A 72,089-nucleotide genomic window follows, 5' to 3' on the forward strand; every position below is an offset into this window, starting at 1 on the left:
TCTTCTATTCTTGGGCTGTTTTGAGTTTTGTCAAAGCCGGCCGTACAAAACGGTAGAATATCGTCATTTTCAATACCCTCGAAGTCATTCACGGTTAGAGCCCATAATGTCTCGGGTGCTCTTGTCTGGGGGCTGTCAGCTGTAAACACCAGATTAGCTTTTTAAAATAGTGTACACAATGTGTTTAATGCTTAACGGATGAAGGTTATTAGTCATTTTATTATTGACTCACGTCTATAGTATCTTGATGGTGTGGGACTGAGTAAAGATACACCTGTAGTCTGTTATTAGTCATTTTATTATTGACTCACGTCTATAGTATCTTGATGGTGTGGGACTGAGTAAAGATACACCTGCAGTCTGTTATTAGTCATTATATTATTGACTCACGTCTATAGTATCTTGATGGTGTGGGACTGAGTAAAGATACACCTGCAGTCTGTTGGTCCTCAAAATCATTGTCTTCTATAATGATCACTTCTGATGGTTGATGATCCAAATCAATTATTGCTGGTAACACCTGGGTAAATGTAGGGTATCCTATACATGTTTTAAATAATATTAAAATATATGTATCTATTTACAAAAATATATACCTTTTTTTACCAGATATAAAACGAGAGAGATTATTATGCTGACATTGTATCTACATTCAACACGCACACATCTAAAATGAAAAGTAATGTAATGTTTGGTTATGTAACTGAACATCCACTAGGAGGTACCAGTGGTGTTTGGTTATGTAACGGAATATCCACTAGGAGGTACCAGTGGTGTTTGGTTATGTAACTGAACATCCACTAGGAGGTACCAGTGGTGTTTGGTTATGTAACGGAATATCCACTAGGAGGTACCAGTGGTGTTTGGTTATGTAACTGAACATCCACTAGGTGGTACCAGTGGTGTTTGGTTATGTAACTGAACATCCACTAGCAGGTACCAGTGGTGTTTGGTTATGTAACTGAACATCCACTAGGAGGTACCAGTGGTGTTTGGTTATGTAACTGAACATCCACTAGGAGGTACCAGTGGTGTTTGGTTATGTAACTGAACATCCACTAGGAGGTACCAGTGGTGTTTGGTTATGTAACTGAACATCCACTAGGTGGCGCCATTGGTCCACTAGGTGGCACCAGCCTCCCTGAGTTAGTGATTGCTATTTAACTGCCTGATAAATATGTTTTATCCAAAATATTTTGGGATTAACCCCTGTGTAGGCCCTAGTCCATTCTGGTTTAACACATAAATAAATCATGTATCAATAACCCCTCCTCTCATTTAATATAAATATATATGGTTATATAATACCTTATTGAAAAACATTCCTTATATAATATACAATATATACGTATTTATAAACAGACATATTTAAATATAAAAAGCATTCATTATATTGTAATTTCAACTCACCTTCAGAACTCTCCATGGGGGGATAAAGGATTCCCTGATCATCTTTTAGCTGTTCTGTCTTCAGAGCTGCAAAGCTCCAGTGTCCTCAATGAGACAATGTAGGGACTCTCTGCTTATAGGGGAGTAGGGGACAGGTATCATCTTTGTTTAAGAGGATGATCTGATTGATTGTAACAACCACATCATGACACTTCCTGAGAACCAATTCTGACATTTTTTTTTTTTTTATTAGAATTTTTTTCTGACCCCCCATTTGTTTTTGCTGAGAAGTCTTTCGGAGGTTCAGAGGTCATGAGGTCCTTGGCCGCAACAGCCTACTGCTTTCAGACAGTTGTTTCAAAGGCCTCCCCCCCCCCCCACACACACACACACACACAGAGAGAGAGAGAGAGAAAGTGACATAGGGCAACAGGAAGAGCGGTCATTCATTGAAGGGTCATTCATTGAAGATAAATACACTTGTGTTTTTTAAAACCCTTTATTATAACCCTGAAATGTTAATACATATATGCCATTTATATCCTTTAAATGTTTACATATTCTTTAATTCCTTTCTTAGAAAATAATGTTATCAGCATGTTTCTCTGTTTGTAACCGAACGACCTCCCAACACACAACCACATGTTGGGGGGTAACAGGTCATTATAACACAACCACATGTTGGGGGGTGACAGGTCATTATAACACAACCACATGTTGGGGGGTGACAGGGGTCATTATAACACAACCACATGTTGGGGGGGTAACAGGTCATTATAACACAACCACATGTTGGGGGGTAACAGGTCATTATAACACAACCACATGTTGGGGGGTAACAGGTCATTACAACACAACCACATGTTGGGGGGTAACAGGTCATTATAACACAACCACATGTTGGGGGGTAACAGGTCATTATAACACAACCACATGTTGGGGGGTAACAGGTCATTATAACACAACCACAAGTTGGGGGGTAACAGGTCATTACAACACAACCACATGTTGGGGGGGGTAACAGGTCATTACAACACAACCACATGTTGGGGGGTGACAGGTCATTATAACACAACCACATGTTGGGGGGTGACAGGTCATTATAACACAACCACATGTTGGGGGGTAACAGGTCATTATAACACAACCACATGTTGGGGGGTAACAGGTCATTACAACACAACCACATGTTGGGGGGTGACAGAGGTCATTAGCTCCCCCTGACGCTACAGATCCTTGTCAACACACACAGAAAGAGAGAGAGACACAGAGATTGAATGAAATATCAGGCTATGTAAATTACATTTTTTTAAATCTTTAGTTCCTAAATGCATACATATTACACGTTATTATTGAACAATCCTACATATACATGTTTTATAAGTAATTCCTTTTCTTAGCCTGTTAGGGCTAGGGGGCAGTATTGACACGGCTGGATAAAAAACATACCCGATTTAATCTGGTTACTACTCCTGCCCAGTAACTAGAATATGCATATAATTATTGGCTTTGGATAGAAAACACTCCAACGTTTCTAAAACTGTTTGAATGGTGTCTGTGAGTATAACAGAACTCAAATGGCAGGTCAAAACCTGTGAGATTCCTTTACAGGAAGTGGCCTGTCTGACCATTTGTTGGCTTTCTTTGACATCTCTTTCCAAAACAAAGGATCTCTGCGGTAACGTGACACTTCCCACGGCTCCAATGGGCTCTCAGAGCCCGGGAAAAAGCTGAATGTCGTCATTCCAGCCCCAGGCTGAAACACATTATTGCCTTTGTCAAGTGGCCGATCAGGGGACAGTGGGCTTAGGCGCATGCACTGGTCGCCCCCGTCTTTCTTTTTTTCCCTCTATTTACCGAAACGCAGATTCCCGGTCGGAATATTATCGCTTTTTTACGAGATAAATTGCATAAAAATTGATTTTAAACAGCGGTTGACATGCTTCGAAGTACTGTAATGGAATATTTCGAATTTTTTTGTCACGAAATGCGCCATGCTCGTAACCCTGATTTACCATTTCGGATAGTGTCTAGAACGCACGAACAAAATGCCGCTGTTTGGATATAACGATGGATTATTTGGGAACAAACCAACATTTGTTATTGAAGTAGAAGTCCTGGGAGTGCATTCTGACGAAGAACACCAAAGGTAATAACATTTTTGTTATAGTAAATCTGATTTTGGTGAAGGCTAAACTTGCTGGGTGTCTAAATAGCTAGCCAGTGATGGCTGGGCTATGTACTTAGAATATTGCAAAATGTGCTTTCACCAAAAAGCTATTTTAAAATCGGACATATCGAGTGCATAGAGGAGTTCTGTATCTATAATTCTTAAAATAATTGTTATGCTTTTTGTGAACGTTTATTGTGAGTAATTTAGTAAATTGTTAGTAAATTCCCCGGAAGTTTGCTAGTTCTGAACGTCACATGCTAATGTAAAAAGCTGTTTTTTGATATAAATATGAACTTGATTGAACAAAACATGCATTTATTGTATAACATAATGTCCTAGGTTGTCATCTGATGAAGATCATCAAAGGTTAGTGCTGCATTTAGCTGTGGTTTGGGTTTATGTGACATTATAAGCTAGCTTGAAAAATGGGTGTCTGATTATTTCTGGCTGGGTACTCTGCTGACATAATCTAATGTTTTGCTTTCGTGGTAAAGCCTTTTTGAAATCGGACAGTGTGGTTAGATTAACGAGAGTCTTGTCTTTAAATAGCTGTAAAATAGTCATATGTTTGAGAAATTGAAGTAATAGCATTTCTAAGGTATTTGAAAATCGCGCCACAGCTGGCTGTTACGTAGGTGGGACGATTTGGTGCCACCTAGCCCAGAACTCTGCAACTCAGGAACATTCACTGTCTTCTTGGTAATCAACTCCAGTGTAGATTTGGCCTTGTGTTTTAGATTATTGTCTGCTGATAGGTGAATTCATCTCCCAGCGTCTGGTAGAACGCTGGATTTTTCCTTTGCTTAGCTTTATTCCATTTCTTTTTATCCTGGAAAACTCCCCAATCATTAAGGATTATAAGCATACCCATAACATGATCCACCCACCACTATGCTTGAAAATATGGAGAGCGGTACCCGTTAAGGTTTTGTGTTGAATTTGCCCCAAACATATTTTGAATTCAGGACAATTTGAATTGCTTTGCCCCAGTTTTTGCAGTATTACTTCAGTGCCTTGTTGAAAACAGGATGCATGTTTTGGAATATTTGTATTATGTACAGGCTTCCTTCTTTTCACTCTGTGGAGTTACTGCAATGATGTTGATTCATCCTCAGCTTTCTCCTATCACAGCCATTACACTTTGTAACTGCTTTAATGTCACCATTGGCCTCATGGTGAAATCCCTGAGCGGTTTCCTTCCTTTCCGGCAACTGAGTTAGGAAGGACGCCTGTATCTTTGTAGTGACTGTGTGTATTGATACAGCATCCAAAGTGTAATAACCATGCTCAAAGGGATATTCAATGTCTTTTTTCACCCTTTTTTTCATCTACCAGTAGGTGCCCTTTTATGCGAGGCATTGGAAAACCTCCCTGGTCTTTGTGATCGCATCTGTGTTCACTGCTCGACTGAGGGACCTTACAGATAATTGTATGTGTGGAGTACAGAGATGAGACAGTCATTAAAGAAGCCCCCCAATTCATGCACCAGACCCATTGAATCTCTTCCTAGTGGAGAGGCTACACAGGCAGCATGCGTAACTAAGTTAACTCAGTGTGGACCACAGTGACAATACATAGCCAGCGGTTGTTCTTTCCTTTAAATGTCTTGCACCCCCTGCAATCATCCAGCTATGTTTGTGTCACCCTCATAGGTTTGTCCTGGAAGTTGGGACAGAGGAAGGCCTAGACGCATCATCACATCACATGCCATCTGGGCTATATTTTGCCCTGTCGTTGATGACACTTCGTAGAGTCCCAGGAATTCTTCCTTTGGTTGTAGATCTGCATCTACAAAGAGTCAAACATATTGACTCCAGATCAACTCCTGATGTATCCTGGGTGGATTCAAACATATTGACTCCAGATCAACTCCTGACATATCCTGGGTGGATTCAAACATATTGACTCCTGTTCAACTCCTGATGTATCCTGGGTGGATTCAAACATATTGACTCCTGATCAACTCCTGATGTATCCTGGGTGGATTCAAACATATTGACTCCTGATCAACTCCTGATATATCCTGTGTGGATTCAAACATATTGACTCCTGATCAACTCCTGGTATATCCTGGGTTCCATCAATGATACGTGCGAACTGGAACACTGGCATTGATGTTGTTTCCGACACAATTTCTTTGACGATTGTATTGCCCACCAGCTTCAAAATGTAGTTTTGCCTTTGGGGACTGGTGAAATCAAAGTGACCTTTCAGCCAGGTGGTCAGCTCTGCATCGCCCTCTGCCTTGTACTTTAGAAGCTGGCTGAAATTCCCACTCTCCTTATCAACGCCTCGAAAAGCCTGACTTCACACCCCCAACAATCTTCATCAGATTTCTCCTCGCTTGTTGCTGCTGTCTTTCCAGCTCATGTGAAAGTTGCACATTAACAGGCTTTGGCTCCTGAATCTAAGTCATCACAGCTAGTTTGTGACACAGAGGAGCCCCTTTAAGGAGGGGTTGTAATGGAGCCCAGTATAATCTTAATACCATTACTCCTGAAAGTAGAGTCCTATTTGACAGGGTTGGACTAGGTATGACATTCACATCTCTCTCTCTCTCTCTCTCTCTCTCTCTCTCTCTCTCTCTCTCTCGTCACCATCCTCATGCTCTCTCTCTCTGCCCTGTCACCATCCTCATGCTCTCTCTCTCCCTGCCCTGTCACCATCCTCATGCTCTCTCTCTCCCTGCCCTGTCACCATCCTCATGCTCTCTCTCTCCCTGTCCTGTCACCATCCTCATGCTCTCTCTCTCCCTGTTCTGTCACCATCCTCATGCTCTCTCTCTCCCTGTCCTGTCACCATCCTCATGCTCTCTCTCTGCCCTGTCCTGTCACCATCCTCATGCTCTCTCTCCCTGTCCTGTCACCATCCTCATGCTCTCTCTCTCTCCCTGTCCTGTCACCATCCTCATGCTCTCTCTCTCCCTGTCCTGTCACCATCCTCATGCTCTCTCTCTCCCTGTCCTGTCACCATCCTCATGCTCTCTCTCTCCCTGTCCTGTCACCATCCTCATGCTCTCTCTCTCTCTCTCCCTGTCCTGTCACCATCCTCATGCTCTCTCTCTCTCCCTGTCCTGTCACCATCCTCATGCTCTCTCTCTCCCTGTCCTGTCACCATCCTCATGCTCTCTCTCTCTCCCTGTCCTGTCACCATCCTCATGCTCTCTCTCTCCCTGTCCTGTCACCATCCTCATGCTCTCTCTCTCTCCCTGTCCTGTCACCATCCTCATGCTCTCTCTCCCTGTCCTGTCACCATCATCATGCTCTCTCTATCCCTGTCCTGTCACCATCCTCATGCTCTCTCTCTCCCTGTCCTGTCACCATCCTCATGCTCTCTCTCTCCCTGCCCTGTCACCATCCTCATGCTCTCTCTCTCCCTGCCCTGTCACCATCCTCATGCTCTCTCTCTCTCTATCCCTGTCCTGTCACCATCCTCATGCTCTCTCTATCCCTGTCCTGTCACCATCCTCATGCTCTCTCTCTCCCTGCCCCGTCACCATCCTCATGCTCTCTCTCTCCCTGTCCTGTCACCATCCTCATGCTCTCTCTCTCTCTCTCCCTGCCCCGTCACCATCCTCATGCTCTCTCTCTCCCTGTCCTGTCACCATCCTCATGCTCTCTCTCTCCCTGCCCTGTCACCATCCTCATGCTCTCTCTCTCTCCCTGTCCTGTCACCATCCTCGTGCTCTCTCTCTCCCTGTCCTGTCACCATCCTCATGCTCTCTCTCTTCCTGTCCTGTCACCATCCTCATGCTCTCTCTCTCCCTCTCTCTCTTTACTCTGAACGCACCAGAGTGAAAATGAAATAAATATTATCAGTAAACAAGTGGTGTTTCTTGCCCTGACGTTCAGGAATGGATTACTAACCATTTCTAATCTGAACGGCAATGATTATTATTATAGAAACATTGACTCATCTCTTGTTCTACTGTGGACTTCTATCATCTGTCCCTTGTTGCTCAGTTGGTAGAGCATGGTGTTTGCAACGCCAGGGTTGTGGGTTCGATTCCCACGGGGGACCAGTACAGAGAAAAAAAATTATGAAATATATGCATTCACTACTATAAGTCGCTCTGGATAAGAGCGTCTGCTAAATGACGTGAATCTGACTGGTGATTATTATAGAAACATTGACTCATCTCTTGTTCTACTGTAGACTTCTATCATCTGATTGGTTCTCATTTTCTCTCAACTGACTTTTCTTATTTTCTGAGGCTCAAAAATCTGATGAATGTCACTGCCACCCTTCCTCTTCCTCATGATGACATCACTGTAAATTAAAGCTGACTGTAATAAAACTGATGAAGGTCACTGCCACCCTTCCTCTTCCTCATGATGACATCACTGTGAATGAAAGCTGACTGTAATAAAACTGTTTTCACTTTAATCAAACAAACACTAATAATGCTATTTATCATAAGGAAGTACAGCTATACAGTATACTATACAGTACAGTTATACAGTATACTATAGAGTACAGTTATACAGTACAGCTATACAGTACACTATACAGTATACTATACAGTACAGTTATACAGAACAGCTATACAGTATACTATAGAGTACAGTTATACAGTACAGCTATACAGTATCCTATACAGTACAGTTATACAGAACAGCTATACAGTATACTATAGGAATATGTAATAAATTAAAGCTACTACTGTCTACATAAATTACAGATGCAGCACAACATAAATGATTGACACTTTACTCAGACTTCACCTGGGCTTTCTGACCAATAGAACGTAATAAAGACATTAACGTTAGTTGAATACGTCCGTGAGCACCATTGTTGGTCGCTGGGTGAATGTGTGGCTAATTAACGTTCCAGGTAACTTTAGTGATGGTTGATTGATTAGCACTCGCAAATCGGTCCATTTTCACCAAAAACTTTTGTTTCCACTCCATGCAATTACTGACACTTTTTAGCAAAATATTATTTATTTCCACAATTACAGTTCCAGCGCAAAATGACGTATTGACGTTGACGTTAAAACATCACAATCGACAGTGATATAGCCTACGTAACACTCATATTACATTCTAGTTTTACACTTTTTAATACATTTGAAAGTAATGAAATAGCACAGCAAATCTTTTATTTATTTATATTATTTATATCAATATATTTGGGGGATATTTTGAGCATATTTCAATATTGGATGTGTCCCCCCAATATATGTTATAATTCCGGCACTGGGATACACTCTTTGTGTAGAAAGTGGATTTTATGGCATTTAAAGCCACAGTGATACATTGTACAGCACACGTGTCTCAGAAGTCCAAGAAGCTGGACATTATATCTGCAGCAGAGAAGAAGAACAACAAGACAGGCTTTATAATTTAGAGTAATATACAAGTGGCCAACCAAGATCACCTGTTCATAGCTGTTTCAACATGAATCCAGCGAGGAGATTCACCTGGTGGAGATCTATGTATTACCTGGAAGTCTAGAGAATGAAGGGCAATGGTTAAAGGCTGAAAATGGATCCATCATAATGATTCTACATGTTATAGTATGAACCTGGATCCATCATAATGATTCTACATGTTATAGTATGAACCTGGATCCATCATAATGATTCTACATGTTATAGTATGAACCTGGATCCATCATAATGATTCTACATGTTATAGTATGAACCTGGATCCATCATAATGATTCTACATGTTATAGTATGAACCTGGATCCATCATAATGATTCTACATGTTATAGTATGAACCTGGATCCATCATAATGATTCTACATGTTATAGTATGAACCTGGATCCATCATAATGATTCTACATGTTATAGTATGAATCTGGATCCATCATAATGATTCTACATGTTATAGTATGAACCTGGATCCATCATAATGATTCTACATGTTATAGTATGAACCTGGATCCATCATAATGATTCTACATGTTATAGTATGAACCTGGATCCATCATAATGATTCTACATGTTATAGTATGAACCTGGATCCATCATAATGATTCTCCATGTTATAGTATGAACCTGGATCCATCATAATGATTCTACATGTTATAGTATAAACCTGGATCCATCATAATGATTCTACATGTTATAGTATGAACCTGGATCCATCATAATGATTCTACATGTTATAGTATGAACCTGGATCCATCATAATGATTCTACATGTTATAGTATGAACCTGGATCCATCATAATGATTCTACATGTTATAGTATGAACCTGGATCCATCATAATGATTCTACATGTTATAGTATGAATCTGGATCCATCATAATGATTCTACATGTTATAGTATGAACCTGGATCCATCATAATGATTCTACATGTTATAGTATGAACCTGGATCCATCATAATGATTCTACATGTTATAGTATGAACCTGGATCCATCATAATGATTCTACATGTTATAGTATGAACCTGGATCCATAATAATGATTCTACATGTTATAGTATGAACCTGGATCCATCATAATGATTCTACATGTTATAGTATGAACCTGGATCCATCATAATGATTCTACATGTTATAGTATGAACCTGGATCCATCATAATGATTCTACATGTTATAGTATGAACCTGGATCCATCATAATGATTCTACATGTTATAGTATAAACCTGGATCCATCATAATGATTCTACATGTTATAGTATGAACCTGGATCCATCATAATGATTCTACATGTTATAGTATAAACCTGGATCCATCATAATGATTCTACATGTTATAGTATGAACCTGGATCCATCATAATGATTCTCCATGTTATAGTATGAACCTGGATCCATCATAATGATTCTACATGTTATAGTATGAACCTGGATCCATCATAATGATTCTACATGTTATAGTATGAACCTGGATCCATCATAATGATTCTACATGTTATAGTATGAACCTGGATCCATCATAATGATTCTACATGTTATAGTATGAACCTGGATCCATCATAATGATTCTACATGTTATAGTATGAACCTGGATCCATCATAATGATTCTACATGTTATAATATGAACCTGGATCCATCATAATGATTCTACATGTTATAGTATGAACCTGGATCCATCATAATGATTCTACATGTTATAGTATGAACCTGGATCCATCATAATGATTCTACATTTTATAGTATGAACCTGGATCCATAATAATGATTCTACATGTTATAGTATGAACCTGGATCCATCATAATGATTCTACATGTTATAGTATGAACCTGGATCCATCATAATGATTCTACATGTTATAGTATGTCATGGCCTTTACTGGCCAACTGCTGTTATGTTTATGATATACTATGGTGTTGTGTCACTAGACTTTGACCAGATATTATTGCATCCAAAGATCAACTGTACCTAGAACATAGATACAGAGCCACTTGTTATCAGGAAGCTGCTCTCTCAGCACAACGGAAAATATCTCAATGACTTGACATGTTCTGGTTGTGAATTCAGGCTACAAGGTAAGAATCTTCCCAGTGATTATTGTAAAGTGTGTAGAGAAATTAAATGTATGGTGTTATTTTAGTATAGTGACTGACAGTAAAACACTCAGATCTAACAGTCCATTTCACCTGGGACAGCTACGTGACAGTTCAATCATACAAAATGGCGCTAACTGGGCGTAGGCAAGTCAAATTCAATAACATAATGTTCATATATCGTATTATATGATTCATATATCGGGATTATTTTACCATTTGTAAAATTTTTTCAAGTATCATAGTTGTAAATCATCTTTCAGAATATCAGAACATTTGTTGTTTTCTAAACTACAATGAACTCCTACTTCCTGTGTAATTTGGTTTGAAACCACTGAACATACTTTTCTTAACATTGTTATTATGAACTGAATTCAGTAACAGCATAATAATATCATACCTGTTGAACAAAGCAACACACTAGAATGAGAGAAATTATTAAAAGAGAAAGTTAGACATTATTATTATTATTATTATTAGTTCCACTACATGGAGAAAAGGTGAAAATATCAGTCACGACTACATGTTCATGTGATGCATTAAATCACCTGACTGTTTGTGTAACCGATGTGAAATGGCTAGTTAGTTAGCGGTGGTGCGCGCAAATAGCGTTTCAATCGGGTGACGTCACTCGCTCTGAGACCACAACCAACATGCTGGATCTCTGTTTAGGGGTCACTGTGTTAACCACAACCAACATGCTGGATCTCTGTTTAGTTGTCACTGTGTTAACCACAACCAACATGCTGGATCTCTGTTTAGTTGTCACTGTGTTAACCACAACCAACATGCTGGATCTCTGTTTAGTTGTTACTGTGTTAACCACAACCAACATGCTGGATCTCTGTTTAGTTGTTACTGTGTTGACCACAACCAACATGCTGGATCTCTGTTTAGTTGTCACTGTGTTAACCACAACCAACATGCTGGATCTCTGTTTAGTTGTTACTGTGTTGACCACAACCAACATGCTGGATCTCTGTTTAGTTGTCACTGTGTTGACCACAACCAACATGCTGGATCTCTGTTTAGTTGTCACTGTGTTAACCACAACCAATATGCTGGATCTCTGTTTAGTTGTCACTGTGTTAACCAACATGCTGGATCTCTGTTTAGGGGTCAGTGCTCTAAAATGAGTCTCTCTGGGAAGAGAGAGGAGGGGGGCCCCGCCTCTAAAATGCATCTCTCTGGGGAGAGAGAGGAGGGGGACCCTACCTCTAAAATGCATCTCTCTGGGGGACATGACACCAATGCTAAGAGGTAAGATGACAATTTTATGAATAATTTATTAAGTTTATTTTGAAAATAAATAGCTATTTTAGATGAATGCACTTACTGTAAATCTCTCTGGATAAGAGCATCTGCTAAATCAGGGGTTCTCAATCCGGGGTCTGTGGAGGTACTGCAGGGGCTCCACGGCACCCTGACTGTACTCGTTGCAATGTAAGACATTTGATAGAATTTTCACATGACACGACCACTTTGCCTACTCTTAATTATTGCCTAATATAATGGAATGCATATTTTTTTTTTTACCAATTCTGATCGTTGTTACAAGCAGAATTTTGACAATATAACCATTATATCAACACACTCTTCACACAACGTTTAACAACTACAAATATATTTGGCGTAGTAGGCATCAAGTCCCTTGTTAATAATGTTGCCTACAACGTTGCATACAATGTTCATTTTCATCGAACACAGATTACGCCCGAGATGCCTTCAATTTGCCTAATTTATAGCCATGCCCAATTTAAGATTGTTTTTTAACAACGTGATGTTGCGCTCCAAAGGGATAACTTGAAATAACATGATGTAGATAATTAAATAATCAAAAGATAAACGTGTTAATTTTACACTCTTAGAAAAGAAGGTTCCTTATTGAACCAAAAAGGCTTCTATCACTTCCTTAATATATGGAACCACTAAAAGTTATATATATTTTTGGGTTCAGTGAAGAAGAACCTCTAGAGTTCTGATCAACGAAAGGTGAACGTTTTGAGGATGTGAACCCAGCAGACCTCCAGGGGTCAGATCAATTCCTCACGTTTTTTCCAGTGCCCGGCCCGGGATATAAACCAGCCACCTTTGGACCACAGGTCCAACTCCTGCCACAGCTCCAACTCCTTAGCCGCTGGACGAAAACCTGAGTTAATCTTGGGAAATTAGCATAAATTAATCTGCCAAAATGAAGACAAAATGCTTTGGAGACATACATGGTATCACTTGTTATACATAAGTATTATACATAAATCATTGCCAAAAGCACAAGACATATATTATTTATGGTTTGACCATATAGAGATATAAAACATTATTTTTAACTACTGCAAAGCAATTACATGTGGCTCAGGAACCACTGACTCGCTGCATTATTCTATTGTATTATCAAGACACCTGCTGTTAACTCTTAACTACTTAGGACAGCTCACGAGGTGTTCTAAATATCTGCCGACTAGGTGGGACTAGAGACTTCATGCATAGCTTTAATTTATACCCATAAGTGTAAAATGTCTTTATTCTCAGTACTTATACGACCAATTTTCTACTCTGAGACGCTTTGTGGACATGGGCCTAGATCTGAAAATATTGTTATAAAAAAACGTAGAATGTTTGTTTAACATAATAATAAAAAATGAATATTACTAATTTAACCCACTGTAAACATTGGGTTTAGTTGATTGTGTTGCACTGCTCATGTCCACGTTCTGAAACTGCCCGCATCCCTGTACAGAAACAGATCTGTCCGCGTCCACGTACGGTGTGGCGCCAAGCATATTGTCCGGTTACGCGCAGAGTGGGCTGAGGTGATCTTGGGGAATAACGACAGAGTTTGTTACAGTGTTGAAACGCCGAAGTTTTATTGTTCAATTTCCTTTTTGCTTTACGGTCAGGGACCGTATGAGTGTAGCCAGATCCTTTTCACTTGCTATCCTTGTTTCATTTTGTGGTTCACTGGATTCGTCGTCATCATCGAGATGAGGGACAGACGAACGTCCTGCTAGCTAGCCAAGCTAGTCGGTACAGCTAGGTAAGCTAGCTAGCTACTCTACCAGCAGGATCCTAGTTATCCTAGCTTGTTGGTACAGTTAGGTACAGCTAGCTAGCTACTCTACCAGCAGCATCCTAGTTATCCTAGCTAGTCGGTACAGCTAGGTAAGCTAGCTAGATACTCTACCAGCAGCATCCTAGTTATCCTATCTAGTCGGTACAGCTAGGTAAGCTAGCTAGCTACTCTACCAGCAGCATCCTAGTTATCCTAGCTAGGTAAGCTAGCTAGCTACTCTACCAGCAGCATCCTAGTTATCCTAGCTAGTCGGTACAGCTAGGTAAGCTAGCTAGCTACTCTACCAGTAGCATCCTAGTTATCCTAGCTAGTCGGTACAGCTAGGTAAGCTAGCTAGCTACTCTACCAGCAGCATCCTAGTTATCCTAGCTAGTCGGTACAGCTTGGTAAGCTAGCTAGATACTCTACCAGCAGCATCCTAGCTAGTCGGTACAGCTAGGTAAGCTAGCTAGCTACTCTACCAGCAGCATCCTAGTTATCCTAGCTAGTCGGTACAGCTAGGTAAGCTAGCTAGATACTCTACCAGCAGCATCCTAGTTATCCTATCTAGTCGGTACAGCTAGGTAAGCTAGCTAGCTACTCTACCAGCAGCATCCTAGTTATCCTAGCTAGGTAAGCTAGCTAGCTACTCTACCAGCAGCATCCTAGTTATCCTAGCTAGTCGGTACAGCTAGGTAAGCTAGCTAGCTACTCTACCAGTAGCATCCTAGTTATCCTAGCTAGTCGGTACAGCTAGGTAAGCTAGCTAGATACTCTACCAGCAGCATCCTAGCTAGTCGGTACAGCTAGGTAAGCTAGCTAGCTACTCTACCAGCAGCATCCTAGTTATCCTAGCTAGTCGGTACAGCTAGGTAAGCTAGCTAGATACTCTACCTGCAGCATCCTAGTTATCGTAGCTAGTCTTTACAGCTAGGTAAGTTAGCTAGCTACTCTACCAGCAGCATCCTAGTTATCCAAGCTAGTCGGTACAGCTCGGTAAGCTAGCTAGCTATTCTACCAGCAGCATCCTAGTTATCCTAGCTAGTCGGTACAGCTCGGTAAGCTAGCTAGCTAGCTACTCTACCAGCAGCATCCCAGTTATCCTATCCTCCCTCTCTCGTTGACTGATGCTGGCTACCTCTGTCCGGTTCTCCTCTCTTCACTAGATGGATGGTAACTTTAATGTTTAACCCCTCTGTGTCCAGGACCAAACTTTTGAATATTATTTTCAGGGCGCCTCAAGTAGGCTGGACATATTCCATTTTTAACAATGTTTTTTTTCTGATGAAAACTAGTTAATTACATGGAGCCCAATTTCATAACATTACCTTATGTCCCTAGTAAGTAGTTCATTCCATCCACAAGAAGGCGTAGTGCTGACACAAGCTTTTTGGCGGGGCTGAGAATCTCTACTTTTCTAGGCTACCGCAGGTTAGAGCGCTGGACTTGTAACCGAAAGGAAAGGTTGGTAGATTGAATCCCTGAGCTGACAAGGAAAAAAAAAATCTGTCTTTCTGCCACTGAACAAGGCAGTTAACCCACTGTTCCTAGGCCATCATTGTAAATAAGAATTTGTTCTTAACTGACTTGCCTAGTTAAATAAAGGTAAAATTATCTAATGTAAAAAACACTATTTCAAATGTTGCTACATACGACCGAATTGAGACGGTCGGTCACATTTGACTGTAAAACCTAGCAGTACTACTGATTTCTCTGACAGTGAGGCAGAGATATATTATTACTGTGTATGTAGCATTTAGAAAAAAAACATGATTATTTGTCTCTGAAATGAAACCATCAAGTGATAGATTTTAAACAAATACATGTCTGTCATTGAACAACCCCATGCCATGATTAGATTGTCATAATTACAGCCGTGTTGAAGAGACCAAACTGCAGCAGGTGAAATGTAGATACTCATCTTTTTAATATGTAAGAGCAAAGTATCCACGGGAAAAAACAATAAACAACAACAAAAACAAACGACTAACAGGCTACGTACCAAAAGACTATCACTATCTAACAGTAGCCTATCACTATCTAGCAGTAGCCTATCACTATCTAACAGGAGCCTATCACTATCTAACAGGAGCCTATCACTATCTAACAGTAGCCTATCACTATCTAACAGGAGCCTATCACTATCTAACAGGAGCCTATCACTATCTAACAGGAGCCTATCACTATCTAGCAGTAGCCTATCACTATCTAGCAGTAGCCTATCACTATCTAGCAGTAGCCTATCACTATCTAGCAGTAGCCTATCACTATCTAACAGGAGCCTATCACTATCTAACAGGAGCCTATCACTATCTAACAGGAGCCTATCACTATCTAGCAGTAGCCTATCACTATCTAACAGGAGCCTATCACTATCTAACAGGAGCCTATCACTATCTAGCAGTAGCCTATCACTATCTAACAGGAGCCTATCACTATCTAGCAGTAGCCTATCACTATCTAACAGGAGCCTATCACTATCTAACAGGAGCCTATCACTATCTAGCAGTAGCCTATCACTATCTAACAGGAGCCTATCACTATCTAGCAGTAGCCTAGCACTATCTAACAGGAGCCTATCACTATCTAACAGTAACCTATCACTCGTTTTTATGTTTAACTTTAAATCAGTTAACGGTGTATCAATGAAAATCTGATACAGAGTGGAATGTACTGTTGACCAACCCATATATTTCAGCAGGGAAGTGTTCCTCACACCATCATTTCAAATGGTAGGACATGTGTCCTGTTGAAGCTAACTGGCTGATGGTAGGACATGTGTCCTGTTGAAGCTAACTGGCTGATGGTAGGACATGTGTCCTGTTGAAGCTTACTGGCTGATGGTAGGACATGTGTCCTGTTGAAGCTTACTGGCTGATGGTAGGACATGTGTCCTGTTGAAGTAAACTGGCTGATGGTAGGACATGTGTCCTGTTAAAGCTAACTGGCTGATGGTAGGACATGTGTCCTGTTGAACCTTACTGGCTGATGGTAGGACATGTGTCCTGTTGAAGCTTACTGGCTGATGGTAGGACATGTGTCCTGTTGAAGCTTACTGGCTGATGGTAGGACATGTGTCCTGTTGAAGCTAACTGGCTGATGAAGTACAATAACCTAGTATGCCTATTTACAGCAGCATATTAGTAACGGTTGTTGCTGTGTTGAATGGACCAAACTGCAGACGGAATGTGGATACTCATCTTTTTAATATATACGAGCAAAGCATCCACAGGAAAAACAATAACTACTAACTACAGGCTAACAGGCTACATACAAACAAAAGACTAGCGGTGTTAGCACAACCACCCACAAACCCAAGTGACAAACATACTCCTAATTATATGACTCCCAATCAGGAACAATGATCACCAGCTGTCCCTGTTCGGGAGCCACACAGACCCACATAGAAATACAACACCCAGAACACACATACAGACATACTCTGCCACGTCCTGACCAAAACTACACAACACCCTCTGCTGGTCAGGACGTGACAGTACCCCCCCTAAAGGTGCATACCCCGAATGCACCTAAAAAAAGAAACCACAAAATCCCCCAAAACCACAAGAAAAACAAATACAAATACCCCCTAAACAATAAGGGAGGGAAGGGAGGGTGGCTGCCGTCAACAACGGCACTGTGCTACACCCTCCCTCCCCAACTATCCTGGAGGTGGCTCTGGTTCCGGCCTCCTGCCCTCCAGGTTGTAGGCAGACTCATTGGGGTCCGGGTTGTAGACAGGCTCAATCCGTTGTGGATCGTGGGCAGGTTCCTTCATTTCCACGCTGTAGGCAGACTCATTCAATACACAGTTAGTCACATTCAGTTCTGAGTCGCAGGTAGACTCCTTCAGTTCCGGGTCGCAGGCAGACTCCCTCGGTTCCGGGTCGCAGGCAGACTCCCTCGGTTCCGGGTCGCAGGCAGACTCCCTCGGTTCCGGGTCGCAGGCAGTCTCCCTCGGTTCCGGACTAGACACTGGTGCCGGATACTCTGGACTGCACACTGGTGCCGGATACTCTGGACTGCACACTGGTGCCGGATACTCTGGACTGCACACTGGTGCCGGATACTCTGGACTGCACACTGGTGCCGGATACTCTGGACTGCACACTGGTGCCGGGCTCTTGAGGCTGGGCCGACGCACTGGAAGCCTGGTGCGTGGGGCTGGTAGAGGTGGTACCAGGCTGAAGACACGCACCCTAGGGCTAGTGCGAGGAGCGGGAACAGGCTGAATAGGACTAGGCCAACTCATGGGAAGCTTGGTCCGGGTTGCTGGTACTGGTTGTGCCAGACTGGAGGAACTCACTTCTGAGATAGCACGAGAGGCAGGAACCGGATAGACTGGGCCATGGAGGCGCACAGGTGGCCGTGACCGCACCACCTGCACAACCCATCCTGGCTGGATGGAACTAACAGCCCTGTACGAGCGGGGTGCTGGTACAGGGCGAACTGGGCTGTGCAGGGGCCTGATGGTTGCCGTGCATAGAGCGGGAGTAGGGTAGCCTGGTCCTAGGAGGCGTACCGGCGACCAGACGCGCTGCGCAGGCATCCTCCTACCAGGCTGGATGCCCACTCTAGCACGGCATCTGCGAGGGGCTGGAATGGCGCGCACCGGACTGTGCGTGCGTATGGGCGAGAGAGTGCGCACCTCAGCGAAACACGGCGCCCTCCACTCCATACGCTCCTCCATGTACTCACGGGTAGCTGGCTTATGGCTCTTCCTAGGCCTAGCCAAACTACCCGTGTGCCCCCCCCAAAAAAATTATTGGGGGTGCATCTCCGGCTTCCTCGCCAGTCATGTACCCCGGTAGCGTTCCCGGTCCTCACCAGCCTTTCGCCACGGGCCCTCTCCGGCCAGAATCTGTTCCCAAGTCCATTTCTCACAAGTGTCCATGTCGAAGTCTATTTCCTCAGAATAGTCCATATATTCAGCGTCCTGCTCCCTTTTCCGCTGCTTGGTCTTGTTGTGGTGGGTGGTTCTGTCATAATTACAGCCATGTTGAAGAGACCAAACTGCAGTAAGTGAAATGTAGATACTCATCTTTTTAATATATAAGAGCAAAGTATCCACGGGGAAAAAACAATAAACAGAATGACTAATAACATGCTACGTACATCCCAAAAGACTAGCAGTGTCAGCACAACCACCCACAAACCCAAGTGACAAACATACTCCTAATTATATGACTCCCAATCAGGAACAACGATCACCAGCTGTCCCTGATCGGGAGCCATACAGACCCACATAGAAATACAACACCCAGAACACACATACACAGACATACTCTGCCACGTCCTAACCAAAACTACACAACACCCTCTGCTGGTCAGGACGTGACATAGATAGTGAAAAAACACACCAATCTCTTTCATAATTTCTTTAAACAATAAAAGCTAATTAAAGAACATTTCTGAAAATGGATATATAGCGTTTTGGAATGAACCTCTTCTTATGTTTCCCCATCTGAGCTCAGAGTAGATGAGAGATGTGATGTTTGTCTCTGTTGTGTTGAAGCCCAATCAAGCAGGAGAGACCAGCCTCCCCTGTACCCAGCTGTGTGTCCATGAAGAGTGACCGGTCTATGCTGCAACCTATAGCGTTTAGAGAGGGAGACTTTTCTACTGAACAAAGGTAAGAAGAACTCATGGGTCATGGTCAGTGAGTTAAAAAACACTCTCTCTAGTCATTTCTCCCATTTCTCCCATTATTTTTGTTGTTTTCATAATCCATCGGCTAATCCTTTTGTCCATTTTCATAGTCCTAAAACAATATTAAACAAACACAACATTCCCTCCCTGTGTGTGTGTGTGAGACAAACAGTGACACATTTTATTATTATTATTATTGACAGTTACCATGGAGATGAAATGTCACAACTACATGTTCATGTGATGCATTAAATCACCTGACAGTTTCTATGTCTGTTAGTAAATATTTTATTTCTCAAAGAGATAATGAACACATGAGAACAATTGACATTAAAGAATTACTGTGTTAACCACAACCAACATGCTGGATCTCTGTTTAGTTGTCACTGTGTTAACCACAACCAACATGCTGGATCTCTGTTTAGTTGTTACTGTGTTAACCACAACCAATATGCTGGATCTCTGTTTAGTTGTCACTGTGTTGACCACAACCAACATGCTGGATCTCTGTTTAGTTGTCACTGTGTTAACCACAACCAACATGCTGGATCTCTGTTTAGTTGTCACTGTGTTAACCCCAACCAACATGCTGGATCTCTGTTTAGTTGTCACTGTGTTAACCACAACCAACATGCTGGATCTCTGTTTAGTTGTCACTGTGTTGACCACAACCAACATGCTGGATCTCTGTTTAGTTGTCACTGTGTTGACCACAACCAACATGCTGGATCTCTGTTTAGTTGTCACTGTGTTAACCACAACCAACATGCTGGATCGCTGTTTAGTTGTCACTGTGTTAACCACAACCAACATGCTGGATCTCTGTTTAGTTGTCACTGTGTTAACCACAACCAACATGCTGGATCTCTGTTTAGTTGTTACTGTGTTAACCACAACCAACATGTTAGATCAATGTTTAGTTGTCACTGTGTTAACCACAACCAACATGTTAGATCTCTGTTTAGTTGTCACTGTGTTAACCACAACCAACATGCTGGATCTCTGTTTAGTTGTCACTGTGTAAACCACAACCAACATGCTGGATCTCTGTTTAGTTGTCACTGTGTTAACCACAACCAACATGCTGGATCTCTGTTTAGTTGTCACTGTGTTAACCACAACCAACATGCTGGATCTCTGTTTAGTTGTCACTGTGTTAACCACAACCAACATGCTGGATCTCTGTTTAGTTGTCACTGTGTTAACCACAACCAACATGCTGGATCTCTGTTTAGTTGTCACTGTGTTAACCACAACCAACATGCTGGATCTCTGTTTAGTTGTCACTGTGTTAACCAACATGCTGGATCTCTGTTTAGTTGTCACTGTGTTAACCAACATGCTGGATCTCTGTTTAGTTGTCACTGTGTTAACCACAACCAACATGCTGGATCTCTGTTTAGTTGTCACTGTGTTGACCACAACCAACATGTTGGATCTCTGTTTAGTTGTCACTGTGTTAACCACAACCAACATGCTGGATCTCTGTTTAGTTGTCACTGTGTTAACCAACATGCTGGATCTCTGTTTAGTTGTCACTGTGTTAACCACAACCAACATGCTGGATCTCTGTTTAGTTGTTACTGTGTTAACCACAACCAACATGCTGGATCTCTGTTTAGTTGTCACTGTGTTAACCACAACCAACATGCTGGATCTCTGTTTAGGGGTCAGTGTTCTAAAATGAGTCTCTCTGGGGAACATGAGACCAAAGCTAAGAGGTGAGACAACAATACTGTTTCAGAATGTATTACGTTTATTTCCAATATTTCCACAATTTTTATCACATTTGTGTTTTTTCAATATCAAGTGTGACATTTTAACCTGGAAATTACAAACTTTAGAAGCCTTTTTAAACCTCAAATACACTACCATTTTGCATTTTCTGCTGTGCAGGAACATTTCTGACACAATAGATTATCAAATTAATATACGGCAACTTTACTGTAAGTCTCTCTGGGGACGGTTTCCTGAAAGTGATGGCATTTAGGCTTACAGGTGTTTTAAAGATGTATCTTTCCTACAATGGCCGAAGAAATAACATGAGTTTCCTAAAACAGAGAATGGTCGCTATGTGCGTCGTTGGAGCATGTGTCGATACTGATAACCTCAGTCAGAGTTCATATCCTCAGTCAGACCAGTAGAAACTGGATCAGCAGCACAACAAGGTATCACGTCTGGTGAACAGGTCAGAGTTCATATCCTCAGTCAGACCAGTAGAAACTGGATCAGCAGCACTACAAGGTATCACATCTGGTGAACAGGTCAGAGTTCATATCCTCAGTCAGACCAGTAGAAACTGGATCAGCAGCACTACAAGGTATCACGTCTGGTGGAGCATGTATCAATTCTGATAGGATGGAAAGAAAGGGAGCGCTGCTCTCAGATCAGTTTTCTCCATTTAAATCTTTACTTAACATTATAATTATTTCACAATACTGATGAAGGATCAGCTTCTAGACAATAAAAGTACTTACAGCAATTACACAGTACAAGTAATTACAGCAGTTACACAAAAGTAATTACAGCAATCACACAATAAAATGAATACAGCAATTACACAATAAATGTAATTACTGCAATCACACAATTAAAGTTACAACCCTTTTTGTGGCTATAAACATCCCTTTGTTATGGTTCTTTATAGAACCTTTATGGAGGATAGTTCTATAAACATCCCTTTGTTATGGTTCTTTATAGAACCTTTATGGAGGTCAATCTCAAAGGTTCTTTATAGATTATTTTGAAGAACCTGACATTTGTTTTGCATTCTGGTTAGCCATAATATATTGTTAACATTCCATAGGTGTTATTATCGTGTTTAAATGTAACATTTTAGTCATTTAGCAGACACTCTGATCCATAGCAACTAGGGTTAAGTGCATTGCTCAAGGGCACATCAAAAGATTTGTCATCTAGTCAGCTCGGGGATTTAAACCAGCGACCTTTCAGTTACTGCCCCAATGCTCTTAACTCTAGGCTACCTGCCGTGACGAGATGAATCAGATGTGCTAGCTCTCAAACTGCTGGGGGTCACTGCAGTGATGTTGAAACAAAGCTTCCTGTCAAGGTATGCGTGAAGGGCTGTAGGAAGTCAGGCGCAGGAGAGCAGATATTTGGTAGCAAAACGGAGCCTTTTATTTGGCGAACCAAAAGCACACGGCACAAACGAACACGAAAATACAAATATGGGTTGAACATAACCCAGCGCAACCAGCCTAACGTGCACGTACATGAACAGATAAACAATACCACACAAAGACATGGGGGAAACAGAGGGTTAAATACACAACACATAATGAGGGAAATGAGAACCAGGTGTGTGGGAAAACGAGACAAAACAAATGAAAAATGGATCGGCGATGGCTAGAAGACCGGCGACGTCGACCGCCGAACAAGGAGAGGCATCGACTTCGGCAGAAGTCGTGACACTTCCTGAAGCATTGAGGCTTTCCAGCCAACTGTGTCAAATAGGTTTATTACTCAGAGCTTCATTATTCGTTCACAATGCACATTAGTTATATCTTCTGGGCAGCAATAAATAGCAGAGTGTGATTATCAGATAGAGGTATTTTTTTGTCCATAGATTTGATCAAAACTCTGTCTGTGAACAGAGTATACTGTTACCAGCTGTCTGTCTATGAACAGAGTATACTGTTCCCAGCTGTCTGTCTATGAACAGAGTATACTGTTCCCATCTGTCTGTCTGTCTATGAACACAGTATACTGTTCCCATCTGTCTGTCTATGAACACAGTATACTGTTCCCAGCTGTCTGTCTGTCTATGAACACATTATACTGTTCCCAGCTGTCTGTCTATGAACACAGTATACTGTTCCAAGCTGTCTGTCTATGAACACAGTATACTGTTCCCAGCTGTCTGTCTGTCTATGAACACATTATACTGTTCCCAGCTGTCTGTCTATGAACAGAGTATACTGTTCCCAGCTGTCTGTCTGTCTATGAACAGAGTATACTGTTCCCAGCTGTCTGTCTGTCTATGAACACAGTATAATGTTCCCAGCTGTCTGTCTATGAACACAGTATACTGTTCCCAGCTGTCTGTCTATGAACAGAGTATACTGTTCCCATCTGTCTGTCTATGAACACAGTATAATGTTCCCAGCTGTCTGTCTATGAACACAGTATACTGTTCCCAGCTGTCTGTCTATGAACAGAGTATACTGTTCCAAGCTGTCTGTCTATGAACACAGTATACTGTTCCCAGCTGTCTGTCTGTCTATGAACACAGTATACTGTTCCCAGCTGTCTGTCTGTCTATGAACACATTATACTGTTCCCAGCTGTCTGTCTATGAACAGAGTATACTGTTCCCAGCTGTCTGTCTGTCTATGAACAGAGTATACTGTTCCCAGCTGTCGGTCTGTCTATGAACACAGTATAATGTTCCCAGCTGTCTGTCTATGAACACAGTATACTGTTCCCAGCTGTCTGTCTATGAACACAGTATACTGTTCCCAGCTGTCTGTCTATGAACAGAGTATACTGTTCCCAGCTGTCTGTCTATGAACACAGTATACTGTTCCCAGCTGTCTGTCTATGAACACAGTATACTGTTCCCATCTGTCTGTCTATGAACACAGTATAATGTTCCCAGCTGTCTGTCTATGAACAGAGTATACTGTTCCCAGCTGTCTGTCTGTCTATGAACACAGTATACTGTTCCCAGCTGTCTGTCTGTCTATGAACAGAGTATACTGTTCCCAGCTGTCTGTCTGTCTATGAACACAGTATAATGTTCCCAGCTGTCTGTCTGTTTATGAACACAGTATACTGTTCCCAGCTGTCTGTCTATGAACACAGTATACTGTTCCCAGCTGTCTGTCTGTCTATGAACACAGTATAATGTTCCCAGTTGTCTGTCTGTCTATGAACACAGTATACTGTTCCCAGCTGTCTGTCTGTCTATGAACAGAGTATACTGTTCCCAGCTGTCTGTCTATGAACACAGTATACTGTTCCAAGCTGTCTGTCTATGAACAGAGTATACTGTTCCCAGCTGTCTGTCTGTCTATGAACACAGTATAATGTTCCCAGCTGTCTGTCTGTCTATGAACACAGTATACTGTTCCCAGCTGTCTGTCTATGAACAGAGTATACTGTTCCCAGCTGTCTGTCTATGAACACATTATACTGTTCCCAGCTGTCTGTCTATGAACACATTATACTGTTCCCAGCTGTCTGTCTATGAACAGAGTATACTGTTCCCAGCTGTCTGTCTGTCTATGAACAGAGTATACTGTTCCCAGCTGTCTGTCTGTCTATGAACAGTGATTTCTCCATGGATCATCCTGTCAACTCCAATGGTGGTGGATCAGTTACCTTTGACCTGTCACTAGTCAGAATAATATTAATAGTGAAGAGGAGAATCTTCAAGATGTCATATAGATTTGTTTTGTAATGTGTAGTTTGTTTGAACTAAGTTTATTAGAGGAATTACTGCCCCCTCTTTTAACTCTGTAGGGGATGGTCTACTCTGTTAGAGGATCAGTAGTAACATCTAGAAGTCTCTCTCTCTCCTTTATCTCTGTAGTGGATGGTCTACTCTGTTAGAGGATCAGTATCTCTCTCTCCTTTATCTCTGTAGTGGATGGTCTACTCTGTTAGAGGATCAGTATCTCTCTCTCTCCTTTATCTCTGTAGTGGATGGTCTACTCTGTTAAAGGATCAGTATCTCTCTCTCCTTTATCTCTGTAGTGGATGGTCTACTCTGTTAGAGGATCAGTATCTCTCTCTCCTTTATCTCTGTAGTGGATGGTCTACTCTGTTAGAGGATCAGTATCTCTCTCTCTCCTTTATCTCTGTAGTGGATGGTCTACTCTGTTAAAGGATCAGTATCTCTCTCTCCTTTATCTCTGTAGTGGATGGTCTACTCTGCCAGAGGATCAGTCCAGGTGTGCAGTGTGCCAGCAGGTTCTGAGGGATCCGGTCTCTATCACCTGTGGACACAGGTTCTGCAGACAGTGCATCACCAGATACTGGGAGAAACCTGCTCCTTCAGGAGACTATGACTGTCCTCAGTGTAGAAAGAGATCCAGAACACTTCCTGTACTACAGCACCTGAGGGAACCCAATGATTCAAGAGGCTCTGAAAACAGTAAGAACACTTGCAGACCTGTGCTAAGTCAATACCTCAATATGATTTAAATGTAGTTAACTACAATAATATGAGATAATATAAATTACTGTAGTTGTGGAAGATCCACTTTTCATCCTGTCAATGAATATGTCTGATACACATCCTTTTACTCCTCCCTTGTAGTGGATGACAGCCTGCAGAGAGCTATAGTAAACCATAAAGCCAGTCTAAAAAGGAGGTATGAATGTGTGATAGAAGGCATGGAAACAGCAGGGAACCAAACTCCCCTCAACAGGATTTACACAGAGCTGTACATCACAGAAGGAGAGAGTGAAGGGGTTAACAATGAACATGAGGTGTGGCAGCTAGAGACAGCATCCAGGACACCAACCTCACATGACACAGCAATCCACTGCAATGACATCTTTAAACCCTTACCTGGCCAAGAGAGAAGCATCAGAACTGTGCTGACGAAGGGCATCGCTGGCATCGGAAAAACAGTCTCTGTGCAGAAGTTCATCCTAGACTGGGCTGAAGGGAAGGCAAACCAAGATGTGGAGATCATATTTGTGCTTCCTTTCCGGGAGCTGAACTTGATCAAAGATCGTCAGTACAGTCTTCTCAGACTTTTAAATGACTTCCACACAGAACTAGACATAGGCAATGCAAAGAAACTCACTGCCTGTAAAGCTATGTTCATCTTTGATGGTTTGGATGAAAGCAGACTTCCATTAGATTTCCAGCACAATGAAAAGGTGTCTGATGTCACCCAGACATCATCTGTTGATGTTCTGCTGACAAACCTCATCAAGGGGAATCTGCTTCCCTCTGCTCTCCTATGGATAACCTCCCGACCTGCAGCAGCCAATCAGATCCCCCCTAAGTGTATTGACCAGGTGACAGAGGTACGAGGGTTCAATGACCCACAGAAGGAGGAGTACTTCAGGAAGAGATTCAGTGATGAGGGCCTGGCCAGCAGAATCATCTCACACATAAAGACATCAAGGAGCCTCCACATCATGTGCCACATGCCGGTGTTCTGTTGGATTTCTGCAATAGTCCTTGAACACATGTTGAGTACAGACAAGAGGAGAGAGATGCCCACGACTCTGACTGAGATGTCCATACACTTCCTGCTCATTCAGACCAGCCTGAAGAACCAGAAATATCATGGAAGAGATGAGATGGATCAAGAGGAGCTCATGGAGTCAGATAAGGAAATTCTTCTGAAGCTGGGGAGGCTGGCGTTTGAAAATCTGGAGAAGGGTAATCTCATGTTCTATGAAGAAGACCTGAAAGAGTGTGGCCTTGATGTCAAAGAAGCCTCAGTGTACTCAGGAGTGTGCACACAAATCTTTAAAGAAGAGTCTGTGTTATTTCAGAGAGTGGTGTACTGCTTTGTTCATCTCAGCATTCAGGAGTTTCTCTCAGCTGTCTACATGTACCATTGTTACACAGCCAGGAACATGGATGCACTGAATCCCTTCCTCAAGAGAAAGTCTAGAGTTGTGTCTGAAGAGCTAACCTTGCATGAGCTGCTGAAGAGTACCGTGGATAAAGCCTTGGAGAGTAAGAATGGACACCTGGACCTTTTTGTCCGCTTCCTTCATGGCATGTCACTGGAGTCCAATCAGAAACTCCTACGAGGTCTGGTGGCACAGACAGAAAGCAGTCCAGAGAGCGTCCAGAAAACAATCCGATCCCTTAAGGTGATGCAGAGGAAGAACATGTCCCCTGAGAGGTGCATCAATCTCTTCCACTGTCTGATAGAGATGAAAGACCATTCAGTACAGGAGGAAATCCAAGAGTACTTGAGGTCAGAGAACAGATCCAAAAACCTCTCCCTTGCTCAGTGTTCAGCACTGGCCTACATGCTGCAGATATCAGAGGAGGTTCTGGATGTGTTTAACCTGAAGGAATACAAGACATCAGAGGAGGGTCGTAGGAGACTGCTCCCAGCTGTGAGAGGCTGCAAGAAAGCTCTGTAAGTATCACTGTAAATATCGCACACCAAAATAAATTGTAGTTATAGCAGTATTTTCATTGGCTGACTGGCTCTGTAAGTAATCATGAGACTATCCCTCAGACCAAACTTTACTGAATGTAGGAACAACAGTATTTTCATTGGCTGACTAAACTTTCTATCAGCTGAAAACTCTTAAACTACAAAACAAACTGATCAGTAAAGTTGTAGCATTGAGCCATGAATGCACAGCCTGTACATTATTCGTGCACCATAACGGTGTAAGCTAGGAAAGCTGAGAATAACTTTTTAATACAACCTGTCTGTCATTGTATTTCTTCTGTGTTTGCAGACTAGCTGGCTGTAAACTCACAGACACATCCTGTAAAGTGTTGGCCTCAGTTCTCAGTTCAAACCCCTCACACCTGAGAGAGCTGGACCTGAGTAACAATGACCTGAAGGATTCAGGAGTGAAGCTGCTCTCTGCTGGACTGGAGGATCCACACTGCAGACTGGAGACTCTGAGGTCAGTATTATATATAGTGTGGACTGTATACTCAATACAATCTAAATCTGATACCTCACTGTCTGTCTTTTGACTGATACTGCTTTTAAACTGGTCTGGTCAGTCAACCCAAATATTTGTACAATACATGTTTCTCTCTACAAGCAATACTTCCATAATTTGTCATTTCTTATAATGATACATTCATTCATTTATAAATATATATGGCAGGTTTCAGGACACTGATTTATCTGAACATGTTGAACAAATATATATTTTCACCACCAAAGAATATCAGTGTGATTTTAATATGATTTGACTCTTTGCAGGCTGTCAGGCTGTCTAGTCACAGAGGAAGGCTGTGCTTCTCTGGTCTCAGCTCTGAAGTCAAACCCCTCACACCTGAGAGAGCTGGACCTGAGTAACAATGACCTGAAGGATTCAGGAGTGGAGCTGCTCTCTGCTGTACTGGGGAATCCCCACTGCAAACTGGAGACTCTGAGGTCAGTATTCCTGTAGTTGGTCAACAAGTGATAACTGTTCACCAGATCCACATGTGTTTACCAGACACACATAGTCCACACCATATGTGTTTGGACAGTGAAGCTTACAGTTTTAAATGTGGTGCTATGCTCCAGCATTTTGGATTTGAGATGTTTCATATTAGGTGACAGTACAGAATGTGACCTTTTATTTGAGGGTATTTTCATACATAGCTGTGTTACTGTTAAGAAAGGAAAGCACTTTATGTATTTAGTTCTCCCATTTGAAAAAGTTGTACATATTCGGACAAATTCACTTATATTGTATTAAAGTTGTCATAAGTTTAGTATTTAGTCCCATGTTCCATGCCTGCAGTGATTACATCAAGCTTGTGATTCTACAAACTTGTTGAATTCATTTGCAGTTTGTCTTGGTTGTGTTTTGGATGATGTTTTTCCTAATAGAAACTGAATGGTGAATAATGTCCTGTCATTTTGGAGTCACTTCACTTGTATTGTCAGTAAGAATAGAAGATGTTTCTGAACACTTCTACATTAATGTGGATGCTACCATGATTATGAATAATCATGAATGAATCGTGAATGATGATGAATGAGAAATTTACAGAGGCACAAAGATCAGACCCCCTCTGTTATTGGTGTTATTCTGTAAACTTCTGGCCCTTCTTTGGACACTGTGTTAACTAACCTCCAGACGAGCTTCAATGCCATACACCTCTCCTTCCGTGGCCTCCAACTGCTCTTAAATACAAGTAAAACTAAATGCATGCTCTTCAACCGATCGCTGCCTGCACCTGCCCGCCTGTCCAGCATCACTACTCTGGACGGTTCTGACTTAGAATATGTGGACAACTACAAATACCTAGGTGTCTGGTTAGACTGTAAACTCTCCTTCCAGACTCACTATAAGCATCTCCAATCCAAAGTTAAATCTAGAATTGGCTTCCTATTTCGCAACATAGCATCCTTCACTCATGTTGCCAAACATACCCTTATAAAACTGACCATCCTACCGATACTCGACTTCGGCGATGTCATTTACAAAATAGCCTCCAATACCCTACTCAATAAATTGGATGCAGTCTATCACAGTGCCATCTATTTTGTCACCAAAGCCCCATATACAGTGGGGGAAAAAAGTATTTGATCCCCTGCTGATTTTGTACGTTTGCCCACTGACAAAGAAAGGATCAGTCTATAATTTTAATGGTTTATTTGAACAGTGAGAGACAGAATAACAACAAAAACATCCAGAAAAACTCATGTCAGAAATGTTATAAATTGATTTGCATTTTAATGAGGGAAATAAGTATTTGATCCCTCTGCAAAACATGACTTAGTACTTGGTGGCAAAACCCTGATCATTTCTTTGTAAGTGGGCAAACGTACAAAATCAGCAGAGGATCAAATACTTTTTTCCCCCCACTGTACTACCCACCACTGCGACCTGTACGCTCTCATTGTCTGGCCCTCGCTTCATACTCGTCGCCAAACCCACTGGCTCCAGGTCATCTACAAGACCCTGCTAGGTAAAGTCCCCCCTTATCTCCGCTCACTGGTCACCATAGCAGCACCCACCTGTAGCACGCGCTCCAGCAGGTATATCTCTCTGGTCACCCCCAAAGCCAATTCCTCCTTCGGCCACCTCTTCTTCCAGTTCTCTGCTGCCAATGACTGGAACGAACTACAAAAATCTCTAAAACTGGAAACACTTATCTCCCTCACTAGCTTTAAGCACCAGCTGTCAGAGCAGCTCACAGATTACTGCACCTGTACATAGCCCATCTATAATTTAGCCCAACTACTTCTTCCCCTACTGTATTTATTTATTTAGCTCCTTTGCACCCCATTATTTGTACTTTGCACTTTCTTCCACTGCATATCTACCATTCCAGTGTTTTACTTGCTATATTGTATTTACTTTGCCACCATGGCCTTTTTTTTGCCTTTACCTCCCTTATTTAACTTAATTTGCTCACATTGTATATAGACTTATTTTTCTACTGTATTATTGACTGTATGTTTGTGTAATACCCTTGTTTGAACCAAGTATTGAGTTTATTTGTTATAATTAATTGGTATTATATTTAAAAGATGATTGAATTGCTCCTAAACTGTAATGTTGTTAATGCATTATGCTTTTTGAAGAAATATTGATTTAATGTATAAGTGAATAGTTTGTTTTACTTTGAAGTTTACGTTTTGACCAATAAGGTCGCTTGTTAAGTTGTGGCCAATGGGAGTTGACCTGGTTAACGGGAGGGGAAAAGACGTTGATGAAAGGATGGACGTTTTACCTCAGGACGGTTGGTGAAGAAAAATTATAAAAGAAGACGACAGAACTACAACAAAACCCATAGTTACTAAGACATGAAGGGAAATACATGTTTTATTTAATAAAAGAGTTGTTATAATTTAGTTAAAACTTAGTAAAGACTGAAGCTACCGTCTCGTTGTGGAGGTATTAGCCAGCCTAGAGGTTAGCCTAGCATCGTGTGACACCGGGAGATAATTGCTTGGGAAGTTTAACGAGTTCATGTTGCCATGGGGATATCGGTTACTAAGGAGTACTGTCTGCATGGGTAGCTGTGTTGCCATGGGGATATCGGTTACTAAGGAGTACTGTCTGCATGGGTAGCTGTGCTGCCTTGGACTTGGTGAGGAAACCTGCATGGAACTGCCATACTTCGCTGAGGGAATAACTACCAAGTCGTGAGTAACCACAATGTGAGGTGCTTAATTTGGACACGGGTTGTGCACGACTCATTGGGGTTTATTATTATTTTTTTCTTGTGATGTTGTGTCTGAACATGTATTTGTGTTTGAAAATGTTTTAATACACATATGGAACATTATGTATGTCGCCTTGGTGGAGCCATTAATTGTTTTAATTTAATGCATGGGATGGTTTATCCTGATTCAATAACAGAAACCTATAATCATTTCATCTGAAGTTAATACCCTATTGTCATAACCCTAGATAGTTTACAATAGGAATTCTTATTGGAGATGTCCTTCTCACCTAACATCCCATGCTGCTGAGATACTCTACATATGTTAATATTGTGAGAGTCATATTCAAGCCTGGTGAGAGGGTTACATTTGTTTAACTCCATGTGTTACTCTGTGTTGTTATGTGTCGAACTGCTTTGCTTTATCTTGGCCAGTTCGTAATTGTAAATGAGAACTTGTTCTCAACTTGCCTACCTGGTTAAATAAAGGTGAAATAAATAAATAAATTGGTAATGATGAGAGGTTAGCATGTTTTGTTGTAGCCTCTGTTATTGGTAATGGTGAGAGGTTAGCATGTTTTGTTGTAGCCTCTGTTATTGGTAATGGTGAGAGGTTAGCATGTTTTGTTGTAGCCTCTGTTATTGGTAATGGTGAGAGGTTAGCATGTTTTTGTTGTAGCCTCTGTTATTGGTAATGGTGAGAGGTTAGCATGTTTTGTTGTATCCTCTGTTATTGGTAATGGTGAGAGGTTAGCATGTTTTGTTGTAGCCTCTGTTATTGGTAATGGTGAGAGGTTAGCATGTGTTGTTGTAGTCTCTGTTATTGGTAATGGTGAGAGGTTAGCATGTTTTGTTGTAGCCTCTGTTATTGGTAATGGTGAGAGGTTAGCATGTTTTGTTGTATCCTCTGTTATTGGTAATGGTGAGAGGTTAGCATGTTTTGTTGTATCCTCTGTTATTGGTAATGGTGAGAGGTTAGCATGTTTTGTTGTATCCTCTGTTATTGGTGATGGTGAGAGGTTAGCATGTTTTGTTGTAGCCTCTGTTATTGGTAATGGTGAGAGGTTAGCATGTTTTGTTGTGGCCTCTTGTAACTTTCTCACTCATTATGATTCATGATTCATTCATGATTCTTCTTAATCATGGCATCATCAGAATGTAAGTTTTAATTGTGAATCACATACCGTTGAAGTCGGAAGTGTACATACACTTAGGTTGGAGTCATTAAAACGTGTTTTTCAACCACTCCACAAATTTCTTGTTAACAAACTATAGTTTTGGCAAGTCGGTTAGGACATCTACTTTGTGCATGACACAAGTAATTTTTGAAACAATTGTTTACAGACAGATTATTTCACTTATAATTCACTCTATCACAATTCCAGTGGGTCAGAAGTTTACATACACTAAGTTGACTGTGCCTTTAAACAGCTTGGAAAATTCCAGAAAATGATGTCATGGCTTTAGAAGCATCTGATAGACTAATTGACATAATTTGGATGTATTTCAAGGCCTACCTTCAAAATCAGTGGCTCTTTGCTTGACATCATGGGAAAATGAAAAGGAATCAGCCAAAATCTCAGCAAAAAAAATTGTAGACCTCCACAAGTCTGCTTCATCCTTGGGAGCAATTTCCAAATGCCTGAAGGTAACACGTTCAATCAATAGTATGCAAGTCTAAACACCATGGGACCACACAGCCGTCATACCATCCCAACTGTGAAGCACGGCGGTGGCAGCATCATGTTGTGGGGGTGCTTTGCTGCAGGAGGGACTGGTGCACTTCACAAAATAGATGGAATCATGAGGCAGGAGAATTATGTGGATATATTGAAGCAACATCTCAAGACATCAGTCAGGAAGTTAAAGCTTGGTCACAAATGGGTCTTCCAAATGGACAATGACCCCAAACATACTTCCAAAGTTGTGGCAAAATGGATTAAGGACAACAAAGTCAAGGTATTGGAGTGGCCATCACAAAAGCCTGACTTCAATCCTATAGAAAATTTGTGGCCAGAATTGGAAAAGCGTGTGCGAGCAAGGAGGCCTACAAACCTGACTCAGTTACACCAGCTCTGTCAGGAGGAATGGGCCAAAATTCACCCAACTTGTTGTGGGAAGCTTGTGGAAGGCTACCCGAAACGTTTAACCCAAGTTAAACCATTTAAGGCAATGCTACCAAATACTAATTGAGTGTATGTAAACTTCTGACCCACTGGGAATGTGATGAAAGAAATAAAAGCTGAAATAAATCATTCTCTCTACTATTATTCTGACATTTCACATTCTTAAAATAAAGTGGTGATCCTAACTGACCTAAGACAGGGAATTTTTATTAGGATTAAATGTCAGGAATTGTAAAAATTGAGTTTAAATGCATTTGGCTAAGGTATATGTAAACTTCTGACTTCAACTGTATGTATTAAAATACCCTCAAATAAAAGGTGACATTATATACTGTCACCTCATATGAAACATTTGATCTGAAATCCAAAATGTTGGAGTTTAGAGCCACATTTAAAATGTTATCTTCACTGTCAAAATAGATATGGTTTGGACTGTATACTCAATACAATCTAAATCTGATACCTCACTGTCTGTCTTTTGACTGATACTGCTTTTAAACTGGTCTGGTCAGTCTACTCAAATATTTGTATTATACATGTTTCTATCTGCAGGCAAAACGTTGATAATTTGTCATTTTTAATGATGATACATTCATTTACGAATAGATATGGAAGGTTTCAGGACACTGATATCTGAATATGTTGAAAAATGATACTGCCACTATTTTCACCACCAAAGCATAGCAGTGTGATTTTAATATGATTTGACTCTTTGCAGGCTGTCAGGCTGTGGAGTCACAGAGGAAGGCTGTGATTCTCTGGTCTCAGCTCTGAGGTCAAACCCCTCACACCTGAGAGAGTTGGATCTGAGTAACAATGACCTGAAGGATTCAGGCGTGAAGCTGGTCTCTGCTGGACTGGAGGATCCACACTGCAGACTGGAGACTCTGAGGTCAGTATTCCTGTAGTTGGTCAACAAGTGATAACTGTTCACCAGATCCACATGTGTTTACCAGACACACATAGTCCACACCATATGTGTTTGGACAGTGAAGCTTACAGTTTTAAATGTGGTGCTATGCTCCAGCATTTTGGATTTGAGATAGAATGTTTCACATTAGGTGACAGTACACAATGTCACCTTTTATTTGAGGTTAAAGGTGAGAGGTTAGCATGTTTTGTTGTAGCCTCTGTTATTGGTAATGGTGAGAGGTTAGCATGTGTTGTTGTAGCCTCTGTTATTGGTAATGGTGAGAGGTTAGCATGTTTTGTTGTAGCCTCTGTTATTGGTAATGGTGAGAGGTTAGCATGTTTTGTTGTAGCCTCTGTTATTGGTAATGGTGAGAGGTTAGCATGTTTTGTTGTAGCCTCTGTTATTGGTAATGGTGAGAGGTTAGCATGTTTTGTTGTAACCTCTGTTATTGGTAATGGTGAGAGGTTAGCTGTTTTGTTGTAGCCTCTGTTATTGGTAATGGTGAGAGGTTAACATGTTTTGTTGTATCCTATGTTATTGGTAATGGTGAGAGGTTAGCATGTTTTGTTGTAGCCTCTGTAATTGGTAATGGTGAGGTTAGCATGTTTTGTTGTAGCCTCTGTTATTGGTAATGGTGAGAGGTTAGCATGTTTTGTTGTAGCCTCTGTTATTGGTAATGGTGAGAGGTTAGCATGTTCTGTTGTGGCCTCTGTAACTTTCTCACTCATTCTGATTCATGATTTATTCATGATTTTTCTTAATCATGGCATCATCAGAATTTAATTTTTAATCGTCAATCACATACAGTTGAAGTCGGAAGTGTACATACACTTAGGTTGGAGTCATTAAAACGTGTTTTTGAACCTCTCCACAAATTTCTTGTTAACAAACTATATAGTTTTGGCAAGTCGGTTAGGACATCTACTTTGTGCATGACACAAGTAATTTTTGAAACAATTGTTTACAGTCAGATTATTTAACTTATAATTCACTGTATCACAATTCCAGTGGGTCAGAAGTTTACATACACTAAGTTGACTGTGCCTTTAAACAGCATGGATAATTCCAGAAAATCATGTTATGGCTTTAGAAGCATCTGGTAGACTAATTGACATCATTTGGATGTATTTCAAGGCCTACCTTCAAACTCAGTGCCTCTTTGCTTGACATCATGGGAAAATGAAAAGAAATCAGCCAAGATCTCAGAAAAAAAATTGTAGACCTCCACAAGTATGGTTCATCCTTGGGAACAATTTCCAAACGCCTGAAGGTAACACGTTCATCTGTTCAAACAATAGTACGCAAGTCTAAACACCATGGGACCACACAGCCGCCATTCCGCTCAGGAAGGAGACGCGTTCTGTCTCCTAGAGATGAACTTACTTTGGTGCAAATCAATCCCAGAACAACAGCAAAGGACCTTGTGAAGATGTTGGAGGAAACAGGTACAAAAGTATCTATATCCACAGTAAAACGAGTCCTATATCGACATAATCTTAAAGGTTGCTCAGCAAGGAAGAAGCCACTGCTCCAAAACCACCATAAAAAAAGCCAGACTACGGTTTGCAACTGCACATGGGGACAAAGATCGTACTTTTTGGAGAAATGTCCTCTGGTCAGATGAAACAATACAAGAACTGTTTGGCCATAATGACCATCGTTATGTTTGGAGGAAAAAGGGGGAGGCTTGCAAGCCAAAGAACACCATCCCAACCGTGAAGCCCGGGGGTGGCAGCATCATGTTGTGGGGGTGCTTTGCTGCAGGAGGGACTGGCGCACTTCACAAAATAGATGGCATCATGAGGCAGGAAAATTACGTGGATATATTGATGCAACATCTCAAGACATCAGTCAGGAAGTTAAAGCTTGGTCACAAATGGGTCTTCCAAATGGAAAATGACCCCAACGATACTTCCAAAGTTGTGGCAAAATGGCTTAAGGACAACAAAGTCAAGGTATTGGAGTGGCCATCACAAAGCCCTGACCTCAATCCTATAGAAAATTAGTGGGCAGAACTGAAAAAGCGTGTGCGAGCAAGAGGCCTACAAACCTGACTCAGTTACACCAGCTCTGTCAGGAGGAATGGGCCAAAATTCACCCAACTTATTGTGGGAAGCTTGTAGAAGGCTACCCGACACGTTTAACCCAAGTTAAACCAATTAAAGGCAATGCTACCAAATACTAATTGAGTGTATGTAAACTTCTGACCCACTGGGAATGTGATGAAAGAAATAAAAGCTGAAATAAATCATTTTCTCTACTATTATTCTGACATTTCACATTCTTAAAATAAAGTGGTGATCCTAACTGACCTAAGACAGGCGATTTTTACGAGGATTAAATGTCAGGAATTGTAAAAATTGAGTTTAAATGTATTTGGCTAAGGTGTATGTAAACTTCTGACTTCAACTGTATGTATTAAAATACCCTCAAATAAAAGGTGACATTATATACTGTCACCTCATATGAAACATTTGATCTGAAATCCAAAATGTTGGAGTACAGAGCCACATTTAAAACGTTTGCTTCACTGTCAAAATAGCTATGGTGTGGACTGTATACTCAATACAATCTAAATCTGATACCTCACTGTCTGTCTTTTGACTGATACTGCTTTTTAAACTGGTCTGGTCAGTCTACTCAAATATTTGTACTATATATGTTTCTATCTGCAGGCAATACTTTGATCATTTGTCATTTTTAATGATGATACATTAATTTACGAATAGATATGGCAGGTTTCAGGACACTGATATCTGAAAAATGTTGAAAAATTATACTGCCACTATTTTCACCACCAAAGAATAGCAGTGGGATTTTAATATGATTTGACTCTTTGCAGGCTGTCAGGCTGTCTAGTCACAGAGGAAGGCTGTGCTTCTCTGGTCTCAGCTCTGAGGTCAAACCCCTCACACCTGAGAGAGCTGGACCTGAGTAACAATGACCTGAAGGATTCAGGAGTGAAGCTGCTCTCTGCTGGACTGGGGAATCCCCACTGTAAACTGGAGACTCTGAGGTCAGTATTCCTGTAGTTGGTCAACAAGTGATAACTGTTCACCAGATCCACATGTGTTTACCAGACACACATCGTCCACACCATATGTGTTTGGACAGTGAAGCTTACAGTTTTAAATGTGGTGCTATGCTCCAGCATTTTGGATTTGAGATACAATGTTTCATATTAGGTGACAGTACAGAATGTGACCTTTTATTTGAGGGTATTTTCATACATAGCTGTGTTACTGTTAAGAAAGTAAAGCACTTTATGTATTTAGTTCTCCCATTTGAAAAAGTTGTACATATTCGGACAAATTCACTTATATTGTATTAAAGTAGTCATAAGTTTAGTAGTTGTACCATATTCCATGCCTGCAGTGATTACATCAAGCTTGTGATTCTACAAACTTGTTGAATGCATTTGCAGTTTGTCTTGGTTGTGTTTTGGAAGATGTTTTTCCTAATAGAAACTGAACGGTGAATAATGTCCTGTCATTTTGGAGTCACTTCACTTGTATTGTCAGTAAGAATAGAAGATGTTTCTGAACACTTCTACATTCATGTGGATGCTACCATGATTATGAATAATCATGAATGAATCGTGAATGATGATGAATGAGAAAGTTACAGAGGCACAAAGATCAGACCCCCTCTGTTATTGGTGTTATTCTGTATACTTCTGGCCCTTCTTTGGACACTGTGTTAACTAACCTCCAGACGAGCTTCAATGCCATACAACTCTCCTTCCGTGGCCTCCAACTGCTCTTAAATACAAGTAAAACTAAATGCATGCTCTTCAACGGATCGCTGCCTGCACCTGCCCGCCTGTCCAGCATCACTACTCTGGACAGTTCTGACTTAGAATATGTGGACAACTACAAATACCTAGGTGTCTGGTTAGACTGTAAACTCTCCTTCCAGACTCACTATAAGCATCTCCACTCCAAAGTTAAATCTAGAATTGGCTTCCTATTTCACAACATAGCATCCTTCACTCATGCTGCCAAACATACCCTTATAAAACTGACCATCCTACCGATCCTCGACTTCGGCGATGTCATTTACAAAATAGCCTCCAATACCCTACTCAATAAATTGGATGCAGTCTATCACAGTGCCATCCGTTTTGTCACCAAAGCCCCATATACAGTGGGGAAAAAAGTATTTGATCCCATGCTGATTTTGTACGTTTGCCCACTGACAAAGAAAGGATCAGTCTATAATTTTAACCTCTATGGGCTAGGTGGGACGCTAGCGTGCCACCCGTGGTGCACTCCATCAACAGCAGGTGCATTTCAAGAGCGGCAAATTTGAATCCAAATAAATGTCAAAATTCAAATTTTAAAAAAATACAACTATTTTACACCATTTGAAAGATAAACATCTCCTTAATCTAACCACGTTTTACGATTTCAAAAAGGTTTTACGGCGAAAGCATAAATTTAGAGTATGTTAGGACAGTACATTTACAAGAGTTGTGTGTAATGTTTTGTCAAGTCAAAGACAGGGTCACCAAAACCATAAAACCAGCTAAAATGATGCACTAACCTTTTACAATCTCCATCAGATGACACTCCTAGGACATTATGTTAGACAATGCATGCATTTTTAGTTCTATCAAGTTCATATTTATATCCAAAAACAGCGTTTTACTATGGCATTGATGTTGAGGAAATCGTTTCCCTCCAATAACCGGCAGTCAAGTCAGCGTCACAAATTAAATAATTAAAATTAGAAAACATTGGTAAAATATTATATTGTCATTTAAAGAATTATAGATTTACATCTCTTGAACGCAATCAACTTGCCAGATTTAAAAATAACCTTACTGGGAAATCACACTTTGCAATAATCTGAGCACTGCGCCCAGAAAAATACGCGTTGCGATACAGACTAGACGTCATGTTGGGGAGATCTAAAATCGAAAATACTATGTAAATACTCCATTACCTTTGATTCTCTTCATCAGATGTCACTTCCAGGTATCACAGGTCCATAACGAATGTAGTTTTGTTCAAAAAAGCTCATCATTTATGTCCAAAAATCTCCGTCTTGTTAGCACATGATCTAAGCCAGCCGGACTTCTCGTCATGAACGAGGGGAAAAAATATATTTCCGTTCGTTCAAACATGTCAAACGTTGTATAGCATAAATCATTAGGGCCTTTTTTAACCAGAACATGAATAATATTCAAGGTGGACGAATGCATACTCTTTTATAACGTATTGGAACGAGGGTACCCAACATGAACTCGCGCGCCAGGTGTCTAATGGGACATCATCGTTCCATGGCTCTTGTTCGGTCAGATCTCCCTCCAGAAGACTCAAAACACTTTGTAAAGGCTGGTGACATCTAGTGGAAGCAATAGGAAGTGCCAAAATATTCCTCAGCCCCTGTGTTTTTCAATGGGATAGGTTTAAAGTCAATACAACACATCAGGTATCCACTTCCTGTCAGAAAATGTCTCAGGGTTTTGCCTGCCAAATGAGTTCTGTTATACTCACAGACACCATTCAAACAGTTTTAGAAACTTTAGAGTGTTTTCTATCCATATATAATAAGTATATGCATATTCTAGTTACTGGGTAGGATTAGTAACCAGATTAAATCGGGTACATTTTTTTTATCCAGACGTGCAAATGCTGCCCCCTAGCCCTAACAGGTTAATGGTAGGTTTATTTGAACAGTGAGAGACAGAATAACAACAAAAACATCCAGAAAAACTAATGTCAGAAATGTTATAAATTGATTTGCATTTTAATGAGGGAAATAAGTATTTGACCCCCTCTCAATCAGAAAGATTTCTGGCTCCCAGGTGTCTTTTATACAGGTAACGAGCTGAGATTAGGAGCACACTCTTAAAGGGAGTGCTCCTAACCGCAACTTGTTACCTGTAAAAAAAGACACCTGTCCACAGAAGCAATCAATCAATCAGATTCCAAACTCTCCACCATGGCCAAGACCAAAGAGCTCTTCAAGGATGTCAGGGACAAGATTGTAGACCTACACAAGGCTGGAATGGGCTACACGACCATCGCCAAGCAGCTTGGTGAGAAGGTGACAACATTAGGTGCGATTATTCGCAAATGGAAGAAACACAAAATAACTGTCAATATATCCCTCGGCCTGGGGCTCCATGCAAGATCTCACCTCGTGGAGTTGCAATGATTGAGAACGGTGAGGAATCAGCCCAGAACTCCACGGGAGGATCTTGTCAATGATCACAAGGCAGCTGGGACCATAGTCACCAAGAAAACAATTGGTAACACACTACGCCGTGAAGGACTGAAATCCTGCAGCGCCAGCAAGGTCCCCCTGCGCAAGAATACATATACATGCCCGTCTGAAGTTTTCCAATGAACATCTGAAAGATTCAGAGGACAACTGGGTGAAATGTTGTGGTCAGATGAGACCAAAATGGAGCTCTTTGACATCAACTCAACTCGCTGTGTTTGGAGGAGGAGGAATGCTGCCTATGACCCCAAGTACACCATCTCTACCATCAAACATGGAGGTGGAAACATTATGCTAAAGGTGTGTTTTTCTGCTAAGGGGACAGGACAACTTCACTGCCATCAAAGGGACGATTGGACGGGGCCATGTACCGTCAAATCTTGGGTGAGAACCTCCTTCCCTCAGCCAGGGCATTGAAAATGGGTCGTGGAATGGGTATTCCAGCATGACAATGACCCAAAACACACGGCCAAGGCAACAAAGGAGTGGCTCAAGAAGAAGCACATTAAGGTTCCTGGAGTGGCCTAGCCAGTCTCCAGACCTTAATCCCATAGAAAATCTGTGGAGGGAGCTGAAGGTTTCGAGTTGCCAAACGTCAGCCTCGAAACCTTAATGACTTGAATCTTTCTGATTGAGAGGGGGTCAAATACTTATTTCCCTCATTAAAATGCAAATAATTGTATAACATTTTTAACATGCGTATTTTCTGGATTTTTTGCTGTTATTCTGTCTCTCACTGTTCAAATAAACCTACCATTAAAATTATAGACTGATCATTTCTTTGTAAGTGGGCAAACGTACAAAATCAGCAGGGGATCAAATACTTTTTTCCCCCACTGTACTACCCACCACTGCGACCTGTACGCTCTCGTTGGCTGGCCCTCGCTTCATACTCGTCGCCAAACCCACTGGCTCCAGGTCATCTACAAGGACCCTGCTAGGTAAAGTCCCCCCTTATCTCCGCTCACTGGTCACCATAGCAGCACCCACCTGTAGCACGCGCTCCAGCAGGTGTATCTCTCTGGTCACCCCCAAAGCCCAATTCCTCCTTCGGCCGCCTCTTCTTCCAGTTATCTGCTGCCAATGACTGGAACGAACTACAAAAATCTCTAAAACTCGAAACACTTATCTCCCTCACTAGCTTTAAGCACCAGCTGTCAGAGCAGCTCACAGATTACTGCACCTGTACATAGCCCATCTATAATTTAGCCCAACTACTTCTTCCCCTACTGTATTTATTTATTTAGCTCCTTTGCACCCCATTATTTCTACTTTGCACTTTCTTCCACTGCATATCTACCATTCCAGTGTTTTACTTGCTATATTGTATTTATTTTGCCACACATGGCCTTTTTTTGCCTTTACCTCCCTTATTTCACTTCATTTGCTCACATTGTATATAGACTTATTTTTCTACTGTATTATTGACTGTATGTTTTGTGTAATACCCTTGTTTGAAACAAGTATTGAGTTTATTTGTTATAATGAATTGGTATTATATTTAAAAGATGATTGAATTGCTCCTAAACTGTAATGTTGTTAATGCATTATGCTTTTTGAAGAAATATTTATTTAATGTATAAGTGAATAGTTTGTTTTACTTTGAAGTTTACGTTTTGACCAATAAGGTCGCTTGTTAAGTTGTGGCCAATGGGAGTTGACCTGGTTAACGGGAGGGGAAAAAGACGTTGATGAAAGGATGGACGTTTTACCTCAGGACGGTTGGTGAAGAAAAATTATAAAAGAAGACGACAGAACTACAACAAAACCCATAGCTACTAAGACATGAAGGGAAATACATGTTTTTATTTAATAAAAGAGTTGTTATAATTTAGCTAAAACTTAGTAAAGACTGAAGCTACCGTCTCGTCGTGGAGGTATTAGCCAGCCTAGAGGTTAGCCTAGCATCGTCTGACACCGGGAGATAATTGCTTGGGAAGTTTAACGAGTTCGTGTTGCCATGGGGATATCGGCTACGGCTAAGGAGTACTGTCTGCATGGGTAGCTGTGCTGCCTTGGACTTGGTGAGGAAACCTGCATGGAACTGCCATACTTCGCTGAGGGAAATATCTACCAAGTAGTGAGTAACCACAATGTGAGGTGCTTATAAATAAATACATTGGTGATGGTGAGAGGTTAGCATGTTTTGTTGTAGCCTCTGTTATTGGTAATGGTGAGAGGTTAGCATGTTTTGTTGTAGCCTCTGTTATTGGTAATGGTGAGAGGTTAGCATGTTTTGTTGTAGCCTCTGTTATTGGTAATGGTGAGAGGTTAGCATGTTTTGTTGTAGCCTCTGTTATTGGTAATGGTGAGAGGTTAGCATGTTTTGTTGTAGCCTCTGTTATTGGTAATGGTGAGAGGTTAGCATGTTTTGTTGTATCCTCTGTTATTGGTAATGGTGAGAGGTTAGCATGTTTTTGTTGTAGCCTCTGTTATTGGTAATGGTGAGAGGTTAGCATGTTTTGTTGTAGCCTCTGTTATTGGTAATGGTGAGAGGTTAGCATGTTTTGTTGCAGCCTCTGTAACTCTCTCACTCATTATTATTCATGATCTTTCTCAATCATGGCAGTCACAGGCTTGATGTAGTCATTGCAGTCAAAGAATATGGGACCAAATACTAAACCTTTGACTAATTTAACACACTTTAACCTCTATGGGCTAGGTGGGACGCTTGCGTCCCACCTACTCAACAGCCAGATTGAATCCTGTGTGGCGCGTTATTCAAATACCTTAGATATGATATTACTTCAATTTTTTAAAAATATGACTATTTTACACCATTTTAAAAGATAAGACTCTCGTTAATCTAACCACACTGTCCGATTTCAAAAAGGTTTTACAACGAAAGCAAAACATTAGATTATGTCAGCAGAGTACCCAGCCAGAAATAATCAGACACCCATTTTTCAAGCTAGCATATAATGTCACATAAACCCAAACCACAGCTAAATGTAGCACTAAACCTTTGATGATCTTCATCAGATGACAACCCTAGGACATTATGTTTATACAATACATGCATGTTTTGTTCAATCAAGTTCATATTTATATCAAAAACCAGCTTTTTACATTAGCATGTGACTAGCATGTGACTAGAATTCCCACCGAACACTGCCGGTGAATTTACTAAATTACTCACGATAAACGTTCACAAAAAGCCTAACAATTATTTTAAGAATTATAGATACAGAACTCCTCTATGCACTCGATATGTCCGATTTTAAAATAGCTTTTCGTTGAAAGCACATTTTGCAATATTCTCAGTAGATAGCCCGGCATCAACAGGGCTAGCTATTTAGAAACCCAGCAAGTTTAGCACTCATCAAAGTCAGATTTACTATAAGAAAAATGTTATTACCTTTGTTGTCTTCGTCAGAATGCACTCCCAGGACTTCTACTTCAATAACAAATGGTTGGTTTGGTCCAAAATAATCCATCGTTATATCCGAATAGCGGCGTTTTGTTCGTTCGTCCCAGACACTATCCGAAATGGTAAATCAGCTCGCGCGCATGGCGCAATTCGTGACAAAAAAATTCTAAATATTCCATCTACCGTACTTCGAAGCATGTCAAACCGCTGTTTAAAATAAATTTTTATGCCATTTTTCTCATAAAAAAGCGATAATATTCCGACCGGGAATCTGCTTTTAGCTAAACAGACAAAGGAAAAGAAATCATTCGGTCGAAGCGGGCACGCGCCTAAGCCTATAGTACTCTGAGTGGCCACTTGCCCAAAAGCGATAAAGTGTTTCAGCCAGAGCCTGCCTCGATATCGTTCAACTTTTTCCCGGGCTCTGAGACCCTATGGAAGCCGTAGGAAGTGTCACGTTATTGCACAGATCCTGAGTCTTCAATTAAAAAGAGCCAAGATGAAACACTACTTCTCAGACAGGCCACTTCCTGCTTGAAATCTTCTCAGGTTTTGGCCTGCCATAGGAGTTCTGTTATACTCACAGACACCATTCAAACAGTTTTAGAAACGTTAGGGTGTTTTCTATCCAAAGCCAATAATTATATGCATATTCTAGTTACTGGGCAGGAGTAGTAACCAGATTAAATCGGGTACGTTTTTTTATCCAGCCGTGTCAATACTGCCCCCTAGCCCTAACAGGTTTAAGTGAATTGGTCAGAAAACATATGACTTCTTTAAATAGGGGACTAGATGCATAAAGTGCTTTCATTTTTCTAAATGGTGAAACAGATATGTATGAAAATATCCACAAATAAAAGGTGACATTATATACTGTCACCTCATATGAAACATTTGATCTGAAATCCAAAATGTGTGGAGTTTAGAGCCACATTTTAAATGTTATCTTCACTGTCAAAATAGATATGGTGTGGACTGTATGCTCAATCCAATCTAAATCTGATACCTCACTGTCTGTCTTTTGACAGATACTGCTTTTAAACTGGTCTGGTCAGTCTACTCAATTATTTGTATTATACATGTTTCTATCTGCAGGCAAAACGTTGATAATTTGTAATTTATAATATGATACATTAATTTCTAAATAGATATTGCAGGTTTCATGACTGATATATCTGAATATGTTGAAGAAATATACTGCCACTATTTTCACCACCAAAGAATAGCAGTGTGATTTTAATATGATTTGACTCTTTGCAGGCTGTCAGGCTGTCTAGTCACAGAGGAAGGCTGTACTTCTCTGGTCTCAGCTCTGAGGTCAAACCCCTCACACCTGAGAGAGCTGGACCTGAGCTACAATCACCCAGGAGACTCAGGAGTCAGACTGCTCTCTGCTGGACTGGAGGATCCACACTGCAGACTGGAGAAACTCAAGTATGTGGAGGGTTTACGTCAATGTTCATATCAGACATGTTTGACTTTTCAGGCTAGTTAAGACAAACATTCTGACCACCACTTGGACAAAGTTATATTGTGTGTGTGTGTGTGTGTGTGTGTTGTGTGTGTGTGTGTGTGTGTGTGTGTGTGTCTATCCCTCAATGACTGTTTGTTTTTCTGCTTACCGCTACAGTGTGGAACATGGTGGAGAGAACACAATGAAACCTGGGCTTAGAAAATGTGAGTGTTGACTGCTGTGAAGAATATGACTAAGAATAAGTCTTAATTCAAGTTAAGTCAAAGACCATCATTACTGACGTGGTCATATTAAATATCATCTGTAGTTCTACAGAAGCACAAATCAGGGACACCAAAGTTTACATAGAGTTGATTTGACAACGTCTGTGTGTGTGTGTGTGTGTGTGATTATTGTGAATAAGTGTGTTTTATATTACCACAGTATAAGATATGATCATTCAACAAGTCTCAAGTTACCTTAACTTCTCATTTTGATACCTAGAAACATCTACATTAAATGAATTAGTGAAAAGTGAGTTAACATTCTAATGTGAATGATGATGATTTCTAATATTGTGTCTGGTTTCATCCATCAGATGTCTGTGATCTCACACTGGACCTAAACACAGTAAACAGACTCCTCTCTCTGTCTGAGGAGAACAGAAAGGTGACCTGTAGGAGAGAGGAGCAGCCGTATCCTGATCACCCAGAGAGATTTGAGGACTGGAGACAGGTGCTGTGTAGAGAGGGTCTGACCTGGGCGCTGTTACTGGGAGGTAGAGTGGAGTGGGAGAAGGGCTGGTATAGGAGTGACATATAAAGGAATCAGCAGGAGAGGAAGGGGTAAGGACTGTTGTCTTGGATGGAATGACAAGTCCTGGAGTCTGTTCTGCTCTGACAACAGATACTCTGCCAGGCACAATAATAATGACACTACCATAGACGTCCCCTCCTCCAGCTCCCACAGAGTAGGAGTGTATCTGGACTGGCCAGCCGGCACTCTGTCCATCTATAGAGCCTCCTCTGACACACTGACCCACCTGATCACATTCACCTCCACATTCACTGAGCCCCTCTATCCAGGGTTTAGGGTTCATTATGTTGACTCTTCAGTGTCCCTGAAATAATAACTGGACACACACACACACACACACACACACACACACACACACACACACACACACACACACAAACACTGACACACACAAACACTGACACACACACACACACAACAAACACTGACACACACAAACACTGACACACACACACACACACACTGACACACATAAACACAGACACACACACACACACACAAACCCACTGGACACACACACACACACACACCCACACACACTGGACACACACACACACTGGACACACACTCACTGGACACACACACACTCACTGGACACACACACACACACACACTGACACAAACCCACTGGACACACACACACACACACACACACCCACACACTGGACACAGACACACACACTGAACACACACACACACTGAACACACACACACACTGGACACACACACACACACTCACTGGACACACACACACGCTTGACACACACACGCTTGACACACACACGCTTGACACACACATGCTTGACAAACACTCTGGACACACACACACAAACACTGACACACACACACACACACACTGACACAAACCCACTGGACACACACACACACACACACACACAACACACCCACACACTGGACACAGACACACACACTGAACACACACACACACTGAACACACACACACACTGGACACACACACACACACTCACTGGACACACACACACACGCTTGACACACACACGCTTGACACACACACGCTTGACACACACATGCTTGACAAACACACTGGATACACACACACACACACACACACTCTGGGGACACACACACACACACACACACACACTGACACACATAAACGCAGACACACACACACACACTGAACACACACACACACACAAACCCACTGGACACACACACACACACACACACAGACACACACACTGGACACAGACACACACACTGAACACACACACACACTGGACACACACTCACTGGACACACACACACTCACTGGACACACACACACACGCTTGACACACACATGCTTGACAAACACACTGGATACACACACACACACACTCTGGACACACACACAACAAACACTGACACACACACACAAACACTGACACACACACACACACTGACACACACACACTGACACACTGACACACTGACACACTGACACACTGACACACACACACACTGAACACACACACACTGGACACACACACACACACTCACTGGACACACACACACACGCTTGACACACACGCTTGACACACACACGCTTGACACACACATGCTTGACACACACATGCTTGACAAACACACTGGATACACACACACACACACACACTCTGGGGACACACACACAAACACTGACACACACACACACACACACACTGACACACATAAACACAGACACACACACACACACACTGAACACACACACACACACAAACCCACTGGACACACACACACACACACACACACACACACACACACACACTGGACACAGACACACACACTGAACACACACACACTGGACACACACAATGGACAAACACACACTGGACACTCACACATGACAGGCTTGTAATATTTTCTGATCTTTTTCCATTTTGCCTTTTTTATGATATATTTTACTGTTTGTATTTGTACCACAGGAGGTTGGTGGGACCTTATTTAGGGAGGACAGGCTTGTAATGGCTGGAGTGGAATAAGTGGAATGGTATTGTCATGACGTTGGCCTGTGGGTAAGGTTTATGACCCCCCCCCCCCATAAATACCTTTCTCCCTTCCCCTCTCTGACCCTACTGAAGGACTTGAATAGCCTGTGTTAAATATAGAGAGTCTGGGAACATCAAACAAATGGGGAAAGGAACCATATTTTGGTAATAAAACCAGTTGGAAATATGCTTGGGAACGTAATGAGTATGCATGTAAGGTTCGGTTGTCATCTGAGACATTATGACTGATGACAGGATGACATAAACTGTACCTGAGAAAGTATACACCCTCTAGTTATCAGAGTAACATGGAATTGTTATGCAATTGAAATGTTTGATATTGGAATTGTTTGTTAGGAGATTAAATGTCATTTTAGCTTCCAAATGAGAGAATTGGGTTTTCATAAGGAAAGTGCCCTGCTTGATCAGTGGCCCACCCCTGTGAAGAGGAGGGGTTATAAACGATGAAACACATCCTTCCCCCTCTCCACTATATAAGCCTTTGACGAAAAGATAATCACGTTGTTCCAGTACGGGAGGTCTGCAGCCTCTACGTTAGAAGGACACACATGTCAAGTACAGAACTAAGCCAACCTCGGCGTGAGCTTTGGTGGCGAATGGTATGAACTTTGAGCTTATTCACTACAGAAGTGATACTTCCTAGCCGTTGAGTTAGCAGCGGCCGCTGTAACGTGGGCTAGGAAAGGACGGACGACGGATCCAGTCTAACAGACGGACGAAGATACCACCACGTATCCAATTTACCACCAGAGACATTCTCCCGAGTACAGGAAGATCTGTTGGCCAACCCGGCCAGCATCTACGACCAATCTACCGAAGCGCAGCTCAGAGTAAATATTTATTGCATTTTCCTTCTCCAAATGGGCGGTAATTTAGAATGCATAAGATAATGTATTTACGATAGCATAGCTGCTGTTTCTTTGTTCCCAAGTCTTCCCGCTCTTTCATTCAAGCCCAACCCCCTTTCCTTTGTGTAACCAGCCATCATACAGGTTCCGTCCACCAGGGGTGAATTCTGTATGACATCATTGTATTCTGTGTATTTGTAATTCTGTGTGATTAGTTTAGGTATTTAGTAAATAAATAATTAAACCCAATTTTGTATTGCTGATTCAACTTGTTAGCCAGGGTTCGTGAAGATAGCCAAGAATTTACAACTTTCATTATGAGACTGAAAATAAGATAAGGGTTAATATTGACTGCTATCGATGTAAAATATGACTAAGTATTTTAAGAGTTTATTCGGAAGATAACGGCTCTATAAACGTTCTTCCGTGGTGCCCCGACTTTCTAGTTAACCTCTCTGGGCTAGGCGGGACGAATTCGTCCCACCTACGTAACAGCCAGTTGAATCCTGTGGCGCGATTTTCAAAACATTTGAAATGCTATTACTTCAATTTCTCAAACATATGACTATTTTACAGCTATTTAAAGACAAGACTCTCATTAATCTAGCCACACTGTCCGATTTCAAAAAGGCTTTACAACGAAAGCAAAACATTAGATTATGTCAGCAGAGTACCAAGCCAGAAATAATCAGACACCCATTTTTCAAGCTAGCATATAATGTCACAAAAACCCAGAAGACAGCTAAATGCAGCACTAACCTTTGATGATCTTCATCAGATGACAACCCTAGGACATTATGTTATACAATACATATATGCATGTTTTGTTCAATCAAGTTCATATTTATATCAAAAACCAGCTTTTTACATTAGCATGTGACGTTCAGAACTAGCATACCCCCCGCAAACTTCCGGGGAATTCGCTAACAATTTACTAAATTACTCACGATAAACGTTCACAAAAAGCATAACAATTATTTTAAGAATTATAGATACAGAACTCCTCTATGCACTCGATATGTCCGATTTTAAAATAGCTTTTTGGTGAAAGCACATTTTGCAATATTCTAAGTACATAGCCCAGCCATCACGGGCTAGCTATTTAGACACCCGGCAAGTTTAGCACTCACCAATATCAGATTTACTATTATAAAAGTTTGATTACCTTTTGTTGTCTTCGTCAGAATGCACTCCCAGGACTGCTACTTCAATAACAAATGTTGGTTTGGTCCAAAATAATCCATCGTTATATCCGAATAGCGGCGTTTTGTTCGTGCGTCCCAGACACTATCTGAAATGGTAAATCAGGGTCGCGCGCATGGCGCAATTCGTGACAAAAAAAATCTAAATATTCCATTACCGTACTTCGAAGCATGTCAACCGCTGTTTAAAATCCATTTTTATGCCATTTTTTCTCGTAAAAAAGCGATAATATTCAGACCGGGAATGTCCATTTAGCTAAACAGAGGAAAGAAAACAAAGCTTTCGGTCGACGCGGGCACGAGCCTGAGTCTCACAGTACTGTAACCAGCCACTACCCAAACGCGCTACTTTGTTTCAGCCAGAGCCTGCAAAGCCACGATTCAGCGTTTTGCCGCCTTCTGAGAGCCTATGGCAGCCGTAGGAAGTGTCACGGGACACTAAGATCCTCACTCTTCAATAAACAGAGACAAGAAGAACGACACCTTGTCAGACAGGCCACTTCCTGCATGAAATCTTCTCAGGTTTTTGCCTGCCATATGAGTTCTGTTATACTCACAAACACCATTCAAACAGTTTTAGAAACTTTAGGGTGTTTTCTATCCAAAGCCAATAATTATATGCATATTCTAGTTACTGGGCAGGAGTAGTAACCAGATTAAATCGGGTACGTTTTTTATCCAGCCGTGAAAATACTGCCCCCTAGCCATAACAGAGTCACAAGGTTGCGCTAACTACAGTAGTGTTGCAAAATCCTTTACACCCCACTCATCCCCATCAGTCTTAAGAACAAAACATGTGGTTTAATGTAGATACATTTAGATACAACAGAAACAATATGTGGTATTGTCCACTTCTCTTTTAACAGAACAGAGACATTCAGAGGAGGCTGGTGGGAAGTGTTATAGGAGGACGGGTTCATTTTTATGGCTGAAATGGAATAAATAAATTAATTCCATGTATTCCATTCCAGTCTTTACACTGAGCCTGTCCTCATATTGCTCCTCCACCAGCCTCCTCTGGTTTGTATGTGAAAGTATGCAGGTATTCATGTTGTTGTGGAGGCAAATTATATTTAAACAAAATACTTTTAAAAAAGGTACAAATGCAGCCGTAAAAATAAAATAAAATCAGATGTGAAAATGGTGCATTTCTAAGTTTTATAGAAAAAATATGAAGTTAAAAAGTTCTACCTGATGACATCATCAAAAGTTGAATCATTTTAAAAGCAGTGATTTTTCAAACACAATTAGATTTGTCAGTGGTGTGGGGAGCAATAAAATTTCCTCTACTGGGCTAGAAACTCATTGCAGGTTTTTTCTCATTTTTTTAAACTACAGATCATAGAAATGTGAAAGGTGCTGTTTTCAGAAATATATATACTGTTTTGGTGCTGGAGAGGATGAATATGAGGTTGAAAAGTGCAGGATTTGCCTTTTAACACTAGAATCAGACCTGCTCCTTGACTTTTAACACTAGAATCAGACCTGCTCTCTGACTTTTAACACTAGAATCAGTCCTGCTCCCTGACTTTTAACACTAGAATCAGTTCTGCTCCCTGACTTTTAACACTAGAATCAATCCTGCTCCCTGACTTTTAACACTAGAATCAGTCCTGCTCCCTGACTTTTAACACTAGAATCAGTCCTGCTCCCTGACTTTTAACACTAGAATCAGTCCTGCTCCCTGACTTTTAACACTAGAATCAGTCCTGCTCCCTGACTTTTAACACTAGAATCAGACCTGCTCCCTGACTTTTAACACTAGAATCAATCCTGCTCCCTGACTTTTAACACTAGAATCAGACCTGCTCCCTGACTTTTAACACTAGAATCAGACCTGCTCCCTGACTTTTAACACTAGAATCAGACCTGCTCCCTGACTTTTAACACTAGAATCAGTCCTGCTCCCTGACTTTTCACACTAGAATCAGACCTGCTCCCTGACTTTTAACACTAGAATCAGACCTGCCTTTTAACACTAGAATCAGTCCTGCTCCCTGACTTTTCACACTAGAATCAGACCTGCTCCCTGACTTTTAACACTAGAATCAGACCTGCTCCCTGACTTTTCCTAAATGTTTGTATTTTACACTGCTCATTTGTCCAAATTTTGAAATCAAGAAGAGAAAAGAGCCTTTTGACCAGTTTTTTCCCACCTACTACCTGCCCACCAAGACAATGTGCTGTTGGACCTTGGTACCCAGCCAGCCACTAATGAGTCTCCCTTTCCTCACTGAATAAATGGGCCATAATTGTGCACCTTATATGATAATATAAGTTTTTACCTGTATTTAACTAGGCAAATGAGTTAAGAACAAATTCTTATTTTCAATGACGGCCTAGGAACAGTGGGTTAACTGCCTTGTTCAGGGGCAGAAAGACAGATTTTTACCTTCTCAGCTCAGGGATTCGATCCAGCAACCTTTCAAGTACTGGCTCAACACTCTAACCACTAGGCTACCTGCCGCCCCTCCACTCTAACCACTAGGCTACCTGCCGTCCCTCCACTCTAACCACTAGGCTACCTGCCGTCCCTCCACTCTAACCACTAGGCTACCTGCCGCCCCTCCACTCTAACCACTAGACTACCTGCCGCCCCTCCACTCTAACCACTAGGCTACCTGCCTCCCCTCCACTCTAACCACTAGGCTACCTGCCGCCCCTCCACTCTAACCACTAGGCTACCTGCCGCCCCTCCACTCTAACCACTAGCACTAGGCTACCTGCCGCCTCTACACTCTAACCACTAGGCTACCTGCCACCCCTCCACTCTAACCACTAGGCTACCTGCCTCCCACTCTAACCACTAGGATACCTGCCGCCCCTCCACTCTAACCACTAGCACTAGGCTACCTGCTGCCTCTACACTCTAACCACTAGGCTACCTGCAGCACCTCCACTCTAACCACTAGGCTACCTGCCACCCCTCCACTCTAACCACTAGGCTACCTGCCACCCCTCCACTCTAACCACTAGGCTACCTGCCGCCTCTACACTCTAACCACTAAGCTACCTGCCGTCCCTCCACTCTAACCACTAGGCTACCTGCCGCCTCTACACTCTAACCACTAGGCTTCCTGCCGCCCCTCCACTCTAACCACTAGGCTACCTGCCGCCCCTCCACTCTAACCACTAGGTTACCTGTCGTCCCCAAATGAGGCCTAACTGAATGATAAGAAGGATGAAGAGGTTGATTTAATGTAGAAAGACAATAGTGTAATGATGAGTTTGTGTTATGCCTATTTATCAGCAGCAAATCATTTGACCACACCCCTTGTGGGTTAATAATATTCTCTTTTATGTTTTACTTTCCACAAATAAACTGTTGTGGGTCTGTTTTATTGACTGTAACTCTAACACTAATCACATGTATTGTAAGGAAATGAACACATGCTATGAGTTATGTAAAACATGTCCTGGACTCTGTCCAAGTTGATGAGCGGGAAACAAATGATAACAGTCAACCTTCACAGCTGGTCCATCGACACTACTCCTAAACTGTACCAAAACTAATTTCACACATGATAAGAGTTATCCTGATCAGCTGGCCCATCGACACTACTCCTAAACTATACCAAAACTAATTTTACACATGATAAGAGTTATCCTGATCAGCTGGCCCATCGACACTACTCCTAAACTATACCAAAACTAATTTCACACATGATAAGAGTTATCCTGATCAGCTGGCCCATCGACACTACTCCTAAACTATACCAAAACTAATTTCACACATGATAAGAGTTATCCTGATCAGCTGGCCCATCGACACTACTCCTAAACTATACCAAAACTAATTTCACACATGATAAGAGTTATCCTGATCAGCTGGCCCATCGACACTACTCCTAAACTGTACCAAAACTAATTTCACACATGATAAGAGTTATCCTGATCAGCTGGCCCATCGACACTACTCCTAAACTATACCAAAACTAATTTCACACATGATAAGAGTTATCCTGATCAGCTGGCCCATCGACACTACTCCTAAACTGTACCAAAACTAATTTCACACATGATAAGAGTTATCCTGATCAGCTGGCCCATCGACACTACTCCTAAACTATAAAAAAAAACTAATTTCACACATGATAAGAGTTATCCTGATCAGCTGGCCCATCGACACTACTCCTAAACTATACCAAAACTAATTTCACACATGATAAGAGTTATCCTGATCAGCTGGCCCATCGACACTACTCCTAAACTATACCAAAACTAATTTCACACATGATAAGAGTTATCCTGATCAGCTGGCCCATCGACACTACTCCTAAACTGTACCAAAACTAATTTCACACATGATAAGAGTTATCCTGATCAGCTGGCCCATCGACACTACTCCTAAACTGTACCAAAACTAATTTCACACATGATAAGAGTTATCCTGATCAGCTGGCCCATCGACACTACTCCTAAACTATACCAAAACTAATTTCACACATGATAAGAGTTATCCTGATCAGCTGGCCCATCGACACTACTCCTAAACTGTACCAAAACTAATTTCACACATGATAAGAGTTATCCTGATCAGCTGGCCCATCGACACGCTGCGTTTTGGTCCCCCTTTTTCGATGTATGTGACAAAATGAGCATCTATTTACCAAATCCTCCTTCAGAGTCACATGCAGGTAAAATACTTTTATTTCTATATAATACTGTATCTGAAAGAGCAGATTCTGCAGGTAAAAAAATTGTGATGTCTATATAGTACTGTATCTGAAAGAGCAGATTCTGCAGTTTCCTTGACACTTACCTTTATCAAATAACTCTCAACATTCAAGAGGTGCAGCTTTATTTCCAAAGTTCAATTTTTCTTCAACAATATCTGTGTTGTCCATGTTTTAATCACATGACCACTCCAGCAGCAGCATTGATCTGGCGACTAAGCAAAAACTATTAACATAATCAAATTAAAATCTGCTATTCTGTCGTCAATGGATGAACGGCCAATAGAAACCAGATAGAAACTGATCGTGGTGCATATGACTTCAGTTCTGGTTAGCCACAGATGTAGAAACCAACTTGCTCAAGGTCTTTCCATGTCTGGGGAAAGATGAAACCAGGCCAGCGGGTGACTGTCTGAGACTGTCTGAGACTGTGGTTTTGAGTCACGTGGAGCCTTACATGGGCAAATGCAGAAATGTGACCATGGACAGCTTCTTCACATCAATTTCCCTCAGACAAGTTGATTGCGAAGAAGACTAGCATATTAGGACAGTGAACACACAAAGAAGACTAGCCTGCTATGAACAGTGAACACACAAAGAAGACTAGCCTGCTATGAACAGTGAACACACAAAGAAGACTAGCCTAGCCAGGTCATTACAGTATATACAGTATCTCTACCATATACAGACACCAACTAGTATCCCCTTTATGATCTAGCCAGGTCATTACAGTATATACAGTATCTCTACCATATACAGACACCAACTAGTATCCCCTTTATGATCTAGCCAGGTCATTACAGTATATACAGTATCTCTACCATCTAGCCAGGTCATTACAGTATATACAGTATCTCTACCCTATACAGACACCAACTAGTATCCCCTTTATGATATAGCCAGGTCATTACAGTATATACAGTATCTCTACCATATACAGACACCAACTAGTATCCCCTTTATGATCTAGCCAGGTCATTACAGTATATACAGTATCTCTACCATCTAGCCAGGTCATTACAGTATATACAGTATCTCTACCATCTAGCCAGGCCATTACAGTATATACAGTATCTCTACCCTATACAGACACCAACTAGTATCCCCTTTATGATCTAGCCAGGTCATTACAGTATATACAGTATCTCTACCATATACAGACACCAACTAGTATCCCCTTTATGATCTAGCCAGGTCATTACAGTATATACAGTATCTCTACCATATACAGACACCAACTAGTATCCCCTTTATGATCTAGCCAGGTCATTACAGTATATACAGTATCTCTACCATATACAGACACCAACTAGTATCCCCTTTATGATCTAGCCAGGTCATTACAGTATATACAGTATCTCTACCATCTAGCCAGGTCATTACAGTATATACAGTATCTCTACCCTATACAGACACCAACTAGTATCCCCTTTATGATATAGCCAGGTCATTACAGTATATACAGTATCTCTACCATATACAGACACCAACTAGTATCCCCTTTATGATCTAGCCAGGTCATTACAGTATATACAGTATCTCTACCATCTGCCAGACACCAACTAGTATCCCCTTTATGATCTAGCCAGGCCATTACAGTATATACAGTATCTCTACCATATACAGACACCAACTAGTATCCCCTTTATGATCTAGCCAGGTCATTACAGTATATACAGTATCTCTACCATCTAGCCAGGTCATTACAGTATATACAGTATCTCTACCATCTAGCCAGGTCATTACAGTATATACAGTATCTCTACCATATACAGACACCAACTAGTATCCCCTTTATGATCTAGCCAGGTCATTACAGTATATACAGTATCTCTACCATATACAGTCACCAACTAGTATCCCCTTTATGATCAAGCCAGGTCATTACAGTATATACAGTATCTCTACCATATACAGACACCAACTAGTATCCCCTTTATGATCTAGCCAGGTCATTACAGTATATACAGTATCTCTACCATATACAGACACCAACTAGTATCCCCTTTATGATCTAGCCAGGTCATTACAGTATATACAGTCTCTACCATATACAGACACCAACTAGTATCCCCTTTATGATCTAGCCAGGTCATTACAGTATATACAGTATCTCTACCATATACAGACACCAACTAGTATCCCCTTTATGATCTAGCCAGGTCATTACAGTATATACAGTATCTCTACCATATACAGACACCAACTAGTATCCCCTTTATGATCTAGCCAGGTCATTACAGTATATACAGTATCTCTACCATATACAGACACCAACTAGTATCCCCTTTATGATCTAGCCAGGTCATTACAGTATATACAGTATCTCTACCATATACAGACACCAACTAGTATCCCCTTTATGATCTAGCCAGGTCATTACAGTATATACAGTATCTCTACCATATACAGACACCAACTAGTATCCCCTTTATGATCTAGCCAGGTCATTACAGTATATACAGTATCTCTACCATATACAGACACCAACTAGTATCCCCTTTATGATCTAGCCAGGTCATTACAGTATATACAGTATTTCTACCATATACAGACACCAACTAGTATCCCCTTTATGATCTAGCCTGGTCATTACAGTATATACAGTATCTCTACCACATACAGACACCAACTAGTATCCCCTTTATGATCTAGCCAGGTCATTACAGTATATACAGTATCTCTACCATATACAGACACCAACTAGTATCCACTTTATGATCTAGCCAGGTCATTACAGTATATACAGTATCTCTACCATAAACAGACACCAACTAGTATCCCCTTTATGATCTAGCCAGGTCATTACAGTATATACAGTATCTCTACCATCTGCCAGACACCAACTAGTATCCCCTTTATGATCTAGCCAGGTCATTACAGTATATACAGTATCTCTACCATATACAGACACCAACTACTATCCCCTTTATGATCTAGCCAGGTCATTACAGTATATACAGTATCTCTACCATCTGCCAGACACCAACTAGTATCCCCTTTATGATCTAGCCTGGTCATTACAGTATATACAGTATCTCTACCATATACAGACACCAACTAGTATCCCCTTTATGATCTAGCCAGGTCATTACAGTATATACAGTATCTCTACCATATACAGACACCAACTAGTATCCCCTTTATGATCTAGCCTGGTCATTACAGTATATACAGTATCTCTACCATATACAGACACCAACTAGTATCCCCTTTATGATCTAGCCAGGTCATTACAGTATATACAGTATCTCTACCATATACAAACACCAACTAGTATCCCCTTTGTGATCTAGCCAGGTCATTACAGTATATACACTATCTCTACCATATATAGACACCAACTAGTATCCCCTTTATGATATAGCCAGGTCATTACAGTATATACAGTATCTCTACCATATACAGACACCAACTAGTATCCCCTTTATGATCTAGCCAGGTCATTACAGTATATACAGTATCTCTACCATAAACAGACACCAACTAGTATCCCTTTTATGATCTAGCCAGGCCATTACAGTATATACAGTATCTCTACCATATACAGACACCAACTAGTATCCCCTTTATGATCTAGCCAGGCCATTACAGTATATACAGTATCTCTACCATCTGCCAGACACCAACTAGTATCCCCTTTATGATCTAGCCAGGTCATTACAGTATATACAGTATCTCTACCATATACAGACACCAACTAGTATCCCCTTTATGATCTAGCCAGGTCATTACAGTATATACAGTATCTCTACCATATACAGACACCAACTAGTATCCCCTTTATGATCTAGCCAGGTCATTACAGTATATACAGTATCTCTACCATATACAGACACCAACTAGTATCCCCTTTATGATCTAGCCAGGTCATTACAGTATATACAGTATCTCTACCATATACAGACACCAACTAGTATCCCCTTTATGATCTAGCCAGGTCATTACAGTATATACAGTATCTCTACCATATACAGACACCAACTAGTATCCCCTTTATGATCTAGCCAGGTCATTACAGTATATACAGTATCTCTACCATATACAGACACCAACTAGTATCCCCTTTATGATCTAGCCAGGTCATTACAGTATATACAGTATCTCTACCATATACAGACACCAACTAGTATCCCCTTTATGATCTAGCCAGGTCATTACAGTATATACAGTATCTCTACCATATACAGACACCAACTAGTATCCCCTTTATGATCTAGCCAGGTCATTACAGTATATACAGTATCTCTACCATATACAGACACCAACTAGTATCCCCTTTATGATCTAGCCAGGTCATTACAGTATATACAGTATCTCTACCATATACAGACACCAACTAGTATCCCCTTTATGATCTAGCCAGGTCATTACAGTATATACAGTATCTCTACCATATACAGACACCAACTAGTATCCCCTTTATGATCTAGCCAGGTCATTACAGTATATACAGTATTTCTACCATATACAGACACCAACTAGTATCCCCTTTATGATTTAGCCTGGTCATTACAGTATATACAGTATCTCTACCACATACAGACACCAACTAGTATCCCCTTTATGATCTAGCCAGGTCATTACAGTATATACAGTATCTCTACCATATACAGACACCAACTAGTATCCCCTTTATGATCTAGCCAGGTCATTACAGTATATACAGTATCTCTACCATATACAGACACCAACTAGTATCCCCTTTATGATCTAGCCAGGTCATTACAGTATATACAGTATCTCTACCATATACAGACACCAACTATTATCCCCTTTATGATCTAGCCAGGTCATTACAGTATATACAGTATCTCTACCATATACAGACACCAACTAGTATCCCCTTTATGATCTAGCCTGGTCATTACAGTATATACAGTATCTCTACCATATACAGACACCAACTAGTATCCCCTTTATGATCTAGCCAGGTCATTACAGTATATACAGTATCTCTACCATCTAGCCAGGTCATTACAGTATATACAGTATCTCTACCATATACAAACACCAACTAGTATCCCCTTTGTGATCTAGCCAGGTCATTACAGTATATACAGTATCTCTACCATATACAGACACCAACTAGTATCCCCTTTATGATATAGCAAGGTCATTACAGTATATACAGTATCTCTACCATATACAGACACCAACTAGTATCCCCTTTATGATCTAGCCAGGTCATTACAGTATATACAGTATCTCTACCATATACAGACACCAACTAGTATCCCCTTTATCATCTAGCCAGGTCATTACAGTATATACAGTATCTCTACCATATACAGACACCAACTAGTATCCCCTTTATGATCTAGCCAGGCCATTACAGTATATACAGTATCTCTACCATATACAGACACCAACTAGTATCCCCTTTATGATCTAGCCAGGTCATTACAGTATATACAGTATCTCTACCATATACAGACACCAACTAGTATCCCCTTTATTATCTAGCCAGGTCATTACAGTATATACAGTATCTCTACCATATACAGACACCAACTAGTATCCCCTTTATTATCTAGCCAGGTCATTACAGTATATACAGTATCTCTACCATCTGCCAGACACCAACTAGTATCCCTTTTATGATCTAGCCAGGCCATTACAGTATATACAGTATCTCTACCATCTGCCAGACACCAACTAGTATCCCCTTTATGATCTAGCCAGGTCATTACAGTATATACAGTATCTCTACCATCTGCCAGACACCAACTAGTATCCCCTTTATGATCTAGCCAGGTCATTACAGTATATACAGTATCTCTACCATATACAGACACCAACTAGTATCCCCTTTATGATCTAGCCAGGTCATTACAGTATATACAGTATCTCTACCATCTGCCAGACACCAACTAGTATCCCCTTTATGATCTAGCCAGGTCATTACAGTATATACAGTATCTCTACCATATACAGACACCAACTAGTATCCCCTTTATTATCTAGCCAGGCCATTACAGTATATACAGTATCTCTACCATATACAGACACCAACTAGTATCCCCTTTATGATCTAGCCAGGTCATTACAGTATATACAGTATCTCTACCATATACAGACACCAACTAGTATCCCCTTTATGATCTAGCCAGGTCATTACAGTATATACAGTATCTCTACCATATACAGACACCAACTAGTATCCCCTTTATGATCTAGCCTGGTCATTACAGTATATACAGTATCTCTACCATATACAGACACCAACTAGTATCCCCTTTATGATCTAGCCAGGTCATTACAGTATATACAGTATCTCTACCATATACAGACACCAACTAGTATCCCCTTTATGATCTAGCCAGGTCATTACAGTATATACAGTATCTCTACCATATACAGACACCAACTAGTATCCCCTTTATGTTCTAGCCAGGTCATTACAGTATATACAGTATCTCTACCATATACAGACACCAACTAGTATCCCCTTTATGATCTAGCCAGGTCATTACAGTATATACAGTATCTCTACCATATACAGACACCAACTAGTATCCCCTTTATGATCTAGCCAGGTCATTACAGTATATACAGTATCTCTACCATATACAGACACCAACTAGTATCCCCTTTATGATCTAGCCAGGTCATTACAGTATATACAGTATCTCTACCATCTGCCAGACACCAACTAGTATCCCCTTTATGATCTAGCCAGGTCATTACAGTATATACAGTATCTCTACCATCTGCCAGACACCAACTAGTATCCCCTTTATGATCTAGCCAGGTCATTACAGTATATACAGTATCTCTACCATATACAGACACCAACTAGTATCCCCTTTATGATCTAGCCAGGTCATTACAGTATATACAGTATCTCTACCATCTAGCCAGGTCATTACAGTATATACAGTATCTCTACCATATACAGACACCAACTAGTATTCCCTTTATGATCTAGCCAGGTCATTACAGTATATACAGTATCTCTACCATATACAGACACCAACTAGTATCCCCTTTATGATCTAGCCAGGTCATTACAGTATATACAGTATCTCTACCATATACAGACACCAACTAGTATCCCCTTTATGATCTAGCCAGGTCATTACAGTATATACAGTATCTCTACCATATACAGACACCAACTAGTATCCCCTTTATGATCTAGCCAGGTCATTACAGTATCTCTACCATATACAGACACCAACTAGTATCCCCTTTATGATCTAGCCTGGTCATTACAGTATATACAGTATCTCTACCATATACAGACACCAACTAGTATCCCCTTTATGATCTAGCCAGGTCATTACAGTATATACAGTATCTCTACCATATACAGACACCAACTAGTATCCCCTTTATGATCTAGCCAGGTCATTACAGTATATACAGTATCTCTACCATCTGCCAGACACCAACTAGTATCCCCTTTATGATCAAGCCAGGTCATTACAGTATATACAGTATCTCTACCATCTGCCAGACACCAACTAGTATCCCCTTTATGATCTAGCCAGGTCATTACAGTATATACAGTATCTCTACCATATACAGACACCAACTAGTATCCCCTTTATGATCTAGCCAGGTCATTACAGTATATACAGTATCTCTACCATCTGCCAGACACCAACTAGTATCCCCTTTATGATCTAGCCAGGTCATTACAGTATATACAGTATCTCTACCATATACAGACACCAACTAGTATCCCCTTTATGATCTAGCCAGGTCATTACAGTATATACAGTATCTCTACCATATACAGACACCAACTAGTATCCCCTTTATGATATAGCCAGGTCATTACAGTATATACAGTATCTCTACCATATACAGACACCAACTAGTATCCCCTTTATGATCTAGCCAGGTCATTACAGTATATACAGTATCTCTACCATAAACAGACACCAACTAGTATCCCTTTTATGATCTAGCCAGGCCATTACAGTATATACAGTATCTCTACCATCTGCCAGACACCAACTAGTATCCCCTTTATGATCTAGCCAGGTCATTACAGTATATACAGTATCTCTACCATATACAGACACCAACTAGTATCCCCTTTATGATCTAGCCAGGTCATTACAGTATATACAGTATCTCTACCATATACAGACACCAACTAGTATCCCCTTTATGATCTAGCCAGGTCATTACAGTATATACAGTATCTCTACCATATACAGACACCAACTAGTATCCCCTTTATGATCTAGCCAGGTCATTACAGTATATACAGTATCTCTACCATCTGCCAGACACCAACTAGTATCCCCTTTATGATCTAGCCAGGCCATTACAGTATATACAGTATCTCTACCATCTGCCAGACACCAACTAGTATCCCCTTTATGATCTAGCCAGGTCATTACAGTATATACAGTATCTCTACCATATACAGACACCAACTAGTATCCCCTTTATGATCTAGCCAGGTCATTACAGTATATACAGTATCTCTACCATATACAGACACCAACTAGTATCCCCTTTATGATCTAGCCAGGTCATTACAGTATATACAGTATCTCTACCATATACAGACACCAACTAGTATCCCCTTTATGATCTAGCCAGGTCATTACAGTATATACAGTATCTCTACCATATACAGACACCAACTAGTATCCCCTTTATGATCTAGCCAGGTCATTACAGTATATACAGTATCTCTACCATATACAGACACCAACTAGTATCCCCTTTATGATCTAGCCTGGTCATTACAGTATATACAGTATCTCTACCATATACAGACACCAACTAGTATCCCCTTTATGATCTAGCCAGGTCATTACAGTATATACAGTATCTCTACCATATACAGACACCAACTAGTATCCCCTTTATGATCTAGCCAGGTCATTACAGTATATACAGTATCTCTACCATATACAGACACCAACTAGTATCCCCTTTATGATCTAGCCAGGTCATTACAGTATATACAGTATCTCTACCATCTAGCCAGGTCATTACAGTATATACAGTATCTCTACCCTATACAGACACCAACTAGTATCCCCTTTATTATATAGCCAGGTCATTACAGTATATACAGTATCTCTACCATATACAGACACCAACTAGTATCCCCTTTATGATCTAGCCAGGTCATTACAGTATATACAGTATCTCTACCATATACAGACACCAACTAGTATCCCCTTTATGATCTAGCCAGGTCATTACAGTATATACAGTATCTCTACCATATACAGACACCAACTAGTATCCCCTTTATGATATAGCCAGGTCATTACAGTATATACAGTATCTCTACCATATACAGACACCAACTAGTATCCCCTTTATGATCTAGCCAGGTCATTACAGTATATACAGTATCTCTACCATATACAGACACCAACTAGTATCCCCTTTATGATCTAGCCAGGTCATTACAGTATATACAGTATCTCTACCATATACAGACACCAACTAGTATCCCTTTTATGATCTAGCCAGGTCATTACAGTATATACAGTATCTCTACCATATACAGACACCAACTAGTATCCCCTTTATGATCTAGCCAGGTCATTACAGTATATACAGTATCTCTACCATATACAGACACCAACTAGTATCCCCTTTATGATCTAGCCAGGTCATTACAGTATATACTGTATCTCTACCATATACAGACACCAACTAGTATCCCCTTTATGATCTAGCCAGGTCATTACAGTATATACAGTATCTCTACCATATACAGACAGCAACTAGTATCCCCTTTATGATCTAGCCAGGTCATTACAGTATATACAGTATCTCTACCATCTGCCAGACACCAACTAGTATCCCCTTTATGATCTAGCCAGGCCATTACAGTATATACAGTATCTCTACCATATACAGACACCAACTAGTATCCCCTTTATGTTCTAGCCAGGTCATTACAGTATATACAGTATCTCTACCATATACAGACACCAACTACTATCCCCTTTATGATCTAGCCAGGTCATTACAGTATATACAGTATCTCTACCATATACAGACACCAACTAGTATCCCCTTTATGATCTAGCCAGGTCATTACAGTATATACAGTATCTCTACCATATACAGACACCAACTAGTATCCCCTTTATGATCTAGCCAGGTCATTACAGTATCTCTACCATATACAGACACCAACTAGTATCCCCTTTATGATCTAGCCTGGTCATTACAGTATATACAGTATCTCTACCATATACAGACACCAACTAGTATCCCCTTTATGATCTAGCCAGGTCATTACAGTATATACAGTATCTCTACCATATACAGACACCAACTAGTATCCCCTTTATGATCTAGCCAGGTCATTACAGTATATACAGTATCTCTACCATCTGCCAGACACCAACTAGTATCCCCTTTATGATCAAGCCAGGTCATTACAGTATATACAGTATCTCTACCATCTGCCAGACACCAACTAGTATCCCCTTTATGATCTAGCCAGGTCATTACAGTATATACAGTATCTCTACCATATACAGACACCAACTAGTATCCCCTTTATGATCTAGCCAGGTCATTACAGTATATACAGTATCTCTACCATATACAGACACCAACTAGTATCCCCTTTATGATCTAGCCAGGCCATTACAGTATATACAGTATCTCTACCATCTGCCAGACACCAACTAGTATCCCCTTTATGATCTAGCCAGGTCATTACAGTATATACAGTATCTCTACCATCTGCCAGACACCAACTAGTATCCCCTTTATGATCTAGCCAGGTCATTACAGTATATACAGTATCTCTACCATATACAGACACCAACTAGTATTCCCTTTATGATCTAGCCAGGTCATTACAGTATATACAGTATCTCTACCATATACAGACACCAACTAGTATCCCCTTTATGATCTAACCAGGTCATTACAGTATATACAGTATCTCTACCATATACAGACACCAACTACTATCCCCTTTATGATCTAGCCAGGTCATTACAGTATATACAGTATCTCTACCATATACAGACACCAACTAGGATCCCCTTTATGATCTAGCCAGGTCATTACAGTATATACAGTATCTCTACCATATACAGACACCAACTAGTATCCCCTTTATGATCTAGCTAGGTCATTACAGTATATACAGTATCTCTACCATCTGCCAGACACCAACTAGTATCCCCTTTATTATCTAGCTTGGCCATTACAGTATATACAGTATCTCTACCATATACATACACCAACTAGTATCCCCTTTATGATCTAGCCAGGTCATTACAGTATATACAGTATCTCTACCATCTGCCAGACACCAACTAGTATCCCCTTTATGATCTAACCAGGTCATTACAGTATATACAGTATCTCTACCATATACAGACACCAACTAGTATCCCCTTTATGATCTAGCCAGGTCATTACAGTATATACAGTATCTCTACCATATACAGACACCAACTAGTATCCCCTTTATGATCTAGCCAGGTCATTACAGTATATACAGTATCTCTACCATATACAGACACCAACTAGTATCCCCTTTATGATCTAGCCAGGCCATTACAGTATATACAGTATCTCTACCATATACAGACAGCAACTAGTATCCCCTTTATGATCTAGCCAGGTCATTACAGTATATACAGTATCTCTACCATATACAGACACCAACTAGTATCCCCTTTATTATCTAGCCAGGTCATTACAGTATATACAGTATCTCTACCATATACAGACACCAACTACTATCCCCTTTATGATCTAGCCAGGTCATTACAGTATATACAGTATCTCTACCATATACAGACACCAACTAGTATCCCTTTATGATCTAGCCAGGCCATTACAGTATATACAGTATCTCTACCATATACAGACACCAACTAGTATCCCCTTTATGATCTAGCCAGGCCATTACAGTATATACAGTATCTCTACCATATACAGACACCAACTAGTATCCCCTTTATGATCTAGCCAGGTCATTACAGTATATACAGTATCTCTACCATATACAGACACCAACTAGTATCCCCTTTATTATCTAGCCAGGTCATTACAGTATATACAGTATCTCTACCATATACAGACACCAACTAGTATCCCCTTTATGATCTAGCCAGGTCATTACAGTATATACAGTATCTCTACCATATACAGACACCAACTAGTATCCCCTTTATGATCTAGCCAGGTCATTACAGTATATACAGTATCTCTACCATCTAGCCAGGTCATTACAGTATATACAGTATCTCTACCATATACAGACACCAACTAGTATCCCCTTTATGTTCTAGCCAGGTCATTACAGTATATACAGTATCTCTACCATATACAGACAGCAACTAGTATCCCCTTTATGATCTAGCCAGGTCATTACAGTATATACAGTATCTCTACCATATACAGACACCAACTAGTATCCCCTTTATGATCTAGCCAGGTCATTACAGTATATACAGTATCTCTACCATATACAGACACCAACTAGTATCCCCTTTATGATCTAGCCAGGTCATTACAGTATATACAGTATCTCTACCATATACAGACACCAACTAGTATCCCCTTTATGTTCTAGCCAGGTCATTACAGTATATACAGTATCTCTACCATATACAGACACCAACTAGTATCCCCTTTATGATCTAGCCAGGTCATTACAGTATATACAGTATCTCTACCATCTGCCAGACACCAACTAGTATCCCCTTTATGATCTAGCCAGGTCATTACAGTATATACAGTATCTCTACCATCTGCCAGACACCAACTAGTATCCCCTTTATGATCTAGCCAGGTCATTACAGTATATACAGTATCTCTACCATATACAGACACCAACTAGTATCCCCTTTATGATCTAGCCAGGCCATTACAGTATATACAGTATCTCTACCATATACAGACACCAACTAGTATCCCCTTTATTATCTAGCCAGGTCATTACAGTATATATAGTATCTCTACCATATACAGACACCAACTAGTATCCCCTTTATGATCTAGCCAGGTCATTACAGTATATACAGTATCTCTACCATATACAGACACCAACTACTATCCCCTTTATGATCTAGCCAGGTCATTACAGTATATACAGTATCTCTACCATATACAGACACCAACTAGTATCCCCTTTATGATCTAGCTAGGTCATTACAGTATATACAGTATCTCTACCATATACAGACACCAACTAGTATCCCCTTTATGATCTAGCCAGGTCATTACAGTATATACAGTATCTCTACCATATACAGACACCAACTAGTATCCCCTTTATGATCTAGCCAGGTCATTACAGTATATACAGTATCTCTACCATATACAGACACCAACTAGTATCCCCTTTATGATCTAGCCAGGTCATTACAGTATATACAGTATCTCTACCATATACAGACAGCAACTAGTATCCCCTTTATGATCTAGCCAGGTCATTACAGTATATACAGTATCTCTACCATATACAGACACCAACTAGTATCCCCTTTATGATCTAGCCAGGTCATTACAGTATATACAGTATCTCTACCATATACAGACACCAACTACTATCCCCTTTATGATCTAGCCAGGTCATTACAGTATATACAGTATCTCTACCATATACAGACACCAACTAGTATCCCCTTTATGATCTAGCCAGGTCATTACAGTATATACAGTATCTCTACCATATACAGACAGCAACTACTATCCCCTTTATGATCTATCCAGGTCATTACAGTATATACAGTATCTCTACCATCTAGCCAGGTCATTACAGTATATACAGTATCTCTACCATCTAGCCAGGTCATTACAGTATATACAGTATCTCTACCATATACAGACACCAACTAGTATCCCCTTTATGATCTAGCCAGGTCATTACAGTATATACAGTATCTCTACCATATACAGTCACCAACTAGTATCCCCTTTATGATCAAGCCAGGTCATTACAGTATATACAGTATCTCTACCATATACAGACACCAACTAGTATCCCCTTTATGATCTAGCCAGGTCATTACAGTATATACAGTATCTCTACCATATACAGACACCAACTAGTATCCCCTTTATGATCTAGCCAGGTCATTACAGTATATACAGTCTCTACCATATACAGACACCAACTAGTATCCCCTTTATGATCTAGCCAGGTCATTACAGTATATACAGTATCTCTACCATATACAGACACCAACTAGTATCCCCTTTATGATCTAGCCAGGTCATTACAGTATATACAGTATCTCTACCATATACAGACACCAACTAGTATCCCCTTTATGATCTAGCCAGGTCATTACAGTATATACAGTATCTCTACCATATACAGACACCAACTAGTATCCCCTTTATGATTTAGCCAGGTCATTACAGTATATACAGTATCTCTACCATATACAGACACCAACTAGTATCCCCTTTATGATCTAGCCAGGTCATTACAGTATATACAGTATCTCTACCATATACAGACACCAACTAGTATCCCCTTTATGATCTAGCCAGGTCATTACAGTATATACAGTATCTCTACCATATACAGACACCAACTAGTATCCCCTTTATGATCTAGCCAGGTCATTACAGTATATACAGTATTTCTACCATATACAGACACCAACTAGTATCCCCTTTATGATCTAGCCTGGTCATTACAGTATATACAGTATCTCTACCACATACAGACACCAACTAGTATCCCCTTTATTATCTAGCCAGGTCATTACAGTATATACAGTATCTCTACCATATACAGACACCAACTAGTATCCACTTTATGATCTAGCCAGGTCATTACAGTATATACAGTATCTCTACCATAAACAGACACCAACTAGTATCCCCTTTATGATCTAGCCAGGTCATTACAGTATATACAGTATCTCTACCATCTGCCAGACACCAACTAGTATCCCCTTTATGATCTAGCCAGGTCATTACAGTATATACAGTATCTCTACCATATACAGACACCAACTACTATCCCCTTTATGATCTAGCCAGGTCATTACAGTATATACAGTATCTCTACCATCTGCCAGACACCAACTAGTATCCCCTTTATGATCTAGCCTGGTCATTACAGTATATACAGTATCTCTACCATATACAGACACCAACTAGTATCCCCTTTATGATCTAGCCAGGTCATTACAGTATATACAGTATCTCTACCATATACAGACACCAACTAGTATCCCCTTTATGATCTAGCCTGGTCATTACAGTATATACAGTATCTCTACCATATACAGACACCAACTAGTATCCCCTTTATGATCTAGCCAGGTCATTACAGTATATACAGTATCTCTACCATATACAAACACCAACTAGTATCCCCTTTGTGATCTAGCCAGGTCATTACAGTATATACACTATCTCTACCATATATAGACACCAACTAGTATCCCCTTTATGATATAGCCAGGTCATTACAGTATATACAGTATCTCTACCATATACAGACACCAACTAGTATCCCCTTTATGATCTAGCCAGGTCATTACAGTATATACAGTATCTCTACCATAAACAGACACCAACTAGTATCCCTTTTATGATCTAGCCAGGCCATTACAGTATATACAGTATCTCTACCATATACAGACACCAACTAGTATCCCCTTTATGATCTAGCCAGGCCATTACAGTATATACAGTATCTCTACCATCTGCCAGACACCAACTAGTATCCCCTTTATGATCTAGCCAGGTCATTACAGTATATACAGTATCTCTACCATATACAGACACCAACTAGTATCCCCTTTATGATCTAGCCAGGTCATTACAGTATATACAGTATCTCTACCATATACAGACACCAACTAGTATCCCCTTTATGATCTAGCCAGGTCATTACAGTATATACAGTATCTCTACCATATACAGACACCAACTAGTATCCCCTTTATGATCTAGCCAGGTCATTACAGTATATACAGTATCTCTACCATATACAGACACCAACTAGTATCCCCTTTATGATCTAGCCAGGTCATTACAGTATATACAGTATCTCTACCATATACAGACACCAACTAGTATCCCCTTTATGATCTAGCCAGGTCATTACAGTATATACAGTATCTCTACCATATACAGACACCAACTAGTATCCCCTTTATGATCTAGCCAGGTCATTACAGTATATACAGTATCTCTACCATATACAGACACCAACTAGTATCCCCTTTATGATCTAGCCAGGTCATTACAGTATATACAGTATCTCTACCATATACAGACACCAACTAGTATCCCCTTTATGATCTAGCCAGGTCATTACAGTATATACAGTATCTCTACCATATACAGACACCAACTAGTATCCCCTTTATGATCTAGCCAGGTCATTACAGTATATACAGTATCTCTACCATATACAGACACCAACTAGTATCCCCTTTATGATCTAGCCAGGTCATTACAGTATATACAGTATCTCTACCATATACAGACACCAACTAGTATCCCCTTTATGATCTAGCCAGGTCATTACAGTATATACAGTATTTCTACCATATACAGACACCAACTAGTATCCCCTTTATGATTTAGCCTGGTCATTACAGTATATACAGTATCTCTACCACATACAGACACCAACTAGTATCCCCTTTATGATCTAGCCAGGTCATTACAGTATATACAGTATCTCTACCATATACAGACACCAACTAGTATCCCCTTTATGATCTAGCCAGGTCATTACAGTATATACAGTATCTCTACCATATACAGACACCAACTAGTATCCCCTTTATGATCTAGCCAGGTCATTACAGTATATACAGTATCTCTACCATATACAGACACCAACTATTATCCCCTTTATGATCTAGCCAGGTCATTACAGTATATACAGTATCTCTACCATATACAGACACCAACTAGTATCCCCTTTATGATCTAGCCTGGT

General features: G+C 40.8%; 2 protein-coding genes and 1 pseudogene across 5 annotated transcripts; all 3 read left to right on the forward strand.

The window, feature by feature from the left end:
• Positions 1 to 10,858: 10,858 nt before the first annotated feature.
• Positions 10,859 to 28,832, forward strand: LOC106593087 (NLR family CARD domain-containing protein 3-like). Of its 3 annotated transcripts, XM_082972677.1 has the most exons (8): positions 10,859 to 11,014; positions 12,149 to 12,292; positions 19,597 to 19,713; positions 21,398 to 21,451; positions 25,613 to 25,848; positions 26,014 to 27,814; positions 28,146 to 28,319; positions 28,628 to 28,832. In XM_082972677.1, the coding sequence occupies exons 2-8, from the start codon at positions 12,165 to 12,167 to the stop codon at positions 28,815 to 28,817; spliced, it is 2,700 nt and encodes an 899-aa protein (XP_082828803.1). In that variant the 5' UTR covers positions 10,859 to 11,014; positions 12,149 to 12,164; the 3' UTR covers positions 28,818 to 28,832. The 3 variants fall into 3 exon arrangements, with proteins under 3 accessions (XP_082828803.1, XP_082828804.1, XP_082828805.1); XM_082972678.1 differs by lacking the exons at positions 28,146 to 28,319; positions 28,628 to 28,832 and having other exon boundaries at positions 10,867 to 11,014; positions 26,014 to 27,818; XM_082972679.1 differs by lacking the exons at positions 21,398 to 21,451; positions 28,146 to 28,319; positions 28,628 to 28,832 and having other exon boundaries at positions 10,868 to 11,014; positions 26,014 to 27,818.
• Positions 15,721 to 16,876, forward strand: LOC145877358 (uncharacterized). The gene is made up of 2 exons (XM_082972672.1): positions 15,721 to 15,749; positions 16,075 to 16,876. Exons 1-2 carry the CDS (start codon positions 15,721 to 15,723, stop codon positions 16,736 to 16,738), a joined length of 693 nt encoding a protein of 230 aa, XP_082828798.1. The 3' UTR covers positions 16,739 to 16,876.
• Positions 28,833 to 45,425: 16,593 nt separating the features above from the next.
• LOC145877364 (stonustoxin subunit beta-like) lies at positions 45,426 to 49,572 on the forward strand (annotated as a pseudogene). Its single transcript, XR_014391670.1, has 3 exons — positions 45,426 to 45,607; positions 45,804 to 45,850; positions 46,225 to 49,572. The product of XR_014391670.1 is annotated as a stonustoxin subunit beta-like (transcript).
• The last annotated feature ends 22,517 nt before the right edge of the window (positions 49,573 to 72,089 follow it).

The sequence above is a fragment of the Salmo salar genome, unplaced genomic scaffold (assembly GCF_965601325.2).
Source record: "Salmo salar unplaced genomic scaffold, fSalSal1 ptg000974l, whole genome shotgun sequence".
Taxonomy (NCBI): Eukaryota; Metazoa; Chordata; class Actinopteri; order Salmoniformes; family Salmonidae; genus Salmo; species Salmo salar.

Excerpts from the sequence above, each read along its gene's own strand:
- LOC106593087 (XM_082972677.1), top strand. The coding sequence starts at position 12,165 with ATGAGTCTCTCTGGGAAGAGAGAGGAGGGGGGCCCCGCCTCTAAAATG. Across the intron at positions 12,293-19,596 it reads CATGACACCAATGCTAAGAG|CCCAATCAAGCAGGAGAGAC; the intron begins GTAAGATGACAA and ends GTTGTGTTGAAG. Across the intron at positions 27,815-28,145 it reads AGAGGCTGCAAGAAAGCTCT|ACTAGCTGGCTGTAAACTCA; the intron begins GTAAGTATCACT and ends CTGTGTTTGCAG.
- LOC145877358 (XM_082972672.1), top strand. The coding sequence starts at position 15,721 with ATGTTGCTACATACGACCGAATTGAGACG. Across the intron at positions 15,750-16,074 it reads CATACGACCGAATTGAGACG|GCTACGTACCAAAAGACTAT; the intron begins GTCGGTCACATT and ends AACGACTAACAG.